The sequence below is a fragment of the Chiloscyllium plagiosum genome, unplaced genomic scaffold, assembly GCF_037043375.1.
Source record: "Chiloscyllium plagiosum isolate Xiang-an unplaced genomic scaffold, Cpla_swu_hap1 HiC_scaffold_31, whole genome shotgun sequence".
Lineage (NCBI taxonomy): Eukaryota > Metazoa > Chordata > Chondrichthyes > Orectolobiformes > Hemiscylliidae > Chiloscyllium > Chiloscyllium plagiosum.
The window spans coordinates 4,577,204-4,648,380 of NW_028270169.1; the positions used below are offsets into that span (position 1 = coordinate 4,577,204).

Below are 71,177 nucleotides of genomic sequence, written 5' to 3' on the forward strand. Positions count from 1 at the left end.
GCGAATGAGACTGATTGCCCAAATGTGCTCTATTAAGCAAGTTATGCAGGTGCCACATAGATTCAACTTGCTCATCACATCAAATGCAGCAAACATCTGAAGAATACGAGGGTCAGAAATATAGCACAGCACAGAATACCTCCAGGACAAAACATGGCAGCGCTGGCCCGTCTCTCAAAGTGTTAACTCTGTTCATCTCTCTCCTGCCCAGACCTGCTGAGTTTCTCCAGCAATTTCTGATTTGAACTGTTGTACAAGAGCTTGGTCAGGCAGAATACTGAGGACACTGGACAGTATGATACAGTTTCACCAGGTGAAAAGCCAGAGTAATAAAGATAAAGCAGAGAACAAGTGCACCTTGTGCCCCACACTGGAATGAGTTACTTTCTGAAAACCTGTGGTTCTGTTCGGACATCAGGGAATACAAACCGCAATGGCACTGTGCAGGATCCTCTCCCATCGCCTGGCTGGGTCAGCAAACCCAAATACCCAACTCGATCCAAGCGAATGGTGGGGGAGGAGAGGCAGGGTGTGACACGGAAAGGGGCCTGGCCTGGATTCCAGTGCTGGCAAACTATGACTGTGAAATAAATTCAGCCTACAACTTGGCTTCAAGATTAAATTTAATTCAGCTTGGAAGGTAAACGGTAACATTTCAGGGTGAGTTTGTTCCAAATACAAGTGTCTGTTTCCAGCTCAGGTCCTGGCCAGTTGTGTACGTGTGCCCAGTGAGCAGCCATTTCTCTCTGTGATGGGTCAGAGTTCATGGCCAGGGCATTGAGGGGTCAAGATTCACTGTCTGAGGTGGAGCTCTCCCGGCTGATTTCGATCTGCAGCGACGGGAGGTTATCTAATCGACTCTTCTTGTGCGATCGCTCCTTTTCTCTGATCAAAGCGCCCCATGCACGCTGGAGCTCAGTGTCGTCATCTTCATCCTTTTCCTCTTTCACCACCACTTCCTCCTCTTCCTCCTGCTCTGCGGCTGGCTCTTTCTCTGCATTTTTCTCCACAATCTTCTCACATTTTCCTGGGGTTTTGCCAAGCCGGCTCCATAGGCTCCCTGTCAGGAAGGCGACAACAGAATTAAAAATCACCTCCAGGCTTCTGATTTTTATTAAAAAAATGTTTTCGGACAGCTTTGTGATTGCTGCAGCAGAAATGGCCGACATTCCTCATCCCACCAGCCTGACTGAAACAAAATGTTTACATTTCTATAGCACCTTTCAGAAAGCAGCCCCTCAATGGCCATTGAAGTGTTATTTTAATGCAGTCACTGTAGTGATACAGCTGACAGGGAGTCCATTGTGCACAGCAAGATTCCTGAATACAGCTTTGTAATGACCAGATTAGTTTCTTAAAATTGTTTCAGTGGTAACAATTGACTAAAAAATAACAAAAGCAACATAAAAACTCACTAGCAGTTCTGAATAATCATGGGATTTTAAAAAATATTCATTCAGAAGTGAGAATGTTAACATCATTGGTGTGGAGAGGTTTACAGCCCATGAGGCAGCCATTCGGCCCGTAATAGCTGTACTAGTCACCTACTGTCTGACAATGATCTCCATGGCACATGGAGACTCTGTCAAATCTTGTGATGACCCCAGATATGAAGGGATGGTCTTATGGACAAACGGTGATTGGGTTGGGACTGTACTCACTGGGGTTTACAAGAATGACAGACAATCTCATTGAAACATATTGGATTATTATGGGACTTTCTGGAGAGACCACTCCCGCCGTGACTCCCTTGTCAGGTCCACACCCCCCTCCAACCCAACCTCCACTCCCGGCACCTTCCCCTGCAACTGCAAGAAATGCAAAACTTGCGCCCACACCTCCCCCCTTACTTCCCTTCAAGGCCCCAAGGGATCCTTCCATATCCACCACAAATTCACCTGCACCCGATGTGGCCTTCTCTATATTGGGGAGACAGGCCGCCTACTTGCGGAACGTTTCAGAGAACACCTCTGGGACCAACCAATCCAACCGCCCTGTGGCTCAACACTTCAACTCCCCCTCCCACTCCACCAAGGATATGCAGGTCCGTGGCCTCCTCCATCGCCAGACCATGGCAACACGACGGTTGGAGGAAGAGCGCCTCATCTTCCGCTTAGGAACCCTCTAACCACAAGGGATGAATGCAGATTTCTCCAGCTTCCTCATTTCCCCTCCCCCCACCTTTTCTCAGTCCCAACCCTCGAACTCAGCACCGCTTTCTTGACCTGCAATCTTCTTCCTGACCTCTCCGCCCCCACCCCCTCTCCGGCCTATCACCCTCACCTCAACCTCCTTCCACCTATTGCATATCCAACGCCCCTCTCCCAAGTCCCTCCTCCCTACCTTTTATCTTAGCCTGCTTGGCACACCCTCCTCATTCCTGAAGAAGGGCTAATGCCCGAAACGTCGATTCTCCTGTTCCTTGGATGCTGCCTGACCTGCTGCGCTTTTCCAGCAACACATTTTCAGCTCTGAGCTACACACAGGACTTATAGAGTTATAGAGATGTATAGCACAGAAGCAGACCCTTCGGTCCAACCTGTCTGTGCTGCCCAGATATCCCAACGCAATCTAGTCCCAACTGCCAGCACCCGGCCCATATCCCTCCAAACCCTTCCTATTCATAGACCCATCCAAATGCCTCTTAAATGTTGCAATTGTACCAGCCTCTACCACATCCTCTGGTAGCTCATTCCATACACATAGCACCCTCTGTGTGAAAACGTTGCCTCTTAGGTCTCTTTTATATCTTTCCCCTCTCACCCTAAACCTATGCTCTCTAGTTCTGTGCTCCCCCACCCCAGGGAAAAGAATTTGCCTATTTATCCTGTCCATTATTTTATACACCTCCAACATTATCTCCGCGATCTTGCACTCTATGCTATGGCTAATAAAGTAAGCTGCTCACAGACCTTCTTAACCACCTTATCTACTTGCCTTGGTACCTTCAGGGATCGACACACCAAGGTCCCTCTGATTTCCAGGACTCCCCAGGGTCCGACCAATCCCAGAGTAAACCTGGTCTTGCCAACCCTCCCCCAGTGCAGGAGCTCCTACATTTTTGGGTTAAACTCCAACAGCCACTGCTTTGTTCAGCTAACCAACCCACTGAGCTCCTCCTGCAGGTTGTGACCAATTCCCACAAGCTGTTGCAGATTCAAGGATCTGTGACGCACGTGTGCAGTGTAAGTGGGAGTCAGGGTGCCAGCCCCTAGATCACGCTGACTGACCCGCTTCACAACTTTGAGGAAACACTGTTTATGTCTATGCACCTCACTGTGATGAAGTGGTGTGCAAACTTCTTCATCACAGCCCCTGGTATCCCCCACACAAAGCTGCCTGATTGAGGCTTTTGAATTTGCCCAGCGGTCTCACGGACTGGGCACTCTGTCGAGGTGGGGAAGGGACACCAAGAGAGGACAAAAAGCCCCCATGACTTACCGCTCTTCTTGCTCTTGTCGGGTACGTAGCTCCTGTTCTCCTGCTTGGGGAAGCCCAGCCTGCTGTGAACATCTGTCTGGGGCTCCCTGCGGGTGACACCGATGCTGCCAGGCTGAGGGGAATGGGGCCGCTTCCCCAGGCGCTGCCTTACACCTGAAACCAACACCAGAGTTCACCGTCACGCCCAGCGGCAGCAGTGAGCATCTTCAACAGACAAGACAGTGCAGGAGACCATTTAGCCCATCATGTCTGTGCAGTAATCCCACATCTGTCTTTTCTCCCCCAGCAATCCTGCTGAAGATTTCCTTGTCGAATATTTATCTAACCCCCTCCTGACAATTCTTGCCGAACTGACGTGCCCTGACCTTTAATGCAGGGCTTTCCTGATCAACTCTCCGTGTTCGCCTTTCACCAACGGAAACAGCTTCTCCTTTTAACTGTTTTCAAAACTCCGCATGATCGACGGCACCTCGAATTAAATCAGCCCGCTTCCCTTTCCAGAACAATCCAGCACCTCCAGACCCTCCACATGAACAAGCCGAGTAAAATGAGTTTGTCTTCCCTGAAAAGCAGCTGGTTTGTTGCACAGATTCAGTTTTACAATAGCATCAACATTCCAAACAAAGCAAAATAATGTGGATAACATGACAGACAACGAGAAGTTGTCGGGGTTGTGTACATGCCCTTCTGAGTACTTCAAGTACAGCGGGTTAGAGTGGGACAGAGGGTGAGGATTGATACCCTATAAAGGGGGTTAGGGTGGGACAGAGGGTGAGGATTGATACCCTATAAAGGGGGTTAGGGTGGGACAGAGGGTGAGGATTGTTACCCTATAAAGGGGGTTAGGGTGGGACAGAGGGTGAGGATTGATACCCTATAAAGGGGGTTAGGGTGGGGCAGAGGGTGAGGATTGTTACCCTATAGAGTGGGTTAGGGTGGGACAGAGGGTGAGGATTGATACCCTATAGAGTGGGTTAGGTTGGGGCAGAGGGTGAGGATTGATACCCTATAGAGTGGGTTAGAGTGGGACAGAGGGTGAGGATTGATACCCTATAGAGTGGGTTAGGTTGGGGCAGAGGGTGAGGATTGTTACCCTATAAAGGGGGTTAGGGTGGGACAGAGGGTGAGGATTGATACCCTATAGAGTGGGTTAGGGTGGGACAGAGGGTGAGGATTGATACCCTATAGAGTGGGTTAGGTTGGGGCAGAGGGTGAGGATTGATACCCTATAAAGGGGGTTAGGGTGGGACAGAGGGTGAGGATTGATACCCTATAGAGTGGGTTAGGGTGGGACAGAGGGTGAGGATTGTTACCCTATAGAGTGGGTTAGGGTGGGACAGAGGGTGAGGATTGATACCCTATAGAGTGGGTTAGGTTGGGGCAGAGGGTGAGGATTGATACCCTATAAAGGGGGTTAGGGTGGGACAGAGGGTGAGGATTGATACCCTATAAAGGGGGTTAGGGTGGGGCAGTGGGTGAGGATTGATACCCTATAGAGGGGGTTAGGGTGGGACAGAGGGTGAGGATTGATACCCTATAGAGGGGGTTAGGGTGGGACAGAGGGTGAGGATTGATACCCTATAGAGGGGGTTAGGGTGGGGCAGAGGATGAGGATTGATACCCTATAGCGGGGGTTAGGGTGGGGCAGAGGATGAGGATTGATACCCTATAGAGGGGGTTAGGGTGGGACAGTGGGTGAGGATTGATACCCTATAAAGGGGGTTAGGGTGGGGCAGAGGGTGAGGATTGATACCCTATAGATGGGGTTAGGGTGGGACAGTGGGTGAGGATTTATACCCTATAGAGGGGGTTAGGGTGGGGCAGAGGGTGAGGATTGATACCCTATAGAGTGGGTTAGGGTGGGGCAGAGGGTGAGGATTGATACCGGTGCTGGTGACTGAGCTGCTGCCCGGTCCGGCAGGTTGCTGTCTCTCTGCGAGTTGCCGTTTCTCCTCCAGCAGTAACCGCACGTCTGACACCTTCTCTGTGGCCAGCCTGGCTCCAATCCGATTTCTCAGGTTGCTGGACACAACCGTCATGTTTGCTTCGGGTTTTATCGAATTCCTGGAGATACGGGGGAAGGTGTTAGTAAACACGGTTGGTGGGAACACTCCACAACCATTTCACACAACAATTCGTTGCTTTTTATTTCATTCCTTAAATGTGAATCCTGCTGTGGGGGCCAGTTCACTCCACCGAAAACTTGTGATTTCAAATAAACCTGTTGGATTATAACCTGGTGTCCTGTGACTTCTGACTTTGTCCATCCCAGTCCAACACCAGGACCTCCACACCATGAATGCTATCAAACCTGCCGAGTTTGTCTGGTATTTTCTGTTTCTATTTCACATTTCAACTGCACGGTGGCACAGTGGTTAGCACTGCTGCCTCACAGCGCCAGAGACCCGGGTTCAATTCCCACCTCAGGCAAATGTCTGTGTGGAGTTTGCACATTCTCCCCCGTGTCTGCGTGGGTTTCCTCCCACAATCCAAAAATGTGCAGGTCAGGTGAATTGCCCATAGTGTTAGGTGAAGTGGTACATGCAGAGGAATGGGTCTGGGTGGATTGTTCTTCGGCGGGTCGGTGTGGACTTGTTGGGCTTGAGGGCCTGTTTGCGCACTGTAAGTAATCTAATCTAATCTAATCTAATCTAATCAAACAGCAGTTGGCTTTTATTTTACCATTGGATGCCCACATCTCATGAATGGATAAATAAAACAAGATTTTGCTTCTCTCCCCTATCCTTGCTTCTTGTGCCAAAATACCGACTGACCATTGGAGCAGCGGCCAGCAGTCAGTGCTGGACATTGGCCCAGAGGGGCCTGATCCACCTTGCACTGGCCACAGCCTGGGGACTCTCACCATCCCGACATATTGGGAAAATACTCTGGCAGCCAGCATAGACCCGTCACTTCAGGAGAGACTGGGCTTGGGAAGAGGGTGGGTCGGGGGAGGGCGGGGGGAGGAGGAGGAGAATCTGGGGGAATGTTTGGGGAACACTCACCGAATAGTCTTCAGCCGGGCCTCTACTTCATCCGCGTACATTGTCATCTTCAAACTCTTCTTGGGTGATGGCATTGAGATCATCTTCAGTTCCAGATCATAGTCCATCTCATCAGAATCCGAGCCCCGGGGACTCAAGTGTCCGCCTGGGTGGCTCTCATTGCGATATTCCACCACCACCCGGTCATCTGCCTCCATATCCTGCTCCGTTTCATCCTCATCCTCATCCTCTTCCTGAATCGGCTCCTCAGGAACATTCCCCAGGCCTGGCAACAACAAACAAACCAACCTGCCTTCGAGCTGAATGTAAAACCTTCGATAACAGAGCCCCAGGGGGAAACGGGACTTCCCACTATTCACTCAGCCCCCCCCAGCACCAGCCAGTACCCACCACCCTTGCCCAACCTTCTCATGGAGAGGCAAAAGCTGCCCATCCATCTCCCCCCTACCCAGACCTGTGTCATTAGTCTCTTTATAATTTTGGATTAAGTGTTCCCAGCCTCCTTCCCACACTGCGGGCCCAAATGCAGATTCTGGTCATAACTTTGTGGAAAACCTCCAGTCAGCAGCAAATCTGACCCGGCACATTCTCAAACCTGTTATTTTTAACCTTTACCATCCCTTGGTGCCCCGCTCTGACACCCTCCCATCAACCTGCTCCTTCCCCCTCCCGGCCCCTATTCCATACCCTCCTCCCAGAGGCCCACTCTGCCATCTCCAACTGCCTCTCACTATCATTTCCAATTGCTCTTCTATTCACTCCTCTCTATTCCATCTTCTCCTCCTCTTCCCCTCATCATGAGGACCATCCAGTTGTAATAAAGACCAGGCATTGTCTCCCGTCAGCTATGTTGGCCACAGGCCTCTACCTATGCCTTTTCACAAGCTGACTGACCAGAGTGATGGTGTTTGTAACGTGATGTCAGCCCCACATCATCAGGCAGGAAGGATTTTCTCTTCAGAATGTCTCTCTGGATCCGCCGGGCATGATACCGTCGCTTCCTGGAGGCAGGAAATATAACAAACATCAAATCAGAAACAAACCAGCCCACACAGCTATCAGCGAGGGTGTGGGTGTGTGTGGGCAATGGCCCAGCAAGATGCTCAGATCCATCAAAAGCACAACCAATAACCAAGATAATATAGACAAGCAGGTGCTCATGGCTGACAGTCTGACCTGTACATAGAATCATTGACTCTCACAGCACAGAAATAGACCCTACAGTCCAACCCGTCCATGCCGACCAGATATCCTAACCTAATTTAATCCCATTTGCCAGCACTTAGCCCATATCCCTCTAAACCCTTCCTATTCATGTACCCATCCAGATGCCTTTTAAATGTTGCAATTGTACCAGCCTCCACCACTTCCTCTGGCAGCTCATTCCATACACATACCACCCCCTGTGTGAAAAAGTTGCCCCGTGGGCCCATTTTATATCTTTCCCCTCTCACCCTAAACCTATGCCCTCTAGTTCTGGACACCCACACCTCAGGGAAAAGACCTTGTCTATTTATCCTATCCATGCCCCATATGATTTTATAAACCTCTATAAGGTCACCCCTCAGCCTCCGACGCTCCAGGGAAAACAGCCCCAGCCTGTTCAACCTCTCCCTATAGCTCAAATCCTCCAACCCTGGTAACATCCTTGTAAATCTTTCTGAACCTTTTCAAGTTTCATAACATCTTTCCGATAGGAAGGAGATCAGAATTGCACACAATATTCCAACAGTGGCCTAACCAATGTCCTGTACAGCCGCAACATGACCTCCCAACTCCTGTACTCAATACTCTGACCAATAAAGGAAAGCATACCAAACGCCTTCTTCACTATCCTATCTACCTGTGACTCCACTTTCAAGGAGCTATGAACCTGCACTCCAAGGTCTCTTTGTTCAGCAACACTCCCTAGGACCTTACCATCAAGTGTATAAGTCCTGCTCTGATTTGTTCTTTCAAAATGCAGCACCTCGCATTTATCTGAATTAAACTCCATCTGCCACCACTCGCCCCATTGGCCCAGCTGATCAAGATCTCATTGTACTCTGAGGTAACCCTCTTCGCTGTCCGCTACACCTCCAATTTTGGTGTCATCCGCAAACTTATTAACCCTACCTCCTTTTTCACATCCAAATCATTTATATAAATGATGAAAAGTAGTGGACCCAGCAGCGATCCTTGAGGCACTCCACTGGTCACAGGCCTCCAGTCTGAAAATGTTTTAACGCAAGGAATATGATGGGTAGGGAAGATGAGTTTTGAGCTTATAACTATGCTATAGTCCATGCTATAGATGTTATCTATGCTATAGATGTTGTGGCTATTACAGAGACTTGGTTGGAACGGGGACAAGACCAACTGCTTAATGTTGGGGATTTAGATGTTTCAGGTGAGATAGAGGGATGTACAAGAGGTGATGGAGTTGTGTCACTGATAAGCGAGAATCTTGCAGCTATACTGAGGGAGGACACCCTGGTCACATCCAGCAAGGCATTATGGTTAGAGCTCAGGAAAGGAAGGTGCAATTATTTCGATGGGGTTGTACTACAGGCCTCCCAAAAGCCAGCAGGTGGGAGAGGAACAAATGTGTGGACAGATTATGGAAAAATTTACAGCAACAGGATTGTTGTGGTGAGTGATTTTAACTTTTATTGACTGAGACCCGGTTAGTGCCAGGAGGTTGGATGGGGGTGCACTTAGGTGTGTCCAGGAGGGTTTTTGAAACAATATTTGAAGAGTCCAACTAGGGAAGGGGCCATATTGACCTGTGATTGGGGAATGAGCCCGGCCAGGGAACCAAAATTTCAGTGGCTAGCATTTCAGGAGCAGTGACCATCATTCAGTAAGTTTTAAGTTACTTAGGGATAAGGATAAGAGTGGTCTTCTGGTGCAAGTATGAGACTGTAGGGATGTTAACGACCACAAAATCAGGCAGGAACATGCGAATGTAGATTGGGGGCAGCAATTTGAGGTAAATCTCCATCTGGCATGGGGGAGTCTTTTCAAGGCCAGTTGATTAGAGTTCAGGGCCAGCATATTTCTGTGGAAGTGAAGGATAAGGATGGCAAGATATGGGAACCTTGGATGACAAGAGAAATTGAGGACAGTCAAAAAGAAAAAGGAGGCCTATGTGAGGTTTAGGAAACAGAAGACCGAGCCTTTGAGGACAGAATATAACAAAAGCAGCAAAGAATTCAAACAAGGAATTAGGAGGGCTAAAAGGGGCCATGAAATCTTGGGCAAACAGGATTAAGGAAAATCCCAAGATGTGTTATAGCTGTATATACAGAACAAGAGGGCAGCTGGGGAAAGGGTAGATCCACACAAGGACAAAGGAGGGAATTTATGCATGGATCCAGAGGGAATGGGCGAGGTCCTTAATGAATACTTTGGATCGGTGTTCACAAAGGAGAAGGATATTTTTTACATTAGATTCCCCTACAGTGTGGAAACAGGCCTGTTGGCCCAACAAGTCCACACTGACCCTCCGAAGAGCAACCCATCCAGACCCATTTCCCTCTGACTAATGCACCTAACACCACGGGCAATTTAGCATGGCCAATTCACCTGACCTGCACATCTTTGGACTGTGGGAGGAAACCGGAGCACCCAGAGGGAACCCACGCAGACACGGGGAGAATGTGCAAACTCCACAGAGACATTGCCCGAGGCTGGAACCGAACCTGGGACCCTGGTGCTGTGAGGCAGCAGTGCTAACCACTGAGCCACCTTGCTGCCCATATGGTGGATTATGAATCTCTGAAGGAGTATGTTGATATTCTGGGGCATGTCAATATGAAAAAGGAAGAGGTGTTGGGTGTTTTGACCTGGTGGGTTCTATCCCAGAATGCAGAAGGAAGCAGGTGAGGACAATCCTGGGACCTTGTAACAAAATCTTTATATCCTCTTTAGTCACAGGAGACTTTTTGTCGTTTACATAAATGGTTTGGATGCGAGCAGAAGAGGTACAGTTAGTAAGTTTGCAGATGACACCAAAATTGGAGGTGTAGTGGACAGTGAAGAGAGTTACCTCAGATTACAACAGGATCTGGACCAGATGGGCCAAGGGGCTGAGAAGTGGCAGATGGAGTTTAATTCAGATAAATGCGAGGTGCTGCATTTTGGGAAAGCAAATCTTAGCAGGACTTATTCACTTAATGGTAAGGTCCTAGGGAGTGTTGTTGAACAAAGAGACCTTGGAGTGTAGGTTCATAGCTCCTTGAAAGTGGAGTCGCAGGTAGATAGGATAGTGAAGAAGGCGTTTGGTATGCTTTCCTTTATTGGTCAGAATATTGAGTACAGGAGTTGGGAGGTCATGTTGCGGCTTTACAGGACATTGGTTAGGCCACTGTTGGAATATTGCATGCAATTCTGGTCTCCTTCCTATCGGAAAGATGTTGTGAAACTTGAAAGGGTTCAGAAAAGATTTACAAGGATGTTGCCAGGGTTGGAGGATCTGAGCTATAGGGAGAGGCTGAACAGGCTGGGGCTGTTTTCCCTGGAGTGTTGGAGGCTGAGGGGTGACCTTATAGAGGTTCACAAAATTATGAGGGGCATGGATAGGGTAAATAGGCAAAGTCTTTTCCCTGGGGTCGGGGAGTTCAGAACTAGAGGACATAGGTTTAGGGTGAGAGGGGAAAGATATAAAAGAGACCTAAGGGGCAACTTTTTCACACAGATGGTGGTACGTGTATGGAAATAAGCTGCCAGAGGATATGGTGGAGGCTGGTACAATTGCAACATTTGGATGGGTATATGAATAGGAAGGGTTTGGAGGGATATGGGCCGGGTGCTGGCAGATGGGACAAGATTGGGTTGGGATATCTGGTCGGTATGGACGGGTTGGACTGACGGGTCTGTTTCCATGCTGTACATCTCTATGACTCTATGAGTGGACTGGAGAATAGCCAATGTCATTCCTTTGTTTAAAAAGAGCAACAGGGAAAAGCCAGGAAATTATAGGCCAATAAGCCTTACATCAATGGCGTGGAAATTGTTGGAGAAGGTTCTCAGGGACAGGGATACTCACATTTGGACAAATATGAACTTATTAGCTACAGACAGCATGGTTTGGTTTGGGGAGATTCATGACTCACAAACTTGATTGGGTTTTTTTGAGGAAGTGACAAAGATGATTGATGAGGACAGTGTGGCAGATGTTGTTGACGTGGACTCTAGCAAGGCCTTGGACAATCCCTCACGGCAGGCTGATACAGAAGGTGAAGAGTCACATGGGATCCACAGTAAGCTGGTAAAGAGCATACAGAACTGGCTCAGTCCTAGAAGTCAGAGTAGTGATGGAAGGGTGTTTTTCTAACTGGAGGTTTGTGATTAATGATGTTCTGCAGGGATTTGGAGGAGAATGCAGGTGCCCTAAGTAGTAGGTTTGTGGACAACACAAACATTGGGGAGCTGTAGATAGTGAGGAGGATGGCCAGACAATACAAAAGGATATCGATAGGCTGGAGGCTGGAGTTTAATTCAAACAAATGCAAGGTGATGTATTTTGAAAGATCTAATGCAGGAGGGAACTATGAAGTAAGTGGCAGAATCCTTAGTAGCATCAACAAACAGAGGGATCTAAGCATACAGGTCCACAGTTCCCCGAGAGTGGAAACACAAGTGGATTAGCTGGTCAAGAAGGTGGAAGGCAAGCTTGCCTTCATTGGTCAGGGCATCATATGTCAGCACAGTCAGGACGGGCCGAAGGGCCTGTTCCTGTACTGTAGTGTTCCTTGTGGGAGCCTGTAGCAGTGCCCACCCAGCAGCAGTGCCCATTCCCCACCAGCCCACCTCTTACTCACCAGGAATTCGACAGGATCCCCTTCATCCCACCGTAATTGGGATTTCCATACTTCATGTAATACTGACTCCGTCTCGCTGCTCCCAATTCCTTCCGATCATCTGCAAGTCAATGCAGCTGTCACTAACAGCCTGGCAGCCCAAGAAAAAGTTCCAACAACTTCCAGAATAGTGGAACGCCCACCCTCATCCTAAGTACCCCTCACAAAGCCACATACACAAAAGGTACCAGCTTCAATCCTGACACATCATGTTTTTTGGGTTAGTCTTGGAGGACTAGGGCAGAGCAGAGTGAGCGAGAGAAAACGCGAGCGTGAGAGAGAGAGAGCATGCCAGAGCAAGCGAGCGAGATAGAGAGTGAACGAGTGAGCTGGACTCCACTCACCTTTTGTGGCAAATCGGAGTTGCAGTTTGTTCCCCTGGGGCGCCCTTATCGCCTGTCGCAAATCATTTCGAAGGATTGAAGCTTGTTCAGCCTGCGATAATGTGTCCAACTAGCGGTGAAAACAAACAAAATGACAAAGAGTTCATTTACTGTTGCTCAGTGCTAGCACAGGTTGTGGGTCAAGACCAAATGACCGAAAAGCCTCAAATTCTACTGGCCCTGAGCTTGAAACAGGAAACACACTGTGCCAATCATCATACCAGCTTCTGGCTGTTGTCAATGACGACCAGTGAACTGGGCGACTTTTTTCATTCACTCCTGGGATGTGGGTGTCACTGGCTGGGCCCCAGCATTTATTGCCCTGTCCCTAGTTGCTCCTTGAAGTGGTGGTGGTGAGCTTCCTTCTTGAGTGGCTGCAGCTAAGTACTGTAGGTTGACCGACAATGCCCTTGGGGAGGGAAGCCTCCGCAGGCCCTGGGCTGCACAAAGGGTGAAGGGAAATGACCAGCAATGCTGAGGTAGGCTTGGACTTGAAGGGGGAGTGTTAGAAAAAGCAAGAGGCGGATTTGCTGCCTGGAAGGGTATTTGACAATCACTGGAGAATAATGGGAGATAGAGTGTACATTGGGGAGTGAAAGAGATTCTATGAAGAACAGAAGTAGGACCTGAAGGCCACTCAGCCCCTCTCGCTTACTTTGGGCGATCCTCTAACCCAAGCTTCATTGCTCTTTCTTGCTGTAACCAAATTCTTTGGCTCCCTTTGTGCCAAAAGAAACTAATTCTGAGCTGAATAAATGCAACAGTTGGTGTCATACCTCACTATCTGTTGTAGTTGCCTTGCACTCCACCTCCTCAGAGTCTGTCGGCTCCTTCTCCAACTCCCCTTCTTCCTCCTCCTCTTCCTCATCAGCCCTCTCAGCTGTCTCCTGCTCACTGGAGCTATCTGCAGCAAAACGGGGAAATTATTAAACAGAGAAACATTAAACCTGCAAAAAATTGATTGACAATTGTTGGTAATGTGATTAAATATGACAGTGGAATCAGAGTCATACAAGACGGAAACAGACCCTTTGGTCCAACCCAACCATGTTCCCAAACTAATCCTAGGGCCCACCTGCCTGCGCTTGGCTCATATCTCTCCAAACCTTTCCTATTCACGTACTTATCCAAGTATTTTTTAATGTTGGAATTATGCCCACATCCTCCACTTCCTCTGATGGTTCATTCCACACATGAACCACTCTGTTAACAAAACAGTCTGCCCCTCATGCCCTTTTTAAATCTTTCTCCTCTCACATTAATAATATGCTCATTGATTTTGAACTGCCCCACTCTAGGGAAAAGACACTTGTCATTCGCCCGTGTCCCTCATGATTTTATAATTACAAATTATCACTAAGGTCATCCCTTAACCTCCTACACTCCAGTGGGAAAATGCCCCAGTCTTTCTAGTCTACTTTTTAAATCTCAAATCCTCTATTCCAGGCAACATCCTGCTAAATCTTTTCTGAACTCTCTCCAGTTTATTAATAACCTTCCTGTAACAAAGCAACCAGAACTGCACACAGTTCTCCAGAAGAGGTCTCACCAGTGTCCTGTACATCCTCAACATGACGTCCCAGCTCCTCTACTCAAAGGACTGAGTAATGAAGGCAAGTGTGCTAAACACCTTCATAACCACCCTGTCGACCTGTGACTCAAATTTGAAAGAATTATATACCTGAAACCCTGGGTCTCTCTGTTCTACAATACTACCCAGGGCCCTAATATTGGGTAAAAGTTCTGTCCTTAATTGTTTTACCAAAATGCAATACCTTCGCATTTATCCAAATGACACTCCATCTGCCACTCCTCAGCCCACTGATCACAGTTTCCTTACAGTCTGAGGTAACCTTCTTCACTATCCACTCTCCCACCAATTTTGGCTTCATCCACAAACTTACCAACCTAAGTTGGTACATTCTGATCCGAATTGTTTATATAAGAGACAAACAAAAAGCAGACCCAGCCCAGCACCAATCCCTGTGGAACACTGCTGGTCAAAGGCCTCCAGTCTCAAAGACCACCCTCCATCACCACCCTCTGTTTCCTACCATAAAGCCAACTTTACATCCAATTAGCAAGCTCACCCTGAACCCCATGTGATCCAACTTTACTAATTAGTCTACCATGTGGAACCTTGTCAAAACAACATCACTGCTTTGCCCTCATCAAGCTTTTAGTTACCTCATTAAAAAACTTAATTAAGTTTGTGAGACACTACAGACGCAGTTAGATCTAAATGAGGTTGGGGGCCTGGCAAATTAAACCTGGTTTGGTCTATCGACCGGCAATAGGCCAAGTGGATTAAAGCGAGGAAATTCAACTTACAATGGAATAAATTCGAGTTATATAGCGTTGAGTGATGTCACCATTGAGAGACAAGGAACGTAACAGCAGAAGTGCAGCACGTAACAAAGGCACTGCCATAAATATCGTCCCAGTCTGCAGCATTAAACATACCGATGGAGTCAGTCTCAATATAAACATTAAAGGTCCTGTGTGTGCAGCACACTGTCTCTGGCTGTAACTCAACCACACTGACCAAGATGGTCAGTGTTCTACCTCCTGCTGTGTGCTGCCTCTGTTTATTTCAGCTGAGGCAGTGTTTCAGGTGGGACTACTGACATCAGCATCCCCAGGAAGCATCCCTGACAGGAGGGCGAGGGGGATGAGAAAAGAAACACATAATTACTGGGGTTTCTCCATTTTGATTCCCTGCCCCAGTCCGGCTGGAGGGGGAGAAGAGGGTTCAGAAACGGATTGGGCTGTGGTACCTTTCAGTATGTTATTCTGCCGACAGTTAGTTTCTAGAAAAGACAACTCAGTGCAAAGTTTCTTCAGAGCCGCCGATTCTCACAGCACTGAGGGAGGCCATTTAACCCATTGCATCTGTGAAAGACATTTCCAATTAGCTTGATCTCACTGCCTTCTCCCATAGCCCTCTAACGCTTTCTGTTCTAAATGAACAAGCAGAAATGTTTCTGGATGGAAAGGTCAACTTATAGAGTCATAGAGATGTACAGCACGGAAACAGGCCCTTCGGTCCAACCCGTCCATGCTGACCAGATATCCCAACCCAATCTAGTCCCACCGGCCAACACCTGGCCCATATCCCTCCAAACCCTTCCTATTCATGTACCCATCCAGATGCTTTTTAAATGCTGTAATTGTACCAGCCTCCACCATTTCCTCTGGCAACTCATTCCATACACATACCACCCTCTGTATGAAAAAGTTGCCCCTTAGGTCTCTTTCCCCTCTCACCCTAAACCTATGCCCTCTAGTTCGAGACCCCCCGACCCCAGGGAAAAGACCTTGTCTATTTACCCTATCCATGCCCCTCATGATTTTATAAACCTCTATAAGGTCACCCCTCAGCCTTCGACGCTCCAGGGAAAACAGCCCCAGCCTGTTCAGCCTCTCCCCATAGCTCAAATCCTCCAACTATGGCAACATCCTTGTACATCTTTTCTGAACCCTTTCAAGTTTCACAACATCTTTCCGATAGGAAGGAGACCAGAATTGCACACAATATTCCAACAGTGGCCTAACCAATGTTGTGTACAACCGCAACATGACCTCCCAACTCCTGTACTCAATACTCTGACCAATAAAGGAAAGCATACCAAACGCCTTCTTCACTATCCTATCTACCTGCGACTCTACTTTCAAGGACTTATCTGGAAAGGAATGGGGTTCTTTATTCTAGACAACAGCAAATGACTTTAAGATGGCTGTAGGGATTTGACAATGTGGCCAGCAAGAAAGCTCTGTGAGGAAGCTCTGATTCAGCATTAGCTCTGACACTGTGCTCTTGGCCTGTTACTATGTTGTAAATACAATACATTGCGTGATGGAAATGTGTTGCTGGAAAAGCGCAGCAGGTCAGGCAGCATCTAGGGAACAGGAGAATCGATGTTTCGGGCATTAGCCCTTCTTCAGGCATTCCTGAAGAAGGGCTAATGCCCGAAACGTCGATTCTCCTGTTCCCTGGATGCTGCCTGACCTGCTGCGCTTTTCCAGCAACACATTTCCATCTCTGATCTCCAGCATCTGCAGACCTCACTTTCTCCTCAATACATTGCGTGGCCAGCTGTGACACAGGTCAGAATGCTCACAGCAAACAACCCAAATTCAAGGAACCAAAACACAACCTAACTGTGAGTGAGACCTAAGCCAGAGGGCACCTCTCACTGCACCAGCCTGTCCTCAGGTCCCTGGTAACTATCACTTATGTACTTCAATTGTTTCTTAAGTCAGGAGACCAAAACTGCACACAGAATCCAGAAGTGATCGTGTTAATACACTGTACAACTGCAGCAAAACAGCCTGACTTTTATATTCCAGTCCCCTTACAACAAACATCCCACTCGCCTTCCTTATCACTTGTTGCTACTGCAGAATGACCTTTTGTGATTAATCTACCAGAACACCCAGATCCTCTGCACCACAGAGTTCTACTACCTCTGTCCAGTTAAATCAGTTTACTTTTCTATTCTTCCTAACTAAATGGACAAATTCACAGTTTGTGAGAAGATTTGTAGCTCGGGTGCTCGTTGCTGTGGTTCTGTTTGCCGAGCTGGAAGCTGAAACTGACAACCGGAAGCGGCAGGGACAGGCCACTATAAATGCCGGAGGAAACACCACAGAAGCGCTTCACAGGAGGCTCCCAAGCACTGAGGATGTCACCTAGACAGGGGACGAAACGTTTGCAACAAAAACTTCCAGCTCGACGAACAGAAACACAGGAACAAATTCACATGTGTCATAGATAGGGGAATGTTTCTTGAAGAGATGACAGTGGAAGGGCAATGGCAAACATTCAGAAAGTGCATTAGTGACCTGCAACAATTATTCATTCCAGTCTGGTGCAAGAAGGAAAATGGGAAACGTAGCCAAACCGTGGCTTACAAGGGAAATTAAGGACAGCATTAGATCCAAGGAAGAGACATACAAATTGGCCTGAAAAAAAAACAATGGACCTGGCCGAGGGAGGTGGTCGCAGTGTAGAACTCAGCAAAGGAGAACAAGTGGATTATTTGTGAAAGAGAAACTAAAATAAAATAAACTTGTGGGGAACATAAAAAAATCTGACTGTTAAAGATTCTGTCGGTATGTGAGGAGCAACAGATGTGTACAGACAAATGTAGGTCCCCCCCCTTACAGTCAGAAACACAGGAAGTTTTAATAGGGAGCAAAGAAATGGCTGACCAACCAAATAAATCCTTTGGTTCTGTGTTCACTAAGGAGTACACCAATGAAATGTTGGGGAACACAGGGTTCAGTGAGAGGGAGGAACTGAAGGAAATCGGTATTAGTATGGAAATGGGGTAGGGGACATTGATGGGATTGAAGACAGATAAATCCCAGGCCCAGATAATCTACATCCCAGAGGAGCTAAGGCAGTGGCCCTAGAAATAATGGATGCATTGATGGTCAACTTCCAGATTTTCTGGATCCTGGGACAATTCCTACAGATTGGAGGAAAGCGAATGTTACTGTCCATTTACTGCAGGGGCATTAGGCAATGAAGGTGGCAAATGGTACGTTGGCCTTCATAATGACAGGATCAGAGATGGCGTGCTGAAACTATAGAGGGCCTTGGTGAGACTAAACCTGGGACAGCGTGTGCAGGTTTGGTTTCCTTCTCTGAGGAAGGGTCTGCTTGCTAAAGAGGAAATGCAGTGAAGGTTTCCCGGACTGTGGAATTCACTATCAGAAAACATTCAAGGCCAAATATTGATGATTTCAAAGAGTTGTTGGATAAAGTACTTGCAGTTAGAGAGACCAAAAAATGTTGGGGTGCAGGAACAGGCAATCGAGTTGGATGATCAGCCATGATCGTACTGAATGGTGGAGCAGGCTCAAAGGGCTGAATGGCCTACTCCAGTCCCTATTTCCTACAAAACCATATCGACTCTGCCTAACTGCATTAAGATTTTCGAAATGTCCTGTTATTACCTCCTTAATAAAAGATTTGAGCATTTTCTCTCTGACAGATGCTAACTGGCCTGTGGTTTCCTCATTTTCATCTTCCTTCTTTCTTGAACAGAGAAGTCACATTCACTTTTTCTAATCTAATGGGACCTTCCCAGAGTCTTGGGAAGTTCACAAAATTCAAACCAACCAATCTATAATCACAGTCACCACTTACACCCAAGGAGGGTATCCATTAGGGCTGAAAGACTGGTCAGATTTCAGTTCAAATAATTTACAAAATACATACAGGACCGATGCTGGTGAGAGGTTTCCCCTGGCTGGGGAGTCTGGAACTCAGGACACCATTTAAAAATAAGGGAGATGTAGTTTAGTGAGAAGAATTGGTTTTACTCAGAGGGTTGAGAGACTTTGGAACTCTCCAGCTGAATGAGCTGTAAAAGCTCAGGTTAAATTAGAGTGTGATGAATGTTTGGTCATCGATGGTGTAAAGGGTTATGGGAGCGTGAGAGTAAAAAGTAATAAACTGTTTGATCAGACGTGAGCGCATTCAATGGCAGAGCCGACTCAAAAATGCTGGATGGCCTACTCCCGTTCCTAAACTGCCTTTCATCTTTGGATTCGTAGTGACTTCTGGGATGTTACGTATATCCTCCACAGTAAAGACAGGAGCAAAATCCCTGTTCAGTTCATCTGCTAATTCCTTATTTTGCACCCTTAGTTGCCCAGACTCATTCTGTGGGAGAAAGTGAGGACTGAAGATGCTGGGGATCAGAGCTTAAAAATGTGTTGCTGGAAAAGCGCAGCAGGTCAGGCAGCATCAAAAGAGAAGGAGAATCGACGTTTCGGGCATAAGCCCTTCTTCAGGACTCTTCAGACTCATTCTGTACGGACCAACGCTCACTTTTACTTATTCTTCCTTTTTCAATACTTGGAGAAACTCCTGTTATCTGATTTTATATTCCTAACTAGCTTTCTCTCAGACTCAAATTCCCCTCCTTATTCATATTTTAGTCTTTTATTGTGGTTCTTATATACTCTGTCCAAACAGATGACCAGTCACTCACCTCAGTGGATTTGGGTGTTTCTTTTCAGTTTGAGGAGATACTTAACTTTGTGAATTAGACACAGATTGTATGTCCTTCCTGTAGGATCTTCCTTTCTCACTGTAATGTACTTTTCTGGAATGTTTTGAAATATCTCCATTTCTAACTGTCTATTCAATAACCAGACCATAGCCAGTTCTGACTTCATGTCCTCATAATTGCCCTTATTTAAGTTTCAAGCACTAGTGTTTGATCCACCCTTCTCTTCCTCAAACTAAATTTGAAATTCAATCAGATTATGCTCAATCCTGCCATGCAGCACATTTAAACCACCAGGTCATTAACGGAAGCTATCCCTTTGCACATGACTGGGTCTAGTCTTTGCTCTGGGTGACGATAGTCCATGCTGCTCTCAGAACATAGGAACAGCAGTAGGCCATTCTGCCCCTCAAGCCTGCTGGAACATTCATTGAGGTCATGGCCTAAATTTTTGCTAATCCATCTCAGATTTAAAACTAAGAAACGCCCAAAAACAGTCCACAAAGCCATCATCCAGGCAACCCAATCAGATTCAATCCACCCATAAGTACATTAAAATTATTAATGAATCAATTGGCAGGCATTACCTTGCTTTATAGAGTTGTGTTTGCCTCTGACTGCAGCCTGAGAGTGGGCACTGGTATTCACATTTAAACCAACACTCAGGTTTATCATGGCGCGAGCAGCTGTGACGTCATCCAGCCACACCACGTTACCTAGGAAACAGTCAAGCAACAAAAACTTTCAGAAATGAGATCTGAACAGCAAAAGCAACCACTTGAGTCTCCTTGTACACTTGAGCTCATCTCCTAACACAGCAGCTCAATCATCATCACTCTATTGGCATTAATTAGGGCGTGCCAATACATTTATAGAGCATTACAGAAGTGCAGAGCAATGTGAGAATGCTGGCAGTCAATGACACACAAACAGCAATGTTCAGTTGGTTGTTAGACCCAGGACACAGAGGACCAGGCTGCTCTTCTTCAAAATACTCCACGGGATCTTCTGCAACCACTTAAGGGTGGACGCAGCCCTTAGTTTATTGTCTCATCAAACACATATCACTGACAGCTCGACGCTCCCTCGGCACCGGCCCTCCTACAGCGCGGTGCTCCCTCGGCACTGGCCCTCCTACAGCGCGGTGCTCCCTCAGCACCGGCCCTCCTACAGCGCGGTGCTCCCTCGGCACCGGCCCTCCTACAGCGCGGTGCTCCCTCGGCACTGGCCCTCCTACAGCGCGGTGCTCCCTCAGCACCGGCCCTCCCACAGCGCGACGCTCCCTCGGCATTGGCCTTCGCACAGCGCAGCGCTCTCTCTGCCCCGCCCTCCTACAGTGCAGTGCTCCCTCGGCACCTGCCCTCGGCACTGGCCCTCCTACAGCGCGGCGCACCCTCGGCACCGGGCCTCCCACAGCGCGGCGCACCCTCGGCACCGGCCCTCCCACAGCGCAGCGCTCTCTCTGCCCCGCCCTCCTACAGTGCAGTGCTCCCTCGGCACTGGCCCTCCCACAGCGCAGCGCTCTCTCTGCCCCGCCCTCCTACAGTGCAGTGCTCCCTCGGCACTGGCCCTCCCACAGCGCGGGGCTCCCTTGGCACCGGCCCTCCCACAGCGCGGCGCTCCCTCGGCACTGGCCCTCCTACAGCGTGGTGCTCCCTCGGCACCGGCCCTCCCACAGCGCGGCGCACCCTCGGCACCGGCCCTCCCACAGCGCGGCACTCCCTTGGCACCGGCCCTCCTACAGCGTGGTGCTCCCTTGGCACTGGCCCTCCTACAGCGTGGTGCTCCCTCGGCACTGGCCCTCCCACCTCATGGTGCTCCCTCGGCACCGGCCCTCCCACAGCGCGGCACTCCCTTGGCACCGGCCCTCCTACAGCGTGGTGCTCCCTCGGCACTGGCCCTCCCACCTCACGGTGCTCCCTCGGCACCGGCCCTCAGACAGCACAGCGCTCCATTGCTGCTGACCCTCTGACAGTGTGGTGCTCCATTAGAATTGCAGTAGGAATCAGTTTGGAGTACAGGGCAGAAAGGGATGTGAAAGTGGGAGATTTCAGACCACACTGGATGTGTAGGGGCAGTGCATGTGGTCGTGCAGTTCAGTGGCTGGTGTTTAAATCTTGCCCATTATGTCAGTGAAGCACAAGCACAGCTCACACTATCACAAACACCTGAGGCTGAGGCCTTGTGTACTGTGGAAAAGTGGTGACATGGGAATAGAAAAATGACCTGGAAGATAAGTGGAAAACAAACTAAAATTACATCAAGGGAGAAGTTATATAGCACATTTGCATAAACACCAGAGTTTCCAAAGACAAACTAAAAACAGCCAAAGTTCACTCACAGGAAGAATCATCAATCCATTCGATGCTGGACGGTGGATACTCCTTAAAATACGCAAAGATCTCCTCAGTGCTCATCTCATCGACTCCAGTCACGTGAAGGGCCTCCAGGCGAACTTTGGGGATGGCTACAAACACAATGCAGCAAAAGACAAGACAATTTTTAACAACAACCAACTTGCATCTATATTGCCCCTGTAATGTCAGAGGAGATCTCAGCATAGCCAGGCTGAGGCTTGACATTACACCATTACGGCAGATGGCATCAATATGAATATATGGATTCGCAGAAGTAGACCATTCAGCCCTTTAAGCCTGCGCCGCTACTCAATAACATCACAGCTGACGTGCTCGGAATTCCACATTGCCACCCATTCTTAATAACCTGCGACTCATGTCTAATAAGAACCTTCCTTTCTCCATGATAAAAACATTCAATCACCTGTCTCTTCTGAGGCAGAGTTCTCAAGTCTCACAACCCTCAGGGAAAATAAACCCCGCCCTTTTCCATCTTAAAAAGGGGTCCGCTAATTCTAAGTGTGCCCGACTTCTGGAGTGACCACATTTCCATGTCCACCTCATCAATATCATGCAACAATGAGTCTTGGAAAATCAGAAATCTGAAAGAACATGGAGATCACAGAGGGTGCCAGGGGCTGTTTAAAATCACAGCGACAGAAAGGGACAACGCCACGGAGGGATATGGACAGCATAGTTGGGACTAAATTAACTTCACAAAAACCAAGCTCAGCACAGTGATGACGATGGGAAAACAGAAGCATTATGATCAAATAGCCAGAGGACCTCCTGTAAATGATGAAGTAATCGATCTCTGAATGAACCACAGCCACAGCTTAAAGAAAGACCATCTGAAATGGGACACATCTAAAGGAGTCATACAGCAAGTACATGAATGGGAATTTTTATTCCTCTGATCTATATGCACAATTGAGTTAAACATGTTCTGTAAAAATACCCTTTACTTCTGTATAATTCTTATTCTCTCTCATTTTCAAATTTTAGGGAAACAAAACCAGATGTACTTGGGCTAATAGAAATTATTTGCCTTGAAAATAGCCCATACAGCTGCAACGGATGTGGTCCTGAACTATAGCAGCAGGGACTGGGGAACTGGCTGAACCAAGGGAAGAGAGCCATAAGTTAATATAATGGAAGTGAGAGCTAGGAGAGAAACCTGGGCTCGGGCAGGACTGGAGAGGCTGTCATGGTACTTTCAGCTTCAACAATGGAAGCTTGGCAATGCTCAACCATGGCATTCCTGCGTAACTGGGTTTATACATTTCTCAGAGATTCCTGTTTTCTGATTGATTCTTGGATGCATAATACTTGCTGTCCATTTCCCCCTCAACATTAGTCTCTCAGATATCAATTTCAATGCTCGCATTTTCTAATTCACAAAATAATTAGGACAGCTAATCTGTGATTTTAAAATGTAACTAATTTGATCTTAATCTTGGAACAGAAAACAAATCAAATTAGGTGGAAGAAAGATAATTTTGCTTTCTCTTCCCTTCAAATGATCATAGAGCCATTCAGTACAGAAGAGACTCTTTGCCTATCTGTGCCACCATAAATGTTTAATACCTCATCTCACCATGCCGCATTAGCCTTGGATGTTATGACACTTCAAGAGCTCACCCAAGCACTTTTTAAAGATTGAGGTTTCCTGGCTCAACTACCCTCCCAGGCAGAGCATTCCAGATTCCCAGCACCCCTACCTTTCAATTTAAAATGTCACCCTAATAAATCATTTCTCACATAATAAAATGGAAGAGATTTTATTTGAAAGTCTGCTTGCCTATTTAACATCCAGTTTGTATTCAAATTATTTTCAAGTATGAGCACATTGGAATTTTGTTAGAGATACTTGACTTTGAAAGCAGAAATAAATTTGAATCTTTTTAACTGAAACATGAACAAAATGTATAAATGTCCAGTAGGAATGTTGCATCTGAAGTGGATTAGTACCTCCCACACAGTCAGTCACATTATAAAATAAAAACTCAGTAGAAGCTTATGTTAAAATTCGTCTTACAAAAAAACCGTTGCTTCAAAGAGTTTTGAAAACAATTCAATCATGTTTCACTAGAATTGGAACAGCGATATATAACAGTACGTTTGACTGCACATTACAGGTTCATACGAGGAAACAGTTCATTTTCACACAGGCACCGAGTCACAGGTGCAGACAAAAACATCATATCGAAGCCCATGTTTCTGCAGCAAAGTCTAAATTAGATGACTGAGCGAGAGTGCGTAGGGTGAATTTAACACATTATTGTTAAATATACATCACTAATTTATGTCTTTTAACATCTTATTTTAGACATTAGAAATGTCAGTTACTGTGAAATAGAATTACATGGAATGTTTTTCTCAATTCCCTATGATTCTTAGGGGATGAAATAGTTTGGTGGTAATTTCACTAGACCACCAATCTAAAGATACAGGCTAATGCTCTGGGCTCAGACTGTGAAATATTAATTCATTAATAAACCTGGAATTTAAAGCCAGTCTAATGATGAAAACACTGGTCAACTGTTGGAAACATTCATCCAGTTTACTAATGTCCTTTACAGAAGGAAATCTGCCATCCTTCCTTGGTCTGGTGTAGACGTGACTCAGGAGTCAATTACATTGTTGAGGTTGTCGGTGGAGTAGTGGACAGCGTGGACGAATGTTGCAGGGGGATTTGGATAAACTGCAGAATTGGGCTGAGAGGTGGCAAATAGAGTTCATTGCAGATAAATGTGAGGTGATTCACTTTGGGAAGAACAACAGGAAGGCAGAATACTGGGTCAATGGAAAGATTCTTGGTAGTGTGGATGTGCAGAGAGATCTTGGAGTCCATGTACATAGATCCCTGAAAGTTGCCACCCAGGTTGATAGTGCTGTTAAGAAGGCATACGGTGTGTTAGGTTTTATCAGTAGAGGCATTGAGTTCCGGAGCCGTAGTGACATGCTGCAACTATACAAAATGCTGGTGCGGCCACACTAGGAATATTGTATACAGTTCTGGTCGCCCCATTACAGGAAGGATGTGGAAGCATTGGAAAAGGTGCAGAGGAGATTTACCAGGATGTTGCCTGGTCTGGAGGGAAGGTCTTATGAGGAAAGGCTGAGACACTTGGGTCTGTTCTCATTGGAAAGAAGGCTGCTGAGAGGGGATTTGATAGAGACATACAAGATGATCAGAGGATTAGACAGGGAATACAGTGAAAGATATTTTCCTAGGATAATGATGCCAGCTTGTACGAGGGGACATAGCTACAAATTGAAGGGTGGTAGATTTAAGACAGATGTCAGAGGCTGGTTTACTCAGGGCATGGAATGCCCTGCCTGCCAACGTAGTTAACTCAGCCACATTAGGGAGATTTAAACAATCCTTGGGTAACACATGGATGATGATGGGATAGTGTAGGGGGATGGGCTTAGATTAGTTCACAGGTTGGTGCAACATCGAGAGTCAAAGGGCCTGTTCTGCACTGGATTGTTCCATGTTCTGCAGTGCCTTCTGAAATGGCCCAGTGGTATCAAACTGCTGTGAAGTCAAAAAAGAGAGGGAAGAAACCGGAAGGAAAATCTGGAACTGGAAACAATGGCAAACTAGCCCTGTCCACCCTGCAAAGTCCTCCTTTTAAACACCTGAGGGTTTCTGTCAAAATTGGGAGAGCTATCTGATAGACTGACACCATGATCTCAGCTGGCATCAATACTGGACAAGTCAGGATCCAGAGTGAAATCTTGCCCGCTGTCTCCTAACAGGGCTAACTGATCTCAAATCCAACAGATTAGGTTGGAGCTCTGCCGTCTTGCCAGATTCAGCTGTGAATGGTGATGGACAGTTAAACAACTGCAGCACTGCTGCCTCACAGCGCCAGAGACCCAGATTCAATTCCCGACTCAGGCGACTGACTGTGTGGAGTTTGCACATTCTCCCCGTGTCTGCGTGGGTTTCCTCCAGGTGCTCCGGTTTCCTCCCACAGTCCAAAGATGTGCAGGTCAGGTGAATTGGCCATGCTAAATTGCCCGTAGTGTTAGGTAAAGGGGTAAATGTAGGGGAATGGGTGGGTTGCGCTTCGGCGGGGCGGTGTGGACCTTGTTGGGCTGAAGGGCCTGTTTCCACACTGTAAGTAATCTAATCTAAAAAAAAACTAACAGGTGGTGGAATGTCCACAAATAATCATTTGCAAGGACAGAAGAGCCGAGCACATCAGTGCAAAAGATAAGGTTGAAGACCATTCATGACTTGTCAGATACTGAAGTGGTCTCTGTTCACATGTAGAAAGTCTTGGGCTTGTGCTGATGAGTGGCAAGTAATATTGACACCACACAAGTGCCAGGTAATGACCATCGCCAACAAGAGAGAATGTAAACATCACCCTTGCGATGTTCAATGGCACTGAATCCCTAACTATCAACACTCCGGGGTTTATCATTGCAATCACTCACCAAATCTCCTTCAATGCGAAGTAGAAAACCTATGACGATCGAGAAGGACAAGAGCAGCAGGTACATGGGAACACCACTTGCTGCAAGTTCCCCTTCAAGCCCCTCACCATCCTGACTTGGAAATATCTCACTGTTCCCTCAGTGTCGTTGGGTCAAAATCCTGGAATTCCCTCCCTAAGGGCACTGTGGCCAACCCACAGCACACGGACCGCAGCAGCTCAAGGAGGCAGCTCACCCCCACCTTCTCATCCAGACTGGGTGATAAATACTGCCCAATCCACACCCACATTCCTTGAACAAATAAAAAAAGTTAGATTTTGCGGGCTTGTTCTTTGAAACTGGCTATCTTTGCTTTCTCATTGCCTCAGCTTGTTACTGCTGTAAGGCCTTTGGAGACTCTCACTGGGCCTTCTCTAAGCTTTTCATTTATTTATTTATACATTTCCAAACTTCAGCTGCAATTTGCTGAAGTTTACTTTCATCAGATCAACAAAGCATGTCAGTGATAAATCACAGTAAAAAAACTGACAAAAAGCTAAATGTTTTCAGTGCAACAGAAATCTTTAATCAATAACAAACAAGTGTCATCGATGATGGAGCATTGTTGGCATTGCTACCTCTGTCAACTTGGTAACTCATTGACTAGTAAAAGGTAATTAGACTGAGTAACTAGTTAGATGTTGGATGAAGGTTAAACACTGTTCCCAGGGCCCAGCGGGCAACTGGGAAACTGATTTGATGAAGCCTTCAAAGCTACAGTTTCCTCACTCAGTCTACTGAAATGTTCCAAGCCAAAAAAATTAGATGGTCACCTTCCTTCAAGATCTCCTTGTCCAGCACCACCTTCCGTTGTGTGACGTTCACCTCTGCCCGGAAATGGAATCTCCTTGCTCGCTGCTCCTTCCTCTCCACTGCTTCCTGGGGAATTAAAATGAGCAAATAAAGATAGGATGGAGAGGGCACGGGGAGAAACAGGAAGTGCAGAGAGCAGGACACAGCAGGCCAGGCCAGGCCTGTAATAAATGTCTGTCTTCCCAACTCTGCAATGAAATCAGAGAATCAGAACCAACTCATTCAGGCCAGTGTAAGCAATGTAATAGCTTGCTCTGCTTTTGCACTGTAAAGTATGTCATGCAGGATTTTATTTGAATGCTTAGTTTTTCACAGAAACAAGACTTTCTGCTTACGTTTGTGGTCCTTGACAGTCTTCTCCCATCTCACCCCAAAAGCATTTCTCCCTCAGGTCCTTATCCAGCTTTCCCTTGAATTAACACTATTTAGGGTAAATATTCCCTGATGGAGCATGATTCACATTCACCCCACTCTCTGGTTGGGTAAAGGTGTCTCTCTGGAATCCAGTTTGGGCACAAGTTGAAAGACCTTAACACTGGCCCTCTCAAACCCTTTCATACTCAACTGTACAGGTCAGGTGATCTATCAGCCTTCTCCTTATTAAAGAAAAGCAGCTCAGGCCTGTTGAGGCATTCCTGTTAGTTATAACTTACCAGACTTGGCATCATCCTCCTGAATCCTTCTCATACCTTCTCCAGTGCCTTGATATCCTTTTAATAATATGGAGACCAGAATTGTCCACAGTACTCTATATGTGGTTGAACCAATATGTCTCCTTTCCAATTCTATTGTTCGAGAAATTATCAGGTTTGTTTGCATTTTCCAAATAGTCTAACAAGTTGAATCGTTATTTTAATTATTGGGAATCTGTAACTCAGATCCTATAGTTACCCCATCTGACTCCTACCATAATATACCTGTGGCAAAGACAAATTTCCTTTAAGACAAAAATTCACATGGGTAATGTTTTGGAGAGCTACCAAAATTACTGGATCACACACCCAGCTAGTTACTCCACAGAGATAAGCTATTGGACTGGTGCACACTGTGCAGTTTGTTCCAATCTTATGCTGTCATTTCAATGAAAAATTAAACTTTTCCTAAAAGTTCAGCTACAGTTCAGTGAACAATTAGCATTCTGTGATTTAATGCAGAAAGTTCAGAAAAGTCCTGGAGAACCTCGTCCCCGAAGTGGAGCAAATCAGAATGTCCTTGAAAGACCTTTACACAATTAACAATCTGTAATATTCTACAACTTCCCCTACTGATTCCTGCCACCAAAATGCACCATCTCACACTTTTTCAAGTTTATTTGTCAACACACTCATTCCCCAATTTAATGAAAGCAATTCTGTTTTTGCTTTGAAAGCAGTGGGATGGAGGATCGGTTGCATTCGGTGGACAGCACCAGTAGGGCAGGCAGCCTGCCACAGCTGCTTGATCAGAGTGAGCCAGACCAGTGGGACTTGCCTCTACCACACAACATGGGTGGCACAGTGGTTAGCACTGCTGCCTCACAGCGCCAGAGTCGCGGGTTCAATTCCCGCCTCAGGCGACTGACTGCATGGAGTTTGCACATTCTCCCCGTGTCTGTGTGGGTTTCCTCCGGGTGCTCCGGTTTCCTCCCACAATCCAAAAACTTGCAGGTTAGGTGAATTGGCCATGCTAAATTGCCCGTAGTGTTAAGTGAAGGGGCAAAATGTATGGGAATGAGTCTGGGTGGGTTGCGCTTCGACGGGTCGGTGTGGACTTGTTGGGCCGAAGGGCCTGTTTCCACACTAAGTAACCTAACGTCTCCTCGAGAATCATCTTCTGTGACCGAGAGGATCCCATGCACTGAACCAGTACTTTAAGAACTCGCCATCACCCTAGAACCAACTCCTCCTTCACTCACAACAATAAACTCCCCTTACCCTCCAGGTGATTATTAACCCACATCCCAAATTTGGACAGAGATGCAAATGATTTCTACCTTGGAGGTAACATCAATGCCAGTAATGAACGTGCCAGCCTTGTTCTCATAACGTCGGCTTGTGTCCTGTATAGAGGGATCAAAGGAGAAAATGATTAAATCTCCATGCAGCCACAACCAGCACCAATGCAAAACCTGTATTGTCAAATCACACCGGCTGAGTGCCAACACATTGTCACAGATTCACCAGGACACAGTTCGCGAAGGGGCTGGCTCTCACTGGGATACAGTTCGCGAAGGGGCTGGCTCTCACTGGGATACAGTTCCCGAAGGGGCTGTCCCTCGCTGGGATACAGTTCCCGAAGGGGCTGTCTCTCACTGGGATACAGTTCCCGATGGGGCTGGCTCTCACTGGGATACAGTTCGCGAAGGGGCTGGCTCTCACTGGGATACAGTTCCCGATGGGGCTGGCTCTCACTGGGATACAGTTCCCGAAGGGGCTGTCCCTCGCTGGGATACAGTTCCTGAAGGGGCTGTCTCTCACTGGGATACAGTTCCCGATGGGGCTGGCTCTCACTGGGATACAGTTCCCGAAGGGGCTGTCCCTCGCTGGGATACAGTTCCTGAAGGGGCTGACTCTCACTGGGATACAGTTCCCGAAGGGGCCGACTCTCACTGGGATACAGTTCCTGAAGGGGCTGGCTCTTACTGGGATACAGTTCCTGAAGGGGCTGACTCTCACTGGGATACAGTTCCTGAAGGGGCTGACTCTCAATGGGATACAGTTCCCGAAGGGGCTGTCTCTCGCCGGGATGCAGTTCCCAAGGGGCTGACTCTGACTGGGATACAGTTCCTGAAGGGGCTGTCTCTCGCCGGGATGCATTTCCCGAAGGGGCTGACTCTGACTGGGATACAGTTCCTGAAGGGGCTGACTCTGACTGGGATACAGTTCCTGAAGGGGCTGACTCTGACTGGGATACAGTTCCTGAAGGTGCTGTCTCTCGCTGGGATAGAGTTCCTGAAGGGGCTGACTCTCACTGGGATACAGTTCCTGAAGGGGTTGACTCTGACTGGGATACAGTTCCTAAAGGGGCTGACTCTCACTGGGATACAGTTCCTGAAGGGGCTGTCTCTCACTGGGATACAGCTCCTGAAGGGGCTGACTCTGACTGGGATACAGTTCCCGAAGGGGCTGACTCTCACTGGGATACAGTTCCTGAAGGGGCTGACTCTCAATGGGATACAGTTCCTGAAGGGGCTGTCTTACTGGGATACAGTTCCCGAAGGGAATGTCTCTCGCCAGGAAACAGTTCCTGAAGGGGCTGTCTCTCACTGGGGTACAGTTCCTGAAGGGGCTGTCTCTCACTGGGGTACAGTTCCCGAAGGTGCTGTCTCTCACTGGGGTACAGTTCCTGAAGGTGCTGTCTCTCACTGGGATACAGTTCCCGAAGGTGCTGACTCTCACTGGGATAGAGTTCCCGAAGGGGCTGGCTCTCGCTGGGATGCAGTTCCTGAAGGAGCTGTCTCTCACTAGGTGTTTCAGCACTCTCTGTATCTTGCCCATCATGTTTTTTAGAACAGGATGTGAACATGCAGCGCTTTGAGGGGAGACAGTGGGAAGTGGTGTATTCACTGGAGTAGAAAACCAAAGGTGCAGGCTGAAATGCTCTGAGAATACAGGCCAAATCTGACTACAGCAATTGGTGGAATTTAAATCCCATTAATGTACAAAATGTTGAGGGGACTTGACAGGATAGATGCAAATGGTTGCTTTATGGGCCATGATCTTCCGGAACGGCAGAGCTGAATGGCTTTCTTCTGCTCCTATAACTTCTAGAGATGAAACTGCAGCATGACGTCTGTCCTATCGATCGTGGTCATGAGTTTATCAGCACGTGTTGTTAAAACCTGTCTGGCTCACACATGTCCTTTTGGTACTGTCTACAGCTGGATGTAAATTTTCCTGTGACAAATTTATTGCTTGTTATGTGACAAGAGCATGTTTGCATTAGAACACAGGGTGGGAACCACACTGGGAAACCCTGAGTTGTAAAAATAAACATCTTTCACTTTTACATAAACACAAATCATTTTGCTTTTCACTTCTTTGCCTCGGGATTGCACTGGGGGGGGGGGCTGAGGTCCAGGGACCATCACTTTCAACACCAAGTCAACCTGAACAACAACTTGCATTGAAAAAGTAATCCCAAATTATTCACAGGAAAGTGTCCTTTCAAATTCTTAGACACCAAGCCACAATGAGATATTAGGACAGGCCTGAGTTGGGGCTACAGTCACATAAAGCCAGCTCTACCCACTTTAGAGTGTCGAGTAATATCCCAGGAAATGGACAACAGAGCTGAGGTTGAGACAGACTGCTGAGCACTGCCTGAATCACTAAGCAATACTGGACTCCAGCCTAATTGGATAGCAGACTACATATACATTGCACAGAGAGAATCTCCTCTGTGGGAATCTACAATAAGAGCTCAAATGTAAAGTTGTTTTGACTTGAAACATTACCACTGTTCCTCCTTTTGTAAATGTTACATATCATTCAGTTCATCATGGGGTGACAGCCTCCAAATACAGCCGCCCATCACATTTAGCATATTTCCTCGTGGGAGAAAATGCTCCAAATTCTCTGACTCGACCCAGTTACATGAAGTTTCTGGCATCTCTTGTGCCAGTTTCTCGGCACAACCTGTAGGATTAAGTCAGACTCACCAGGCATGAAGCAGCGGTCACCTGACACGGAAACAGACCCTTCAGTCCAACCATGCCGACCATAATCCCAAATTAAACTAGTCCCACCTGCCTACACCTGGCCCATATCCCTTCAAACATTTTTTACTCATGAACTTATCCAAAAGTCTTTAAAACATTGTAACTGTACCTGCACCCACCACTTCCCCTGGACATTCAGTCCACACACAAACCACTCTGTGTAAACAATGCTGCTCATGTCCCTTTTAAATCTTTCTCCTCTCACTTTAAAAATATGCCCCCTAGTTTTGAAACCTCGAACTCTAGGGAAAAGACACATGCTATTCACCTTATCTATACCCCTCATGATTTTATAAACCTCTTTAACATCACTCCTCAGCCTCCAGTGAAAAAGAAATCCCAGCCTGTCCAGCCTCTCATTATAACTCAAACTCTCCATTCCCAGCAACATTCTTTTCTGAATCCTGTCGAGCTTAAAATATCCTTCCTATAACAGGGTGACCAGGACCCCACACAGTATTCCAGAAGAGGCCCTGTATAACCTCAACATGACTTCCCAACTCCTGAAAGGACTGTCTCTCACCGGGATACAGTTCCCGAAAGGGTTGTCTCTCACTGGGATACAGTTCCTGAAGGGACTGTCTCTCACTGGGATACAGTTCCTGAAGGGACTGTCTCTCACTGGGATACACTTCCCGAAAGGGCTGACTCTCACTGGGATACAGCTCCTGAAGGGGCTGTCACTCACTGGGATACAGTTCCTGAAGGGCCTGGCTCTCACCGGGATACAGTTCCAGAAGGGCCTGGCTCTCACCGGGATACAGTTCCAGAAGGGCCTGGCTCTCACCGGGATACAGTTCCCGAAGGGGCTGTCTCTCAGTGGGATACAGTTCCCGAAGGGGCTGACTCTCACTGGGATACAGTTCCTGAAGGGGCTGACTCTCACTGGGATACAGTTCCTGAGGGGGCTGTCTCTCACTGGGATACAGTTCCTGAGGGGGCTGACTCTCACTGGGATACAGTTCCTGAGGGGGCTGACTCTCACTGGGATACAGTTCCTGAGGGGGCTGTCTCTCAGTGGGATACAGTTCCTGAGGGGGCTGTCTCTCAGTGGGATACAGTTCCTGAGGGGGCTGTCTCTCAGTGGGATACAGTTCCTGAGGGGGCTGTCTCTCAGTGGGATACAGTTCCTGAGGTGGCTGACTCTCACTGGGATACAGTTCCTGAAGGGGCTGTCTCTCACTGGGATACAGTTCCTGAAGGGGCTGACTCTCACTGGGATACAGTTCCTGAAGGGGCTGACTCTCACTGGGATACAGTTCCTGAAGGGGCTGTCTCTCAGTGGGATACAGTTCCTGAGGGGGCTGACTCTCACTGGGATACAGTTCCTGAGGGGGCTCCTATACTCATTAAGATTAGATTAGATTCCCTACAGTATGGAAACAGGCCCTTAGGCGTAACCAGTCCACACCGACCCTCCGAAGAGCAACCCACCCATAAGACATAGGAGTGGAAGTAAGGCCATTCGGCCCATCGAGTCCACTCCGCCATTCAATCATGGCTGATGCGCATTTCAGCTCCACTTACCAGCGTTCTCCCCGTAGCCCTTAATTCCTCTAGACAACAAGAATCTATCCATCTCGGCCTTGAAGACATTTAGCGTCCCGGCTTCCACTGCACTCCGTGGCAATGAATTCCACAGGCCCACCACTCTCTGGCTGAAGAAATGTCTCCGCATTTCTGTTCTGAAATGACCCCCACTAATTCTAAGGCTGTGTCCACGGGTCCTAGTCTCCTCGTTTAACGGAAACAAATTCCTAGCATCCACCTTTTCCAAGCCATGTATTATTTTGTACGTCTCTATTAAGTCTCCCCTTAATCTTCTAAACTCCAACGAATACAATCCCAGTATCCTCAGCCGTTCCTCATATGTTAGACCTGTCATTCCAGGGATCATCCGTGTGAATCTCCGCTGGACACGTTCCAGTGCCAGTATGTCCTTCCTGAGGTGTGGGGACCAAAACTGGACACAGTACTCCAAATGGGGCCTAACTAGAGCTTTATAAAGTCTTAGTAGTACATCTCTGCTTTTATATTCCAACCCTCTTGAGATAAGAGACAACATTGCATTCGCTTTCTTAATCACGGACTCAACCGGCATGTTTACCTTTAGAGAATCCTCGACTAGCACTCCCAGATCCCTTTGTGCTTTGGCTTTATTAATTTTCTCACCATTTAGAAAGTAGTCTATGCTTTTATTTTTTTTGCCAAAGTGCAAGACCTCGCACTTGCTCACGTTAAATTCCATCAGCCATTTCCTGGACCACTCTCCCAACCTGTCTAGATCCTTCTGTAGCCTCTCCACTTCCTCAGTACTACCTGCCTGTCCACCTTACTTCGTATCATCGGCAAACTTCGCTAGAATGCCCCCGGTTCCCTCATCCAAATCATTAATATATAATGTGAACAGCTGCGGCCCCAACACTGAACCCTGCGGGACACCGCTTGTCACCGGCTGGCATTCTGAAAAAGAACCTTTTATCCCAACTCTCTGCCTCCTGTCAGACAGCCAATCCTCTATCCATCCCAGCAGCTCACCTCGAACACCATGGGCCCTCACCTTGCTCAGCAGCCTCCCGTGTAGCACCTTATCAAAGGCCTTTTGAAAGTCTAGATAGACCACATCCACTGGGTTTCCCTGGTCTAACCTACTTGTTACCTCTTCAAAAAATTCCAACAGGTTTGTCAGGCATGACCTCCCTTTACTAAATCCATGTTGACTTGTTCTAATCAGACTCTGCTCTTCCAAGAATTTAGAAACCTCATCCTTAATGATGGATTCTAGAATTTTACCAACAACCGAGGTTAAGCTGATTGGCCTATAATTTTCCATCTTTTGCCTTGATCCTTTCTTGAACAAGGGGGTTACAGCAGCCATCTTCCAATCATCCGGGACCTTTCCTGACTCCAGTGACTCTTGAAAGATCTCAACCAATGCCTCTGCTATTTCCTCAGCCACCTCTCTCAGAACTCTAGGGTGTATCCCATCGGGGCCAGGAGATTTATCAATTTTAAGACTTTTTAACTTTTCTAGCACTATCTCTTTCGTAATGGCAACCATACTCAACTCAGCCCCCTGACTCCCTTTAATTGTTGGGATATTACTCATGTCTTCCACTGTGAAGACTGATGCAAAGTACTTGTTAAGTTCTCCTGCTATTTCCTTATTTCCCATCACTAGGCTTCCAGCATCAGTTTGAAGTGGCCCAATGTCTACTTTTGCCTGTTGTTTGTTTCTTATGTACTGAAAGAAACTTTTACTATTATTTCTAATATTACTGGCTAGCCTATATTCATATTTGATCCTCTCCTTTCTTATTACACTCTTTGTTATCCTCTGTTTGCTTTTGTATCCTTCCCAATCTTCTGATTTCCAACTGTTCTTAGCCACTTTATAGGATCTCTCTTTTTCTTTAATACATTTCCTGACTTCCTTTGTCAGCCAAGGTTGTCTAATCCCTCCCCGGTTAATCTTTCTTTTCTTGGGAATGAACCTCTGTACAGTGTCCTCAATTATACCTACAAACTCCTGCCATTTTTGCTCTACTGTCTTCCCTGCTAGGCTCTCCTTCCAGTCTATTTTCGTCAGTTCCTCTCTCATGCCCTCATAATTACTTTTATTTAACTGTAACACCATTACATCCGATTTTGCCTTCTCCCTTTCAAACTCCAGACTGAACTCTACCATATTATGGTCGCTACTTCCTAAGGGTTCCCTTACTTTAAGATCTTTTATAGAGTCTGTTTCATTGCAAAGCACTAGGTCCAGAATAGCCTGCTCTCTTGTGGGCTCCATGACAAGCTGTTCCAAAAAGCCATCCCTACATTCACCTCTGACTAATGCACCTAACACTATGGGCAATTGAGCATGGCCAATCCACCCTGACCTGCACATCTTTGGACTGTGGGAGGAAACTGGAGCACCCGGAGGAAACCCACGCAGACACGGGGAGAATGTGCAAACTCCACACAGACAGTCACCGGGGGCTGAGAATCGAACCTGGGACCCCAGTGCTGTGAGGCAGCAGTGCTAACCACTGAGCCACCGTGCTGCCCCCATGGGGCCTATTTCCACACAGTAGGGGAATCTAACCTGAATCTACTCAAAGTTCTGAGCAATGAAGGCAAGTGTGCTAAACGACTTCATAACCACCCTGTCTACAAAAAGAACAGGAAGGTGTGTGAGCAGACATATAAACACAAGGGTTCACATTATACAGGCTCAGTTCCACTTCGTTATATGTCTGTTCGTGAGCGAGTAGGACGATGGAAGAAAGCTGGATTTTGGAGTCGGGGTCCAGATACACGACTAGGCAATGGGTGTAAAAAGGATTAATGAACAAGCTGCTGGATGTAATAAGGCTAAGAAATCTTGCAGCTTAGCAGATGAGTATAGGATTTTAATTCATTCCAAGCAACAACATATATTTCTGTTCAGTTATTGTACCAAAAATGGCACAAGGAGTTTCACAGCAGCATTATAAAGTACAAGAGTGACATCGAGCCACAAGGAGATATCAGGTCAAAACTTTCATCAACCAAGTTAGTTTTAAGAAGTGTCTTAAAAGGAAGAGCATAACGTTGAGGGATTTAAAGAGAGAGTTCCAGAGCTCAGGGTGTAGGAATTGAAGGCATGGCAAGCAGTGATTGAGTGATTAAACTCAGGATGTTCACCAAAGCTGGAGGAGCAGAGATCTGGGAGCTGTGTGGTGCTGAGAGAATTACAGAGAATGTGAGGGACAAAGTCATGGATGGGTTTGAAAAGGATGAAAACTTTAAAATCAAGCAGCTGTTTGACCAGAGACCAATGAAGGTCAGAGGGTGCGGGGTGCCACGGGACTGGTGCTTGGTGTCAGTTTATCAAACTCTATCTCAAGGCTGACAACAGATTGAGACATGATTTGAGGTTGCATTGATGGAGAGTTCGTCAATGTCGGAACCAACGTAATAAACTCACCAGCAGCTCCCAGTCAACATTACAATTACCAGACAACATTTTTCACACCTTATACATACACACTGCTGTAGGAACACCATCCAAAATATCAGCTCCGACAGTGCGGCACTCCCTCAGCACTGAGCCTCCGACAGTGCGGTGCTCCCTCAGCACTGACCCTCCGACAGTGCGGTGCTCCCTCAGCACTGACCCTCCGACAGAGCGGCACTCCCTCAGCACTGAGCCTCCGACAGTGCGGCGCTCCCTCAGCACTGACCCTCCGACAGTGCCCACTCCCTCAGCACTGACCCTCCGACAGTGCGGCGCTCCCTCAGCACTGACCCTCTGACAGTGCGGTGCTCCCTCAGCACTGACCCTCCGACAGTGCCCACTCCCTCAGCACTGACCCTCCGACAGTGCGGTGCTCCCTCAGCACTGACCCTCCGACAGTGCGGCGCTCCCTCAGCACTGACCCTCCGACAGTGTGGCACTCCCTCAGCACTGACCCTCCGACAGTGCCCACTCCCTCAGCACTGACCCTCCGACAGTGCCCACTCCCTCAGCACTGACCCTCCGACAGTGCGGTGCTCCCTCAGCACTGACCTTCCGACAGTGCAGCACTCCCTCAGCACTGACCCTCCGACAGTGCGGCGCTCCCTCAGCACTGACCCTCCGACAGTGCCCACTCCCTCAGCACTGACCCTCCGACAGTGCCCACTCCCTCAGCACTGACCCTCCGACAGTGTGGCACTCCCTCAGCACTGATCCTCCGACAGTGCGGCACTCCCTCAGCACTGACCCTCCGACAGTGTGGCACTCCCTCAGCACTGATCCTCCGACAGTGCGGCACTCCCTCAGCACTGACCCTCCGACAGTGTGGCACTCCCTCAGCACTGATCCTCCGACAGTGCGGCTCTCCCTCAGCACTGACCCTCCGACAGTGTGGCACTCCCTCAGCACTGATCCTCCGACAGTGCGGCACTCCCTCAGCACTGACCCTCCGACAGTGCAGCACTCCCTCAGCACTGACCCTCCGACAGTGTGGCACTCCCTCAGCACTGATCCTCCGACAGTGCGGCACTCCCTCAGCACTGACCCTCCGACAGTGCGGCGCTCCCTCAGCACTGACCCTCTGACAGTGCGGCCCTCCCTCAGCACTGACCCTCTGACAGTGCGGCACTCCCTCAGCACTGACCCTCTGACAGTGCGGCACTCCCTCAGCACTGATCCTCCGACAGTGCGGCACTCCCTCAGCACTGACCCTCTGACAGTGCGGCACTCCCTCAGCACTGATCCTCCGACAGTGCGGCACTCCCTCAGCACTGACCCTCCGACAGTGTGGCACTCCCTCAGCACTGATCCTCCGACAGTGCGGCACTCCCTCAGCACTGACCCTCCGACAGTGCAGCACTCCCTCAGCACTGACCCTCCGACAGTGTGGCACTCCCTCAGCACTGATCCTCCGACAGTGCGGCACTCCCTCAGCACTGACCCTCCGACAGTGCGGCGCTCCCTCAGCACTGACCCTCTGACAGTGCGGCCCTCCCTCAGCACTGACCCTCTGACAGTGCGGCACTCCCTCAGCACTGACCCTCTGACAGTGCGGCACTCCCTCAGCACTGATCCTCCGACAGTGCGGCACTCCCTCAGCACTGACCCTCTGACAGTGCGGCACTCCCTCAGCACTGACCCTCCGACAGTGCAGCACTCCCTCAGCACTGACCCTCCGACAGTGCGGCGCTCCCTCAGCACTGACCCTCCGACAGTGCGGCACTCCCTCAGCACTGACCCTCCGACAGTGTGGCACTCCCTCAGCACTGATCCTCCGACAGTGCGGCACTCCCTCAGCACTGACCCTCCGACAGTGCGGCGCTCCCTCAGCACTGATCCGGTTGTTCCATCCTCCCCCCGGCCCTCAGGGGTTTACCCACTATCTTGCCGTTTCCCTGTTACAGTGTGTGGTGCCGCCTCCTCCCCGGGGCCCGGGGCCTGTCCGCCGCCCCCCCCCGCGGGGCCCGGGGCCTGTCCGCCGCCTCCCCCCCGGGGCCCGGGGCCTGTCCGCCGCCTCCCCCCCGGGGCCCGGGGCCTGTCCGCCGCCTCCCCCCGCGGAGCCCGGGGCCTGTCCGCCGCCTCCCCCCCGGGGCCCGGGGCCTGTCCGCCGCCTCCCGCCTCCCCCCCGGGGCCCGGGGCCTGTCCGCCGCCTCCCCCCGCGGGGCCCGGGGCCTGTCCGCCGCCTCCCCCCGCGGAGCCCGGGGCCCGGGGCCTGTCCGCCGCCTCCCCCCCGGGGCCCGGGGCCTGTCCGCCGCCTCCCCCCCGGGGCCCGGGGCCTGTCCGCCGCCTCCCCCCCGGGGCCCGGGGCCTGTCCGCCGCCTCCTCACCGGGATCAGGTCCTTCAGGGAGCGCCGCACCGAGATGGTGTCCAGCCTCTCGGCCTCGATCTCTCCCTCCTCCACCTCCATCGGCTCGTCGTCCCGCTCAGAGGCGGCGGGCTCGGGCTCGGCCTCGGCCTCGGCCTCGGGCCCGGGCCCGGGCCCGGGCCCAGGCCCAGGCTCCAAACAGACCCGCAGGCCCCGCACCGCCGCCATCACAAACAAGGAGGAGCCGAGGATAAGGCAAGAGGTTCCCCCTGACGCCGCCGCCGCCGCCGGAGTACCATCCAATGCTGAGGAGTGTAACGGGCGGCAAGAGGGTACCCCGCGGACAGAGGCATCCGGAGACAGGGGCTGCAGCGCCACCCGGCGGCCAGGAGAGTAACTACCGCCTGGAGCTGGACAGTCAACTCATTCAAGACCCACCCTCTGCCCTCATGAGTTGGCAAGGAGCTTCCATCAGTATTGTGTGTCCATCCAACACCCTCCAAACTGCCCATAAATATTATCCAAAGCTGCACGTTAGAGCTCATCTACATCCTCTGTCCCCTGTTTTTTTAAATTCACCAATGGGGTCTGGGCATCACTGGCTGGGTGACCAGCATGTATTGACCGTCCCTAGTTGCCCCTTGAGAAGGTTTGGGTGAGCTGCCTTCTGGAACTACTGCAGTTTATTCATCCACAATGCCCTTAGGGAGGGAATTCCCCCAAGATTTTGACCCAGCGACAGTGAAGGAACAGCAATATATTTCCAGGTCAGGATGCGGAATGGCTTGGAGGGCAATTTACAAGTGGTCATGTTCCCATGTATCTGCTGCCCTTGTCCTTCTAGATGGTCATAGGTTTGGAAAGTGCTGTCTGAGAATCTATAAATGCTGATGGAAAAGGATCTGCGTGGGTTTCTCTTCGGAGGGTCGGTGTGGAGTTGTTGGGTCAAAGGGCCTATTTCCACACTGTAGGTAATCTAATCTAATCCAATGAGTTTATTCTTAAAATTTATATAGGTTTGCAATTGTAGGAAGATGTGGAATTGCATTGGTCCTGAGAAAGAAGGAATTGGTTTCTGCTTGAGGATAGTGGAAATGAATCGATAATAAGGCTGGTCAGAGGTCAAGGTGGCATCTGAAAGAGATGTAGAAGATTGAAAGGCGTGAACAGGATGAATAGAAAGCAGCTGTTCCCCTTAGTTGAAAGGTCAGCGACAAGGGTTCATAATTACACAGTTGTTTTGAAGATATTTGAGGAAAACCTTTTCACCCAGAGGATGGTTGGGTGTGGAATACACTGTATGGCGGGATAGTTGAGGTGGGGCAATTCAAATCTTTTAAAACCTACTTGGATGAGCACATGTATCATCACATTCAAGGTTATGGGCCCTAGTGTAGATAGTAGAATATTTTTGATGGTACAGTCTTGATGGGCTGAAGGGGCCTCTTGTGGATGAAATGATTCTATGAAATAAAAGCGAAGTCAAACAGAATAGAAGGCATCCCACGAGGCGTATTTGCTGACATTTTTGACCTCTCCTTCCTAATAACCTGAAGTTCCCACCTGCTTCACAAATACCATCATCGTCCCAGTGCCAAAAAAAACCCATGTGGTGTGCCTCAATGCCTACCACCTGGTGACTCTGACATCTGTCATTATGAAGTACTTTGAGAGGTTGGTCATGACTCACATTAACTCCAGCCTCTCAGATTGCCTTGATCCTTTGTAATGTGCCCATGCAACAGGTCCAATACAGATGCCATCTCCCTGGCCCCACACTCATCCCTGGAACATCTGGATGACAAGGATATCCACATCAGCCTCCTAATTATTGCGTGCAGCTCTGATTCAACACCATAATTCCAAACAAACTCATCTCTAAACACCGGGACTTTGATCTCTGCTCCTCCCTTCATAACTAGATTCTCGATTTCCTGACCCACAGATCACAATCAGTAAGGAAATGCAACAACTCCCCTTCCACAATAATCCACACCACTGGTTCCCCACAAGGCTGTGTACTCAACCCCCTACTGTACTCCTTACACATTCACAACTGCGTGGCCGAATTCCACACCAACTTCAGCTATCATCTCCAAATTGTGAAAGAATTCCCATGGCTTCCCTTATCTTTAGCTTGTTACAGTCTGTCACTGTGTCGCCGCTCCCCTCCCCCCACCCCAGTGAGACTGTTCCAGTCTGGCAGTTAGACAGACCTGTCATTCTCACATTCCAATCACTTAATCTGAACTATCAACATCTTTTCTCCCCCCAGCACCCTACACCCACTACTCCCTTAAACTACGGCAGAAAGGCTGTCTCTTCCACTCTTCACACCAGCTCTGATGAAGAGTCATTTAGACTGGAAACGATAGCTTGCTGTCTCTCTCTCTCTCTCTCTCTCTCCATGGATGCTGCGTGACCCGCTGTGATCCCCAGTAGTTGTTGTCTTTAACTTCAGTTATAGGTTTCCTCATGACACCATTGTACGTTGGATTTCAAACAACGGTCAGACAGAATACAGAAAAGAGATTGAGTGCTTAACAATCTCTTCATCAACATCAGCAAAACGAAGGAGCTGGTCATTGACCTCAGGAGATGGAGGAGAGGACATGCTGCTGTCTGTATTGGTGGGGCTGAGGTGGAGATGGTCATCAGTGGGAGTGACGATCGCCAACAGTCAGTCCTGATCCACCCACATCAACACCACGGTCAAGAAAACACAACAATGTCCGTACTTCCTCAGAAGGCGAAATGGACATGCTCACAAAGACTCTTACCAATTTTTATAGAAGCACTGTAGAAAGTATCCGATCTGATTGGATCACAGTGTGGTTTGGTAACTGCTCTGCCCAGGACCGCAGGAAATTACAGAGAGGTGTGAACACAGCCTGATCCATCAGACAGGCCAGCCTTCCAACCATTGACTCCATCTCCACTTCCCACTGCCTCGGGGAAGCAGCCAACATCATCAGAGACCCCTCCCGACCCGGTTCTACTCTCTTCCGTCAAGGAGAAGATACAAAAGTTTGAACACTTACAAACAGCTTTAAGAAAAGTGTCTTCCCCACTGTTATCAGACTTTTGAACAGACCTCTCAAACATTAATTCTGACCTCTCTCTCTCTGAACCTCCGCTGCAGCTGTAACACTGCACTCTGTTCTGTTACCCTGATGCATTTTATATGGTATGATCTGTCTGTAGAGCACACAAAACAACATTTTTCACTGTAACTCGGTACGTGTGACAACAATAAATCAAATAAAATGCTGTCTGAGGGTCTTTGGTGAATTTCTGCAGTGCGTCTTGCAGATGGTACACACTGCTGCTGCTGAGTGTCGGTGGGGGAGGGAGTGGGTGTTTGTGGATGTGGTGCCAGTCAAGCGGCTGCTTTGTCCTGGATGGTGACGAGCTTCTTGAGTGTTGTTGGAGCTGCCCCCATCCAGGGCAAGTGGGGAGTATTCCATCACACTCCTGCCTTCTATCATGTACTGTACCTTCACATTGAGCACAGACGCAAAGCCTGGAGGTCTCTCGTGGTTCTCAGCCATATGCAGTGGGACCTCCTTCGGCTGGTAGAGTCCTGGCCCAGTAAGGACATGGACACCTTCTGATAGCAGTTCAGGGCTGGGAGCTGGTTGGTCATCGACTTGGAGTGGTCAGAGTCAGGACACGTTCCTCATCCAGGGTGAAGAGCCAAACAGAAAGGCAGTCCAGCACCCTCCCTGACTGACACCAGCAGACTCCCGGACTGACTCCAGCAGACTCCCTGACTGACACCAGCACCCTCCCTGACTGGCTCCAGCAGACTCCCTGACTGGCTCCAGCAGACTCCCTGACTGGCTCCAGCACCCTCCCTGACTGGCTCCAGCACCCTCCCTGACTGGCTCCAGCAGACTCCCTGACTGGCTCCAGCACCCTCCCTGACTGGCTCCAGCACCCTCCCTGACTGGCTCCAGCAGACTCCCTGACTGGCTCCAGCAGACTCCCCGACTGGCTCCAGCAGACTCCCCGACTGGCTCCAGCTGGTTCCCTGACTGGCTCCAGCACCCTCACTGACTGGCTCCAGCACCCTCCCTGACTGGCTCCAGCAGACTCCCCGACTGGCTCCAGCACCCACCCTGTCTGGCTCCAGCACCCTCCCTGACTGGCTCCAGCAGACTCCCGGACTGACTCCAGCAGACTCCCTGACTGGCTCCAGCACCCTCCCTGACTGGCTCCAGCAGACTCCCTGACTGGCTCCAGCACCCTCCCTGACTGGCTCCAGCAGACTCCCTGACTGGCTCCAGCACCCTCCCTGACTGGCTCCAGCAGACTTCCTGACTGGCTCCAGCAGACTCCCGGACTGACTCCAGCACACTCCCTGACTGGCTCCAGCACCCTCCCTGACTGGCTCCAGCAGACTCCCGGACTGACTCCAGCACCCTCCCTGACTGGCTCCAGCAGACTCCCTGACTGGCTCCAGCAGACTCCCTGACTGGCTCCAGCACCCTCCCTGACTGGCTCCAGCAGACTCCCGGACTGGCTCCAGCACCCTCCCTGACTGGCTCCAGCACCCTCCCTGACTGGCTCCAACACCCTCCCTGACTGGCTCCAGCACCCTCCCCGACTGGCTCCAGCAGACTCCCTGACTGGCTCCAGCACCCTCCCTGACTGGCTCCAGCAGAGTCCCGGACTGGCTCAAGCACCCTCCCTGACTGGCTCCAGCACCCTCCCTGACTGGCTCCAGCAGACTCCCGGACTGGCTCCAGCACCCTCCCTGACTGGCTCCAGCAGACTCCCGGACTGGCTCCAGCACCCTCCCTGACTGGCTCCAGCAGACTCCCGGACTGACTCCAGCACCCTCCCTGACTGGCTCCAGCACCCTCCCTGACTGGCTCCAGCACCCTCCCCGACTGGCTCCAGCAGACTCCCTGACTGGCTCCAGCACCCTCCCTGACTGGCTCCAGCAGAGTCCCGGACTGGCTCAAGCACCCTCCCTGACTGGCTCCAGCACCCTCCCTGACTGGCTCCAGCAGACTCCCGGACTGGCTCCAGCACCCTCCCTGACTGGCTCCAGCAGACTCCCGGACTGGCTCCAGCACCCTCCCTGACTGGCTCCAACACCCTCCCTGTCTGGCTCCAGCACCCTCCCTGACCTCTCCGCCCCCACCCCAGTCTGACCTATCACCCTCACCTTGACCTCTTTCCACCTATCACATTTCCGACGCCCCTCCCCCAAGTCCCTCCTCCCTACCTTTTATCTTAGCCTGCTGGACAAACTTTCCTCATTCCTGAAGAAGGGCTTATACCCGAAACGTCGATTCTCCTGTTCCCTGGATGCTGCCTGACCTGCTGCGCTTTTCCAGCAACACATTTTCAGCTCTGATCTCCAGCATCTGCAGACCTCACTTTCTCCTCCAGCACATAACCTGACTGGCTCCAGCACCCTCCCTGACTGGCTCCAGCAGAGTCCCGGACTGGCTCAAGCACCCTCCCTGACTGGCTCCAGCACCCTCCCTGACTGGCTCCAGCAGACTCCCTGACTGGCTCCAGCACCCTCCCTGACTGGCTCCAGCAGACGTCCTGACTGGCTCCAGCAGACTCCCCGACTGGCTCCAGCAGACTCCCTGACTGGCTCCAGCACCCTCCCTGACTGGCTCCAGCAGACTCCCTGACTGGCTCCAGCACCCTCCCTGACTGGCTCCAGCACCCTCCCTGACTGGCTCCAGCAGACTCCCTGACTGGCTCCAGCACCCTCCCTGACTGGCTCCAGCAGACTCCCCGACTGGCTCCAGCAGACTCCCCGACTGGCTCCAGCTGACTCCCTGACTGGCTCCAGCACCCTCACTGACTGGCTCCAGCACCCTCCCTGACTGGCTCCAGCAGACTCCCCGACTGGCTCCAGCACCCACCCTGACTGGCTCCAGCAGACTCCCTGACTGGCTCCAGCACCCTCCCTGTCTGGCTCCAGCAGACTCCCTGACTGGCTCCAGCACCCTCCCTGACTGGCTCCAGCAGACTCCCTGACTGGCTCCAGCACCCTCCCTGACTGGCTCCAGCACCTCGCTAACTGGCTCCAGCAGACTCCCTGACTGGCTCCAGCACCCTCCCTGTCTGGCTCCATCAGACTCCCTGACTGGCTCCAGCACCCTCCCTGACTGGCTCCAGCAGACTCCCCGACTGGCTCCAGCATCCTCCCTGACTGGCTCCAGCACCTCGCTGACTGGCTCCAGCAGACTCCCTGACTGGCTCCAGCACCCTCCCTGTCTGGCTCCATCAGACTCCCTGACTGGCTCCAGCACCCTCCCTGACTGGCTCCAGCAGACTCCCCGACTGGCTCCAGCAGACTCCCTGACTGGCTCCAGCACCCTCCCTGACTGGCTCCAGCACCCTCCCTGACTGGCTCCAGCACCCTCCCTGTCTGGCTCCATCAGACTCCCTGACTGGCTCCAGCACCCTCCCTGACTGGCTCCAGCAGACTCCCCGACTGGCTCCAGCAGACTCCCTGACTGGCTCCAGCACCCTCTCTGTCTGGCTCCATCAGACTCCCTGACTGGCTCCAGCACCCTCCCTGACTGGCTCCAGCAGACTCCCTGACTGGCTCCAGCAGACTCCCTGACTGGCTCCAGCACCCTCCCTGACTGGCTCCAGCAGACTCCCGGACTGGCTCCAGCACCCTCCCTGACTGGCTCCAGCACCCTCCCTGACTGGCTCCAACACCCTCCCTGACTGGCTCCAGCACCCTCCCCGACTGGCTCCAGCAGACTCCCTGACTGGCTCCAGCACCCTCCCTGACTGGCTCCAGCAGAGTCCCGGACTGGCTCAAGCACCCTCCCTGACTGGCTCCAGCACCCTCCCTGACTGGCTCCAGCAGACTCCCGGACTGGCTCCAGCACCCTCCCTGACTGGCTCCAGCAGACTCCCGGACTGACTCCAACACCCTCCCTGACTGGCTCCAGCAGACTCCCGGACTGACTCCAACACCCTCCCTGACTGGCTCCAGCACCCTCCCTGTCTGGCTCCAGCACCCTCCCTGACCTCTCCGCCCCCACCCCAGTCTGACCTATCACCCTCACCTTGACCTCTTTCCACCTATCACATTTCCGACGCCCCTCCCCCAAGTCCCTCCTCCCTACCTTTTATCTTAGCCTGCTGGACAAACTTTCCTCATTCCTGAAGAAGGGCTTATGCCCGAAACGTCGATTCTCCTGTTCCCTGGATGCTGCCTGACCTGCTGCGCTTTTCCAGCAACACATTTCCAGCTCTGATCTCCAGCATCTGCAGACCTCACTTTCTCCTCCAGCACCCAACCTGACTGGCTCCAGCACCCTCCCTGACTGGCTCCAGCAGACTCCCTGACTGGCTCCAGCACCCTCCCTGACTGGCTCCAGCACTCTCCCTGACTGGCTCCAGCAGACTCCCTGACTGACTCCAGCACCCCCCCTGACTGGCTCCAGCAGACTCCCTGACTGGCTCCAGCACCCTCCCTGTCTGGCTCCAGCACCCTCCCTGACTGGCTCCAGCAGACTCCCTGACTGGCTCCAGCACCCTCCCTGTCTGGCTCCAGCACCCTCCCTGACTGGCTCCAGCAGACTCCCTGACTGGCTCCAGCACCCTCCCTGTCTGGCTCCAGCACCCTCCCTGACTGGCTCCAGCAGACTCCCTGACTGGCTCCAGCACCCTCCCTGACTGGCTCCAGCAGACTCCCTGATTGGCTCCAGCACCCTCACCCTGACTGGCTCCAGCACCCTCCCTGACTGGCTCCAGCAGACTTCCTGACTGGCTCCAGCAGGCTCCCCGACTGGCTCCAGCAGACTCCCTGACTGGCTCCAGCACCCTCCCTGACTGGCTGCAGCAGACTCCCTGACTGGCTCCAGCACCCTCCCTGACTGGCTCCAGCACACTCCCTGACTGGCTCCAGCACCCTCCCTGACTGGCTCCAGCCGACTCCCCGACTGGCTCCAGCAGACTCCCCGACTGGCTCCAGCAGACTCCCTGATTGGCTCCAGCACCCTCACCCTGACTGGCTCCAGCACCCTCCCTGACTGGCTCCAGCAGACTTCCTGACTGGCTCCAGCAGACTCCTCGACTGGCTCCAGCAGACTCCCTCACTGGCTCCAGCACCCTCCCTGACTGGCTCCAGCAGACTCCCTGACTGACTCCAGCACCCTCCCTGACTGGCTCCAGCACCCTCCCTGTCTGGCTCCATCAGACTCCCTGACTGGCTCCAGCACCCTCCCTGTCTGGCTCCATCAGACTCCCTGACTGGCTCCAGCACCCTCCCTGTCTGGCTCCATCAGACTCCCTGACTGGCTCCAGCACCCTCCCTGTCTGGCTCCATCAGACTCCCTGACTGGCTCCAGCACCCTCCCTGACTGGGTCTGGTTGTGAGTGTTTGGATGAGGGACGGGCAGCGATAAAGAGACTGCATGTGTGGCACGGCTGTTACTGCTGGTGCATGAGGGGGTGAGTGAGCAGCACAGCGGGCATACAGGGTGGGTGTTGCCAGGGGCTGGCCTGCGAGTGAGTGTGAGGTGTCAGAGAGAAGGTAGAGGCAGCGAGACGGACATTGACCTTTCGACAGCACGGGGCTTAACCCACAACACTGAGACCGCACTGAGCTGAGTGAGGGGGCCTCCTGCCTTGGGCTTTTGTTGGGGTGTGTTTGGGGGTTACCGGATCGTGGGGTTGGAGGTGTCTCATTGGGGTGAGTTCACAGGGTGATGTGACGAGGCACGTTGAGGCAGCCTGACTAACCCAGGCAGCAACAGATGCCACTGTGGGGAAGGGTCATCTTTCCTGGACTCGGTGGGGGGGGGGAGGGCAGGAACTGGAAACCTGCCAGGAGGGAGGGAGTATCTCAACAGCTTCACCTCAATTGATAGCAGCAGCAGAAAGCAGTTGCCACTCTGTGAGTAGGCAGCTGTCTATGCTGGCTCCTCCCTGGGCCTGTCACACTGGGGACAGCCAGACTCCTCACCATTCACAGGTGGTGCAAACACCCCCTGCGCTCAGGCCGAACCCAGACAACTCCGAAGAAAACATGCTGATTTCCTGGCACACAGTGTGTTAGGGCTGATGCTGAAACTCTCTGACACTATAAAGGTTAAAATAAACTGAGAAACTCTGAGGCTAAACATAGATCACTGACAGGGAGCGTTTCTGACAGTTCACAACTCAGAACCTCATAAACCTAATGCACTGAATACCAGGCCTGGCCCTGAGCCACCGCCGAACAGTGACAAAATATCTCACCAAACATTTGATGATCTCTTTGGTCCTGAAGCGAGGAGATTATTCTGTTCCATTTCCAAAGGTGCTGACTCCCACCGGGATACCATTCCTGAAGTAAGAGTCATTGCTGAGGGAGCGCCACACTGTCACAGGGTCAGTGCTGAGGGAGTGCCACACTGTCGGAGGGTCAGTGCTGAGGGAGTGGGCACTGTCGGAGGGTCAGTGCTGAGGGAGTGGGCACTGGCGGAGGGTCAGTGCTGAGGGAGTGGGCACTGTCGGAGGGTCAGTACTGAGGGAGTGCCGCACTGTCGGAGGGTCAGTGCTGAGGGAGTGCCGCACTGTCGGAGGGTCAGTGCTGAGGGAGTGCCGCACTGTCGGAGGGTCAGTGCTGAGGGAGTGGGCACTGTCGGAGGGTCAGTGCTGAGGGAGCGCCACACTGTCGGAGGGTCAGTGCTGAGGGAGCGCCACACTGTCGGAGGGTCAGTGCTGAGGGAGTGGGCACTGTCGGAGGGTCAGTGCTGAGGGAGTGGGCACTGTCGGAGGGTCAGTACTGAGGGAGCGCCGCACTGTCGGAGGGTCAGTGCTGAGGGAGTGGGCACTGTCGAAGGATCAGTGCTGAGGGAGCGCCGCACTGTCGAAGGGTCAGTGCTGAGGGAGTGCCGCACTGTCGGAGGGTCAGTGCTGAGGGAGTGCTGCACTGTCGGAGGGTCAGTGCTGAGGGAGTGGGCACTGTCAAAGAGTCAGTGCTGAGTGAGCGCCGCACTGTCGGAGGGTCAGTGCTGAGGGAGTGCTGCACTGTCGGAGGGTCAGTACTGAGGGAGTGGGCACTGTCGGAGGGTCAATGCTGAAGGAGCACCGCACTGTCGGAGGGTCAGTACTGAGGGAGTGGGCACTGTCGGAGGGTCAATGCTGAAGGAGCACCGCACTGTTGGAGGGTCAGTGCTGGGGGTGTGCCGCACTGTCAGAGGGTCAATGCTGAAGGAGCACCGCACTGTCGGAGGGTCAATGCTGGGGGTGTGCCGCACTGTCGGAGGGTCAGTGCTGAGGGAATGCCACACTGTCGGAGGGTCAGTACTGAGGGAGCGCCGCACTGTCGGAGGGTCAGTGCTGAGGGAGCGCCGCACTGTCGGAGGGTCAGTGCTGAGGGAGTGCCGCACTGTCGGAGGGTCAGTGCTGGGGGAGCGCCGCACTGTCGGAGGGTCAGTGCTGAGGGAGTGCCGCACTGTCGGAGGGTCAGTGCTGGGGGAGCGCCGCACTGTCGGAGGGTCAGTGCTGAGGGAGTGCTGCACTGTCGGAGGGTCAGTACTAAGGGAGCACCGCACTGTCGGAGGGTCAGTGCTGAGGGAGTGCCGCACTGTCGGAGGGTCAGTGCTGAGGGAGTGCTGCACTGTCGAAGGGTCAGTACTGAGGGAGCACCGCACTGTCGGAGGGTCAGTGCTGAGGGAGTGCCGCACTGTCGGAGGATCAGTGCTGAGGGAGTGCTGCACTGTCGGAGGGTCAGTACTGAGGGAGCACCGCACTGTCGGAGGGTCAGTGCTGAGGGAGTGCCGCACTGTCGGAGGGTCAGTGCTGAGGGAGTGCCGCACTGTCGGAGGGTCAGTGCTGGGGGAGCGCCGCACTGTCGGAGGGTCAGTGCTGAGGGAGTGCTGCACTGTCGGAGGGTCAGTACTAAGGGAGCACCGCACTGTCGGAGGGTCAGTGCTGAGGGAGTGCCGCACTGTCGGAGGGTCAGTGCTGAGGGAGTGCTGCACTGTCGAAGGGTCAGTACTGAGGGAGCACCGCACTGTCGGAGGGTCAGTGCTGAGGGAGTGCCGCACTGTCGAACGGTCAGTACTGAGGGAGTGCCGCACTGTCGGAGGGTCAGTGCTGAGGGAGTGCTGCACTGTCGGAGGGTCAGTGCTGAGGGAGTGCCGCACTGTCGGAGGGTCAGTACTAAGGGAGCACCGTACTGTCGGAGGGTCAGTGCTGAGGGAGTGCCGCACTGTCGGAGGGTCAGTGCTGAGGGAGTGCTGCACTGTCGAAGGGTCAGTACTGAGGGAGCACCGCACTGTCGGAGGGTCAGTGCTGAGGGAGTGCCGCACTGTCGGAGGGTCAGTGCTGAGGGAACGCCGCACTGTCGGAGGGTCAGTGCTGAGGGAACGCCGCACTGTCGGAGGGTCAGTGCTGAGGGAGTGGGCACTGTTGGTTGTGAGGGAGATAACATGACAATAATTCTGACAGCAACCAGCAGAGTGCTCCCCTGTACACTGGAGTCAAAATAAATCCCTGAACAGATGTCATGATAACAGCGACACTGCTTCATTGCCATGTCACCGTTTGGGATTACACATTGTGCCATTGTTCAATTACAACAAAAACTACAGTTTGGAAATTGCTGACTTTGCTGTGTAAAGTGCTCAGGCTTGTAAAGCCTGCTATCTAAATGCACCTCTTTCTTCCTGCCTGCTGTTTGGTTTTGGTACTGCAGTGTTGTTGATGGTGTTTGTAACAGTGTGGGATGAGGATTTGATCTCTCTCTGTCTGAGGAGGACATTGACTGAAGATAGCGATGATAACTCAGGCTCCACTGATGTCATGGCCTTATCTTTGAGGACCGAAATTCTCTCTGTTTCTCACAGGAGCTACTGATAACAGTGTGCAACCACACTCTCCTGGCCGTTATACTGATATCAACTACAGCCAGGAATCACAAACACTTCCCCAGCTCACACACACACCATTATCATCACTTGATTTTCCATTTACAGCTGAGATCTGTCCCATTCCCACATCTCCCCAACTCCCTCAACATCACTCACTGTCAAAACAAAACTGCTCTGTGTGTAACAGACTATCACAATCAGCATTTTCATTTCTATAGTCACAGTAAAGTATGACCACGTTCTTTCGGTGTGTGTAGTTGGACAGAGTTTGACATTGAGCCACGTCGGAAGCTATTAGGATGGGTAACCCTGAGGTGTGGGCTAGCAAGGGGTTTATAAAGGAGGGGAGGGTGAGGGAGGGGGTTAAAATGGAGGGGAGGGCTAGTGAGGGGGTTATAATGGAGGGGAGGGTGAGGGAGGGGGTTAAAATGGAGGGGAGGGCTAGTGAGGGGGTTATAATGGAGGGGACGGTGAATGAGGGGGTTATAATGGAGGGGAGGGTGAGGGAGGGGGTTAAAATGGAGGGGAGGGTGAGGGAGGGGGTTGTAATGGAGGGGAGGGTGAGTGAGGGGGTTATAATGGAGGGGAGGGTGAGTGAGGGGGTTATAATGGAGGGGAGGGTGAGTGAGGGGTTATAATGGAGGGGAGGGTGAGTGAGGGGGTTATAATGGTGGGGAGGGCTGGTGAGGTGGTTATAATGGAGGGGAGGGTGAGGGAGGGGGTTATAATGGAGGGGAGGGTGAGTGAGGTGGTTATAATGGAGTGGAGGGTGAGGGAGGGGTTATAATGGAGGGGAGGGTGAGTGAAGGGGTTATAATGGAGGGGAGGGTGAGTGAGGTGGTTATAATGGAGGGGAGGGTGAGGGAGGGGGTTGTAATGGAGGGGAGAGTGAGGGAGGGGGTTGTAATGGAGGGGAGGGTGAGGGAGGGGGTTATAATGGAGGGGAGGGTGAGTGAGGTGGTTATAATGGAGGGGATGGTGAGGGAGGGGTTATAATGGAGGGGAGGGTGAGTGAGGGGGTTATAATGGAGGGGAGGGTGAGGGAGGGGGTTGTAATGGAGGGGAGGGTGAGGGAGGGGGTTGTAATGGAGGGGAGGGTGAGGGAGGGGGTTGTAATGGAGGGGAGGGTGAGTGAATGTTCGTGTGGAAGGTATTGGGAATGGAGGAGTTACACAGATAGGGAGGAGAGGGAGAGGATGGGGGGATGTATGGAGCGACTGTGGAGAGATTGAAAAACATGACTGAGAAATGTCGAAAGGGAGTCTGGTCAGGATGGTGTGTCAGTGAGTACAGTGTCAGGATGGTGTGTCAGTGAGTACAGTGTCGGGATGGTGTGTCAGTGAGTACAGTGTCAGGATGGTGTGTCAGTGAGTACAGTGTCGGGATGGTGTGTCAGTGAGTACAGTGTCAGGATGGTGTGTCAGTGAGTACAGTGTCGGGATGGTGTGTCAGTGAGTACAGTATCGGGATGGTGTGTCAGTGAGTACAGTGTCGGGATGGTGTGTCAGTGAGTACAGTGTCAGGATGGTGTGTCAGTGAGTACAGAGTCGGGATGGTGTGTCAGTGAGTACAGTGTCGGGATGGTGTGTCAGTGAGTACAGTGTCAGGATGGTGTGTCAGTGAGTACAGTGTCGGGATGGTGTGTCAGTGAGTACAGAGTCGGGATGGTGTGTCAGTGAGTACAGTGTCAGGATGGTGTGTCAGTGAGTACAGTGTCAGGATGGTGTGTCAGTGAGTACAGTATCGGGATGGTGTGTCAGTGAGTACAGAGTCGGGATGGTGTGTCAGTGAGTACAGTGTCGGGATGGTGTGTCAGTGAGTACAGTGTCGGGATGGTGTGTCAGTGAGTACAGTGTCAGGATGGTGTGTCAGTGAGTACAGTGTCAGGATGGTGTGTCAGTGAGTACAGTGTCGGGATGGTGTGTCAGTGAGTACAGTATCGGGATGGTGTGTCAGTGAGTACAGTGTCAGGATGGTGTGTCAGTGAGTACAGTGTCGGGATGGTGTGTCAGTGAGTACAGTGTCGGGATGGTGTGTCAGTGAGTACAGTATCGGGATGGTGTGTCAGTGAGTACAGTGTCGGGATGGTGTGTCAGTCAGTACAGTGTCGGGATGGTGTGTCAGTGAGTACAGTGTCAGGATGGTGTGTCAGTGAGTACAGTGTCGGGATGGTGTGTCAGTGAGTACAGTATCGGGATGGTGTGTCAGTGAGTACAGTGTCGGGATGGTGTGTCAGTGAGTACAGTGTCAGGATGGTGTGTCAGTGAGTACAGTGTCGGGATGGTGTGTCAGTGAGTACAGTGTCAGGATGGTGTGTCAGTGAGTACAGTGTCGGGATGGTGTGTCAGTGAGTACAGTATCGGGATGGTATGTCAGTCAGTACAGTGTCGGGATGGTGTGTCAGTGAGTACAGTGTCAGGATGGTGTGTCAGTGAGTACAGTGTCGGGATGGTGTGTCAGTGAGTACAGTGTCGGGATGGTGTGTCAGTGAGTACAGTGTCGGGATGGTGTGTCAGTGAGTACAGAGTCGGGATGGTGTGTCAGTGAGTACAGTGTCGGGATGGTGTGTCAGTGAGTACAGTGTCAGGATGGTGTGTCAGTGAGTACAGTGTCGGGATGGTGTGTCAGTGAGTACAGAGTCGGGATGGTGTGTCAGTGAGTACAGAGTCGGGATGGTGTGTCAGTGAGTACAGTGTCGGGATGGTGTGTCAGTGAGTACAAAGTCGGGATGGTGTGTCAGTGAGTACAGTGTCGGGATGGTGTGTCAGTGAGTACAGTGTCAGGATGGTGTGTCAGTGAGTACAGTGTCGGGATGGTGTGTCAGTGAGTACAGAGTCGGGATGGTGTGTCAGTGAGTACAGTGTCAGGATGGTGTGTCAGTGAGTACAGTGTCAGGATGGTGTGTCAGTGAGTACAGTATCGGGATGGTGTGTCAGTGAGTACAGAGTCGGGATGGTGTGTCAGTGAGTACAGTGTCAGGATGGTGTGTCAGTGAGTACAGTGTCGGGATGGTGTGTCAGTGAGTACAGTGTCGGGATGGTGTGTCAGTGAGTACAGTGTCGGGATGGTGTGTCAGTGAGTACAGTGAGTGACGGGTGAACAGGTCTCAGAGTTCAGAGTTTGGAATGTGCTGAAGGAATGTATTAGGAACTGATTAAATTGATTCAATCATTGAGTCTGAAGTTAAGAATAAGGTTTTTTCTCCTCCTCTCCACTGTCCCTTTCCATCTTCCACTCCTTCAGTCTCTAATTCTCCACTACTCACTCTTCCAGTCTCCCTCCCTTTCCTCCATTCTCCCTCTCCTCCAGTCTCCCTCTCCTTCAGTCTCCCTCTCCTTCAGTCTCCCTCCCTCTCCTCCATTCTCCCTCTCTCTCCTCCATTCTCCCTCTCCTCCAGTCTCCCTCTCCTTCAGTCTCCCTCCCTCTCCTCCATTCTCCCTCTCTCTCCTCTAGTCTCCCTCTCCTCCATTTTCCTATCCCTCTCATACCTGACCCACGGTACCCAACTTACATGTTAAGCCTGAGGTCCCTGTACAGAGTGTTAGGACACTGGAATAGAAAGACAAACTGAATCAGCCACACTGTCACTGAATTCACAACACACTGAAATTAACAAATTCAATGACCCGCAAAATTTGTTCAATTGCTCCCAGCCAGAGTTTATAATTACCAAATCTTGGACACTTGAACAAAAATGAACAATTCATTATTAATACTGAAACCTTAGCAGTACAAAGCTAAGCAACAAGATATTCAAATGAATGTTTACCATAAGCCAATCTTCTTTCATCAGAAAACCCCACACATACATAGACAGACAGACTGACAGACACAGCTAAGGGATAAATTAGAAAGAAAAATACAAAGATTGGAATTTGACAGTGCAGCGCTCCCTCAGCACTAACATTCTGCGGTTACAGGGGAAGGTGCTGTGGGACGTGGAGGGTCAGTTTCCAACAATAAATGCCAAGCCTCATGAGGCAGAAGGTGTAACATCAGTCCTCTCCTCTGTGCTCACCATCCAGGGGCTAAAATAGTCTTTCCCAGGGGAAGCAGCATTTCACTTGGCCCCCATCCAATTCCTGATGAAGGGCTTATCCTCAAAACATTGACTCTCCTGCTCCTCAGATGCTGCCTGACCTGCTGTGCTTTTCCAGCAGCCCTCACTCTCTCCTACTCCAACCTTGTGTACTGTATTCTCTGCACCCAATGTGGCCAACTCTACATTGGAGACACAAAACACAGACTGGGGTGACTGCTTTGCAGAACACCTCCGGTCTGTGAGTGAGTATAATCCTGACCTTCCTGTAGCTGGTCATTGTAACCCAGCGTCCTGCTCACATTCCCACATGTCTGTCCTCAGCATTCCGCAGTGTTCCAGTGAATCCCAGCAAAAACTGCAGGAACAACATCTCATCTTCAGACTAGGCACTTTACTGCCTTCTGAACTTAACATTGAGTTCAACACCTTCAGATTGTGAGCCCACTGTCATTCCTCCCCTTTCTTTTAGCTGTATCTGTTATTCTCTGTCTCCATGTCCTCTCTCCCCTTCCCCCAGATTGTAGAATCGTGGAGTCATTGAGATGTACAGCATAGAAACAGACCCTTTGGTCCAACCCATCCATGCCACCCAGGTATTCCAACCTAACCTAGTCCCATTTGCCAGCACCCGGCCCACATCCCTCCAAACCCTTCCTGTTCATACACCCATCCAGATGCCTTTTAAATGTTGTAATTGTACCAGCCTCCACCACATCCTCTGGCAGCTCATTCCATACACATACCACCCTCTGCATGAAAACGTTGCCCTTTAGGTCCCTTTTATATCTTTCCCCTCTCACCCTAAACCTATGCCCTCTAGTTCTGGACTCCCTGACCCCAGGGGAAATGATTCCCCGCCCTCCCACTATGGCATAAACGCTGCTCACTCCACACTTCCCATCTGCTCTGACAAAGACGCATCGAGACTCAAAACATGAGCTAGCACTCTCACCATGGACGGTGTCTGACCCACTGCGATCGCCAGCACCTTTTTAATTTTCAGACATAGTAACCCCCCTCCATAGCCATGGGGGACACCTCTGTACAATCTGAGAACACTTGCTCCAGCCCAGGGGCGGGTGGTGGGGGGGGAGGGTGAGCAGCGGGGGGTAGGAACAAGCATTATCCCTAAACTGTCACTCTGTTAGAAAACACTGAGGGATAGGGAGGGTGTAACACTGAGGGACAAGGAGTGTGTGACACTGAGGGACACAGAGTGTGTGACACTGAGGGAGAGGGAGTGTGTGTGACACTGAGGGATAGGGAGTGTGAGACACTGAGGGACACAGAGTGTGTGACACTGAGGGACACGGAGTGTGTGACACTGAGGGACACAGAGTGTGAGACACTGAGGGACAGGGAGTATGTGACACTGAGGGACAGAGAGTGTGTGACACTGAGGGACACAGAGTGTGAGACACTGAGGGACAGGGCGTGTGAGACACTGAGGGACAGGGAGTGTGAGACACTGAGGGACACAGAGTGTGTGACACTGAGGGACACAGAGTGTGTGACACTGAGGGACAGGGAGTGTGAGACACTGAGGGACAGGGCGTGTGAGACACTGAGGGACAGGGAGTGTGAGACACTGAGGGACACGGAGTGTGTGACACTGAGGGACACAGAGTGTGAGACACTGAGGGACAGGGAGTATGTGACACTGAGGGACAGGGAGTGTGAGACACTGAGGGACACAGAGTGTGAGACACTGAGGGACAGGGAGTGTGAGACACTGAGGGACCCGGAGTGTGTGACACTGAGGGAGAGGGAGTGTGTGTGACACTGAGGGACACAGAGTGTGTGACACTGAGGGACAGGAGTGTGTGACACTGAGGGACACAGAGTGTGAGACACTGAGGGACAGGGAGTGTGAGACACTGAGGAACAGGGAGTGTGTGACACTGAGGGACAGGGAGTGTGAGACACTGAGGGACACGGAGTGTGTAACACTGAGGGACAGGGAGTGTGTGACACTGAGGGACACGGAGTGTGTGACACTGAGGGACAGGGAGTGTGAGACACTGAGGGACATGGAGTGTGTGACACTGAGGGATAGGGAGTGTGAGACACTGAGGGACAGGGATAGTGTGTGACACTGAGGGATAGTGAGTGTGTGACACTGAGGGACACGGAGTGTGTGACACTGAGGGACAGGGAGTGTGTGACACTGAGGAACACGGAGTGTGTGACACTGAGGGACAGGGAGTGTGTGACACAGAGGGACACAGAGTGTGTGACACTGAGGGACAGGGAGTGTGTGACACTGAGGGACAGCAAGTATGTGACACTGAAGGACAGGGAGTGTGTGACACTGAGGGACAGGGAGTGTGAGACACTGAGGGACAGGGAGTGTGTGACACTGAGGGACAGGGAGTGTGTGATACTGAGGGACAGGGAGTGTGTGACACTGAGGGACAGGGAGTGTGAGACACTGAGGGACAGGGAGTGTGTGACACTGAGGGACAGGGAGTGTGTGACACTGAGGGACAGGGAGTGTGTGATACTGAGGGACAGGGAGTGTGAGACACTGAGGGACACGGAGTGTGTGACACTGAGGGACAGGGAGTATGTGACACTGAGGGACACAGAGTGTGTGACACTGGGGCACAGGGAGTGTGAGACACTGAGGGACACAGAGTGTGTGACACTGAGGGACAGGGAGTGTGTGACACTGAGGGACACAGAGTGTGAGATACTGAGGGATACGGAGTGTGTGACACTGAGGGACAGGGAGTGTGTGACACTGAGGGACACGGAGTGTGTGACACTGAGGGACAGGGAGTGTGTGACACTGAGGGACAGGAGTGTGTGACACTGAGGGACACAGAGTGTGAGACACTGAGGGATACGGAGTATGTGACACTGAGGGACAGGGAGTGTGAGACACTGAGGGACACGGAGTGTGTGACACTGAGGGACAAGGAGTGTGTGACACTGAGGGACAGGGAGTGTGTGACACTGAGAGACAGGGAGTGTGAGACACTGAGGGACACGGAGTGTGTGACACTGAGGGACAGGGAGTGTGAGACACTGAGGGACACGGAGTGTATGACACTGAGGGACAGGGAGTGTGAGACACTGAGGGACAGGGAGTGTGTGACACTGAGGGACAGGGAGTGTGTGACACTGAGGGACACGTAGTGTGAGACACTGAGGGACAGAGAGTGTGTGACACTGAGGGACAGGGAGTGTGTGACACTGAGGGACAGGGAATGTGAGACACTGAGGGACAGGGAGTGTGTGACACTGAGGGACAGGGAGTATGTGACACTGAGGGACAAGGAGTGTGTGACACTGAGGGACAGGGAGTATGTGACACTGAGGGACAAGGAGTGTGTGACACTGAGGGACACAGAGTGTGAGACACTGAGGGACAAGGAGTGTGTGACACTGAGGGACAGGGAGTGTGTGACACTGAAGGACACAGAGTGTGAGACACTGAGGGACAGGGAGTGTGTGACACTGAGGGACAGGGAGTGTGAGACACTGAGGGACAGGGAGTGTGAGACACTGAGGGACAGGGAGTGTGTGACACTGAGGGACAGGGAGTGTGAGACACTGAGGGACAGGGAGTGTGTGACACTGAGGGATAGGGAGTGTGTGACACTGAGGGACAGGGAGTGTGTGACACTGAGGGACAGGGAGTGTGTGACACTGAGGGACAGGGAGTGTGAGACACTGAGGGATAGGGAGTGTGTGACACTGAGGGACAGGGAGTGTGTGACACTGAGGGACACAGAGTGTGTGACACTGAGGGACAGGGAGTGTGTGACACTGAGGGACAGGGAGTGTGTGACACTGAGGGATAGGGAGTGTGTGACACTGAGGGACAGGGAGTGTGAGACACTGAGGGACAGGGAGTGTGTGACACTGAGGGACACGGAGTGTGTGACACTGAGGGACAGGGAGTGTGTGACACTGAGGGACAGGGAGTGTGTGACACTGAGGGACAGGGAGTGTGAGACACTGAGGGATAGGGAGTGTGTGACACTGAGGGACAGGGAGTGTGTGACACTGAGGGACACGGAGTGTGTGACACTGAGGGACAGGGAGTGTGAGACACTGAGGGACAGGGAGTGTGTGACACTGAGGGACAGGGAGTGTGTGACACTGAGGGACAGGGAGTGTGAGACACTGAGGGACAGGGAGTGTGTGACACTGAGGGACAGGGAGTGTGAGACACTGAGGGACAGGGAGTGTGTGACACTGAGGGACACGGAGTGTGTGACACTGAGGGACAGGGAGTGTGAGACACTGAGGGACAGGGAGTGTGTGACACTGAGGGACAGGGAGTGTGAGACACTGAGGGACAGGGAGTGTGTGACACTGAGGGACAGGGAGTGTGAGACACTGAGGGACAGGGAGTGTGTGACACTGAGGGACAGGGAGTGTGTGACTCTGAGGGACAGGGAGTGTGAGACACTGAGGGATAGGGAGTGTGTGACACTGAGGGACAGGGAGTGTGAGACACTGAGGGACAGGGAGTGTGTGACACTGAGGGACAGGGAGTGTGTGACACTGAGGGACACGGAGTGTGTGACACTGATGGACAGGGAGTGTGTGACACTGAGGGACACAGAGTGTGAGACACTGAGGGACAGGGAGTGTGTGACACTGAGGGACAGGGAGTGTGTGACACTGAGGGACAGGGAGTGTGAGACACTGAGGGACACGGAGTGTGTGACACTGATGGACAGGGAGTGTGAGACACTGAGGGACACAGAGTGTGAGACACTGAGGGACAGGGAGTGTGAGACACTGAGGGACAGGGAGTGTGTGACACTGAGGGACAGGGAGTGTGAGACACTGAGGGACACGGAGTGTGTAACACTGTGGGACAGGGAGTGTGAGACACTGAGGGACAGGGAGTGTGTGACACTGAGGGACAGGGAGTGTGAGACACTGAGGGACAGGGAGTGTGTGACACTGAGGGACAGGGAGTGTGTGACACTGAGGGACACGGAGTGTGTGACACTGAGGGACAGGGAGTGTGTGACACTGAGGGACACAGAGTGTGAGACACTGAGGGACAGGGAGTGTGTGACACTGATGGACAGGGAGTGTGAGACACTGAGGGACAGGGAGTGTGTCTAATTCTGGGGAATCATTGCCTGATAGTGACCCCAACTGAACTCCCCCATTTCCTGTGGATAACAATGTTGTCTGCTCAGCGGATCAGATGATGGAATTACAGTGGAATGTGGTATTTCTTGTGGAGTGATGTCAGAGCTGGGCACATGCTCATAGATGCTGTCAGACCCCAGAGTAATCTGTCAATCTGCATCTGCTGGATCACTTAGCAAGGTCTGAACCCAGGTTCCAATCGTTCACTGTCACCGAGGCCACGAAATCCACCTCAGAACATAAGCTGCCAATCATGGTCCACTGGATATACCTCTCTCTCATCACTGAGACACCACGGCACAGTCACACTCCACAAATTCCACAGCATAATCCACCACAGCGCTGAGGGAGTGCCGCACTGTCGGAGGGTCAGCGCTGAGGGAGTGGGCACTGTCGGAGGGTCAGCGCTGAGGGAGTGGGCACTGTCGGAGGGTCAGCGCTGAGGGAGTGGGCACTGTCGGAGGGTCAGCGCTGAGGGAGTGGGCACTGTCGGAGGGTCAGCGCTGAGGGAGTGCCGCACTGTCGGAGGGTCAGCGCTGAGGGAGTGGGCACTGTCGGAGGGTCAGCGCTGAGGGAGTGGGCACTGTCGGAGGGTCAGCGCTGAGGGAGTGCCACACTGTCGGAGGGTCAGTGCTGAGGGATCGCCGCACTATCGGAGGGTCAGTGCTGAGGGATCGCCGCACTGTTGGACGGTCAGTGCTGAGGAATAGCCGCACTGTCGGAGGGTCAGTGCTGAGGGAGTGCCGCACTGTCCGAGGGTCAGTGCTGAGGGAGTGCCGCACTGTCGGAGGGTCAGTGCTGAGGGAGTGGGCACTGTCGGAGGGTCAGTGCTGAGGGAGCGCCGCACTGTCGGAGGGTCAGCGCTGAGGGAGTGCCGCACTGTCAGAGGGTCAGCGCTGAGGGAGTGTCGCACTGTCGGAGGGTCAGTGCTGACGGAATGCCGCACTGTCAGAGGGTCAGTGTTGAGGGAGCGCTGCACTGTCAGAGGGTCAGTGCTGAGGGAGTGCTGCACTGTCGGAGGATCAGTACTGAGGGAGTGCCGCACTGTCGGAGGGTCAGTGCTGAGGGAACGCCGCACTGTCGGAGGGTGGGTGCTGAGGGAGTGGGCACTGTCGGATGGTCAGTGCTGAGGGAGTCCCGCACGTTCGGAGGGTCAGTGCTGAGGGAGCGCCGCACTGTTGGAGGGTCAGTGCTGAGGGAGTGGGCACTGTTGGAGGGTCAGTGCTGAGGGAGTGCCGCACTGTCGGAGGGTCAGTGCTGAGGAAGTGCCGCACTGTTGGAGGGTCAGTACTGAGGGAGTGCCGCACTCTTGGAGGGTCAGTGCTGAGGGAACGCCGCACTGTTGGAGGGTCAGTGCTGAGGGAGCGCCGCACTGTTGGAGGGTCAGTGCTGAGGGGGTGCCGCACTGTCGGAGGGTCAGTGCTGAGGGAGTGGGCACTGTTGGAGGGTCAGTGCTGAGGGAGTGCCGCACTGTCGGAGGGTCAGTGCTGAGGAAGTGCCGCACTGTTGGAGGGTCAGTACTGAGGGAGTGCCGCACTCTTGGAGGGTCAGTGCTGAGGGAACGCCGCACTGTTGGAGGGTCAGTGCTGAGGGAGTGCCGCACTGTTGGAGGATCAGTGCTGAGGGAGTGCCGCACTCTTGGAGAGTCAGTGCTGAGGGAACGCCGCACTGTTGGAGGGTCAGTGCTGAGGGAGTGCCGCACTGTCGGAGGGTCAGTGCTGAGAGAGCACCGCACTGTTGGAGGGTCAGTGCTGAGGGAGCACCGCACTGTCGGAGGGTCAGTGCAGAGGGAGTGCCGCACTGTCGGAGGGTCAGTGTTGAGGGAGTGGGCACTGTCGGATGATCAGTGCTGAGGGAGGGCCGCACTGTTGGAGGGTCAGTGCTGAGGGAGTGGGCACTGTTGGAGGGTCAGTGCTGAGGGAGTGCCGCACTGTCGGAGGGTCAGTGCTGAGGGAGTGCTGCACTTTCGGAGGGTCAGTGCTGAGGGAGCGCCGCACTGTTGGAGGGTCAGTGCTGAGGGAGTGGGCACTGTTGGAGGGTCAGTGCTGAGGGAGTGCCGCACTGTCGGAGGGTCAGTGCTGAGGGAACGCAGCAGTGTCGGAAGGTCAGTGCTGAGGGAGTGCTGCACTGTCGGAGGGTCAGTGCTGAGGGAGTGCCGCACTCTTGGAGGGTCAGTGCTGAAGAAGCGCCGCACTGTCGGAGGGTCAGTGCTGAGGGAATGCCGCACTGTTGGAGGGCCAGTGCTGAGGGAGTGTCGCACTGTTGGAGGGTCAGTGCTGAGGGAGTGCCGCACTGTCAGAGGTTCAGTGCTGAGGGAACGCAGCAGTGTCGGAAGGTCAGTGCTGAGGGAGTGCCGCGCTGTCCGAGGGTCAGTGCTGAGGGAGTGCCGCACTGTCGGAGGGTCAGTGCTGAGGGAGTGCCGCACTGTCGGAGGGTCCGTGCTGAGGGAGTGCTGCACTCTCAGAGGGTCAGTGCTGAGGGAGCACCGCACTGTCGCAGGGTCAGTGTTGAGGGAGTGCCACGTTGTCAGATGGTCAGTGCTGAGGGAACGCCGCACTGTTGGAGGGTCAGTGATGAGGGAGTGCCGCACTGTCGGAGGGTCAGTGCTGAGGGAGCGCCGCACTGTTGGAGGGTCACTGCTGAGGGAGCGCCGCACTGTCGTAGGGTCAGTGCTGAGGGATCGCTGCACTGTCGGAGGGTCAGTGCTGAGGGAACGTCGCACAGTTGGAGGGTCAGTGCTGAGGGAACGCCGCACTGTTGGAGGGTCAGTGCTGAGGGAGTGGGCACTTTCGGATGGTCAGTGCTGACGGAGTGCCGCACTGTCGGAGGGTCAGTGCTGAGCGAGTGCCGCACTGTTGGAGGGTCAGTGCTGAGGGAACGCCGCACTGTCGGAGGGTCAGTGCTGAGGGAGCGCCGCACTGTCGGAGGGTCAGTGCTGGGGCAGTGGGCACTGTTGGAGGGTCAGTGCTGAGGGAGTGCCGCACTGTCGGAGGGTCAGTGCTGAGGGAGTGTCGCACTGTTGGAGGGTCAGTGCTGAGGGAACGCAGCAGTGTCGGAAGGTCAGTGCTGAGGGAGTACTGCACTGTCGGAGGGTCAGTGCTGAGGGAGTGCCGCACTGTTGGAGGATCAGTGCTGAGGAATAGCCGCACTGTCGGAGGGTCAGTGCTGAGGGAGTGCTGCACTGTCCGAGGGTCAGTGCTGAGGGAGTGCCGCACTGTCGGAGGGTCAGTGCTGAGGGAGTGCCGCACTCTTGAGGGTCAGTGCTGAGGAAGCGCCGCACTGTCGGAGGGTCAGTGCTGAGGGAATGCCGCACTGTCGGAGGGTCAGTGCTGAGGGAGTGCTGCACTGTCAGAGGGTCAGTGCTGAGGGAGCGCCGCACTGTCGGAGGGTCAGTGCTGAGGGAGTGCTGCACTGTCGGAGATTGAGTGCTGAGGGAGCGCCACACTGTCGGAGGGTCAGTGCTGAGGGAGTGCCGCACTGTCGGAGATTGAGTGCTGAGGGAGCGCCACACTGTCGGAGGGTCAGTGCTGAGGGAGTGCCGCACTGTCGGAGGGTGGGTGCTGAGGGCGTGCCGCGCTCTTGGAGGGTCAGTGCTGAGGAAGCGCCGCACTGTCGGAGGGTCAGTGCTGAGGGAATGCCGCACTGTTGGAGGGTCAGTGCTGAGGGAGCGCCGCACTGTCGGAGGGTCAGTGCTGAGGGAGTGCTGCACTGTCGGAGGGTCAGTGCTGAGGGAGCGCCACACTGTCGGAGGGTCAGTGCTGAGGGAGTGCCGCACTGTCGGAGATTGAGTGCTGAGGGAGCGCCACACTGTCGGAGGGTCAGTGCTGAGGGAGTGCCGCACTGTCGGAGGGTGGGTGCTGAGGGCGTGCCGCGCTCTTGGAGGGTCAGTGCTGAGGAAGCGCCGCACTGTCGGAGGGTCAGTGCTGAGGGAATGCCGCACTGTTGGAGGGTCAGTGCTGAGGGAGCGCCGCACTGTCGGAGGGTCAGTGCTGAGGGAGTGCCGCACTGTCGGACGGTCAGTGCTGAGGGAGTGCCGCACTGTCCGAGAGTCAGTGCTGAGGGAGTGCCGCACTCTTGGAGGGTCAGTGCTGAGGAATGCCGCACTGTCAGAGGGTCAGGGCTGAGGGAACGCTGCACTGTTGGAGGGTCAGTGCTAAGGGAGGGCCGCACTGTCGGAGGGTCAGTGCTGAGGGAGTGCCGCTCTGTTGGAAGGTCATTGCTGAGGGAGTGCCGCACTGTCGGAGGGTCAGTGCTGAGGGAGCATCGACTGACGGAGGGTCAGTGCTGATGGAACGCAGCACTGTTGGAGGGTCAGTGCTGAGGGAACGCAGCATTGTCGGAAGGTCAGTCCAGAGGGAGTGCCGCACTGTCGGAGGGTCAGTGTTGAGGGAGTGGGCACTGTCGGATGGTCAGTGCTGAGGGAGTGCCGCACTTTCGGAGGGTCAGTGCTGAGGGAGTGCCGCACTGTTGGAGGGTCAGTGCTGAGGGAGTGGGCACTGTTGGAGGGTCAGTGCTGAGGGAGTGCCGCACTGTCGGAGGGTCAGTGCTGAGGGAGTGCCGCACTGTCAGAGGGTCAGTGCTGAGGGAGCGCCGCACTGTCGGAGGGTCAGTGCTGAGGGAGTGCCGCACTGTCGGAGGGTCAGTGCTGAGGGAGTGCCGCACTGTCGGAGGGTCAGTGCTGAGGGATTGCCGCACTGTTGGAGGGTCAGTGCTGAGGGAGTGCCGCGCTGTTAGAGGGTCAGTGCTGAGGGAGTGCCGCACGGTCGGAGGGTCAGTACTGAGGGAGCATCGACTGACGGAGGGTCAGTGCTGATGGAACGCAGCACTGTCGGAGGGTCAGTGCTGAGGGAACGCAGCATTGTCGGAGGGTCAGTGTTGAGGGAGTGGGCACTGTTGGAGAGTCAGTGCTGAGGGAGTGCCGCACATTCGGAGGGTCAGTGCTGAAGGAGCGCCGCACTGTTGGAGGGTCAGTGCTGAGGGAGTGCCGCACTTTCGGAGGGCCAGTGCTGAGGGAGTGCCGCACTGTTGGAAGGTCAGTGCTGAGGGAGTGCCGCAATGTTGGAGGGACAGTGCTGAGGAATAGCCGCACTGTCAGAGGGTCAGTGCTGAGGGATTGCCGCACTGTTGGAGGGTCAGTGCTGAGGGAGTGCCGCACTGTCGGAGGGTCAGTGCTGAGGGAGCATCGACTGACGGAGGGTCAGTGCTGATGGAACGCAGCACTGTTGGAGGGTCAGTGCTGAGGGAGTGGGCACTGTCGGAGGGTAAGTGCTGAGGGAGTGGGCACTGTCGGAGGGTCAGTGCTGAGGGAGTGCTGCAATGTTGGAGGGTCAGTGCTGAGGGAGTGCCGCACTGTCCGAGGGTCAGTGCTGAGGGAGTGCCGCACTGTCGTAGGGTCAGTGCTGAGGGATCGCCGCACTGTCGGAGGGTCAGTGCTGAGGGAACGCTGCACTGTTGGAGGGTCAGTGCTGAGGGAACGCCGCACTGTTGGAGGGTCAGTGCTGAGGGAGTGGGCACTTTCGGATGGTCAGTGCTAACGGAGTGCCGCACTGTCGGAGGGTCAGTGCTGAGGGAGCGCCGCACTGTCGGAGGGTCAGTGCTGAGGGAGTGCCGCACTGTTGGAGGGTCAGTGCTGAGGGAGTGCCACACTGTCGGAGCGTCAGTGCTGAGGGAGCGCCGCACTGTCGGAGGGTCAGTGCTGAGGGAGTGCCGCACTGTCAGAGGTTCAGTACTGAGGGAGCGCCGCCCTGTCGGAGGGTCAGTGCTGAGGGAACGCCGCACTGTCGGAGGGTCAGTGCTGAGGGAGCGCCGCACTGTCGGAGGGTCAGTGCTGAGGGAGCGCCACACTGTCGGAGGTTCAGTGCTGAGGGATCGCCGCACTGTCGGAGGGTCAGTGCTGAGGGAACGCCGCACTGTCGGAGGGTCAGTGCTGAGGGAACGCCGCACTGTTGGAGGGTCAGTGCTGAGGGAGTGGGCACTTTCGGAGGGTCAGTGCTGACGGAGTGCCGCACTGTCGGAGGGTCAGTGCTGAGGGAACGCCGCACTGTCGGAGGGTCAGTGCTGAGGGAACGCCGCACTGTCGGAGGGTCAGTGCTGAGGGAGTGCCGCACTTTCGGAGGGCCAGTGCTGAGGGAGTGCCGCACTGTTGGAAGGTCAGTGCTGAGGGAGTGCCGCAATGTTGGAGGGACAGTGCTGAGGAATAGCCGCACTGTCAGAGGGTCAGTGCTGAGGGATTGCCGCACTGTTGGAGGGTCAATGCTGAGGGAGTGCCGCACTGTCGGAGGGTCAGTGCTGAGGGAGCATCGACTGACGGAGGGTCACTGCTGAGGGAACGCAGCACTGTCGGAGGGTCAGTGCTGAGGGAACGCAGCATTTACGGAGGGTCAGTGTTGAGGGAGTGGGCACTGTTGGAGGGTCAGTGCTGAGGGAGTGGGCACTGTTGGAGGGTCAGTGCTGAGGGAGCGCCGCACTGTCGGAGGGTCAGTGCTGAGGGAGTGGGCACTGTCGGAGGGCCAGTGCTGAGGGAGTGCCGCACTGTTGGAAGGTCAGTGCTGAGGGAGTGCCGCAATGTTGGAGGGACAGTGCTGAGGAATAGCCGCACTGTCAGAGGGTCAGTGCTGAGGGATTGCCGCACTGTTGGAGGGTCAGTGCTGAGGGAGTGCCGCACTGTCGGAGGGTCAGTGCTGAGGGAGCATCGACTGACGGAGGGTCAGTGCTGATGGAACGCAGCACTGTTGGAGGGTCAGTGCTGAGGGAGTGGGCACTGTCGGAGGGTATGTGCTGAGGGAGTGGGCACTGTCGAAGGGTCAGTGCTGAGGGAGTGCTGCAATGTTGGAGGGTCAGTGCTGAGGGAGTGCCGCACTGTCCGAGGGTCAGTGCTGAGGGAGTGCCGCACTGTCAGAGGGTCAGTGCTGAGGGAGCATCGACTGACGGAGGGTCAGTGCTGATGGAACGCAGCACTGTTGGAGGGTCAGTGCTGAGGGAGTGCCGCACTGTCAGAGGGTCAGTGCTGAAGGAGCATCGACTGACGGAGGGTCAGTGCTGATGGAACGCAGCACTGTTGGAGGGTCAGTGCTGAGGGAACGCAGCATTGTCGGAAGGTCAGTCCAGAGGGAGTGCAGCACTGTCGGAGGGTCAGTGTTGAGGGAGTGGGCACTGTCGGATGGTCAGTGCTGAGGGAGTGCCGCACGTTCGGAGGGTCAGTGCTGAGGGAGTGCCGCACTGTTGGAGGGTCAGTGCTGAGGGAGTGGGCACTGTTGGAGGGTCAGTGCTGAGGGAGTGCCGCACTGTCAGAGGGTTAGTGCTGAGGGAGCGCCGCACTGTCGGAGGGTCAGTGCTGAGGGAGTGCCGCACTGTCGGAGGGTCAGTGCTGAGGGATTGCCGCATTGTTGGAGGGTCAGTGCTGAGGGAGTGCCGCGCTGTTAGAGGGTCAGTGCTGAGGGAGTGCTGCGCTGTTAGAGGGTCAGTGCTGAGGGAGTGCAGCACGGTCGGAGGGTCAGTACTGAGGAAGCGCCGCACTGTTGGAGGGTCAGTGCTGAGGGAGCACCGCACTGTCGGAGGGTCAGTGTTGAGGGAGTGCCGCACTGTCGGAGGGTCAGTGCTGAGGGAGTGCCGCACTGTCCGAGGGTCAGTACTGAGGGAGTGCCGCACTGTCAGAGGGTCAGTGCTGAGGAAGCGCCGCACTGTTGGAGGGTCAGTGCTGAGGGAGCACCGCACTGTCGGAGGGTCAGTGCTGAGGGAGTGCCGCACTGTCGGAGTGTCAGTGCTGAGGGAGTGCCGCACTCTTGGAGGGTCAGTGCTGAGGAAGCGCCGCACTGTCAGAGGGACAGTGCTGAGGGAGTGCCGCACTGTTAGAGGGTCAGTGCTGAGGGAGTGCCGCACTGTCGGAGGGTCAGTGCTGAGGGAGCGCCACACTGTCGTTTGGTCAGTGCTGAGGGAGTGCCGCACGGTCAGAGGGTCAGTGCTGAGGGAGTGCCGCACTGTCGGAGCGTCAGTGCTGAGGGAGTGCCGCACTGTCGGAGCGTCAGTGCTGAGGGAGCGACGCACTGTCGGAGGGTCAGTGCTGAGGGAGTGCTGCACTGTCGGAGGGCCAGTGCTGAGGGAACGCCGCACTGTCGGAGGGTCAGTGCTGAGGGAGCGCCGCACTGTCGGAGGGTTAGTGCTGAGGGAGTGCCGCACTGTCGGAGGGTCAGTGCTGAGGGAGTGCCGCACTGTCAGAGAGTCAGTGCTGAGGGAGCGCCGCACTGTCGGAGGGTCAGTGCTGAGGGAGTGCCGCACTGTCAGAGGGTCAGTGCTGAGGGAGCGCCGCACTGTCGGAGGGTCAGTGCTGAGGGAGCGCCGCACTGTCGTAGGGTCAGTGCTGAGGGATCGCCGCACTGTCGGAGGGTCAGTGCTGAGGGAACGCTGCACTGTTGGAGGGTCAGTGCTGAGGGAACGCCGCACTGTTGGAGGGTCAGTGCTGAGGGAGTGGGCACTTTCGGATGGTCAGTGCTAACGGAGTGCCGCACTGTCGGAGGGTCAGTGCTGAGGGAGTGCCGCACTGTTGGAGGGTCAGTGCTGAGGGAGTGCCACACTGTCGGAGCGTCAGTGCTGAGGGAGCGCCGCACTGTCGGAGGGTCAGTGCTGAGGGAGTGCCGCACTGTCAGAGGGTCAGTACTGAGGGAGCGCCGCCCTGTCGGAGGGTCAGTGCTGAGGGAACGCCGCACTGTCGGAGGGTCAGTGCTGAGGGAGCGCCGCACTGTCGGAGGGTCAGTGCTGAGGGAGCGCCACACTGTCGGAGGTTCAGTGCTGAGGGATCGCCGCACTGTCGGAGGGTCAGTGCTGAGGGAACGCCGCACTGTCGGAGGGTCAGTGCTGAGGGAACGCCGCACTGTCGGAGGGTCAGTGCTGAGGGAGTGGGCACTTTCGGAGGGTCAGTGCTGACGGAGTGCCGCACTGTCGGAGGGTCAGTGCTGAGGGAACGCCGCACTGTCGGAGGGTCAGTGCTGAGGGAACGCCGCACTGTCGGAGGGTCAGTGCTGAGGGAGTGCCGCACTTTCGGAGGGCCAGTGCTGAGGGAGTGCCGCACTGTTGGAAGGTCAGTGCTGAGGGAGTGCCGCAATGTTGGAGGGACAGTGCTGAGGAATAGCCGCACTGTCAGAGGGTCAGTGCTGAGGGATTGCCGCACTGTTGGAGGGTCAGTGCTGAGGGAGTGCCGCACTGTCGGAGGGTCAGTGCTGAGGGAGCATCGACTGACGGAGGGTCACTGCTGAGGGAACGCAGCACTGTCGGAGGGTCAGTGCTGAGGGAACGCAGCATTTACGGAGGGTCAGTGTTGAGGGAGTGGGCACTGTTGGAGGGTCAGTGCTGAGGGAGTGGGCACTGTCGGAGGGCCAGTGCTGAGGGAGTGCCGCACTGTTGGAAGGTCAGTGCTGAGGGAGTGCCGCAATGTTGGAGGGACAGTGCTGAGGAATAGCCGCACTGTCAGAGGGTCAGTGCTGAGGGATTGCCGCACTGTTGGAGGGTCAGTGCTGAGGGAGTGCCGCACTGTTGGAGGGTCAGTGCTGATGGAACGCAGCACTGTTGGAGGGTCAGTGCTGAGGGAGTGGGCACTGTCGGAGGGTAAGTGCTGAGGGAGTGGGCACTGTCGGAGGGTCAGTGCTGAGGGAGTGCTGCAATGTTGGAGGGTCAGTGCTGAGGGAGTGCCGCACTGTCCGAGGGTCAGTGCTGAGGGAGTGCCGCACTGTCAGAGGGTCAGTGCTGAGGGAGCATCGACTGACGGAGGGTCAGTGCTGATGGAACGCAGCACTGTTGGAGGGTCAGTGCTGAGGGAGTGCCGCACTGTCAGAGGGTCAGTGCTGAGGGAGCATCGACTGACGGAGGGTCAGTGCTGATGGAACGCAGCACTGTTGGAGGGTCAGTGCTGAGGGAACGCAGCATTGTCGGAAGGTCAGTCCAGAGGGAGTGCAGCACTGTCGGAGGGTCAGTGTTGAGGGAGTGGGCACTGTCGGATGGTCAGTGCTGAGGGAGTGCCGCACGTTCGGAGGGTCAGTGCTGAGGGAGTGCCGCACTGTTGGAGGGTCAGTGCTGAGGGAGTGGGCACTGTTGGAGGGTCAGTGCTGAGGGAGTGCCGCACTGTCAGAGGGTTAGTGCTGAGGGAGCGCCGCACTGTCGGAGGGTCAGTGCTGAGGGAGTGCCGCACTGTCGGAGGGTCAGTGCTGAGGGATTGCCGCATTGTTGGAGGGTCAGTGCTGAGGGAGTGCCGCGCTGTTAGAGGGTCAGTGCTGAGGGAGTGCTGCGCTGTTAGAGGGTCAGTGCTGAGGGAGTGCAGCACGGTCGGAGGGTCAGTACTGAGGAAGCGCCGCACTGTTGGAGGGTCAGTGCTGAGGGAGCACCGCACTGTCGGAGGGTCAGTGTTGAGGGAGTGCCGCACTGTCGGAGGGTCAGTGCTGAGGGAGTGCCGCACTGTCCGAGGGTCAGTACTGAGGGAGTGCCGCACTGTCAGAGGGTCAGTGCTGAGGAAGCGCCGCACTGTTGGAGGGTCAGTGCTGAGGGAGCACCGCACTGTCGGAGGGTCAGTGCTGAGGGAGTGCCGCACTGTCGGAGTGTCAGTGCTGAGGGAGTGCCGCACTCTTGGAGGGTCAGTGCTGAGGAAGCGCCGCACTGTCAGAGGGACAGTGCTGAGGGAGTGCCGCACTGTTAGAGGGTCAGTGCTGAGGGAGTGCCGCACTGTCGGGGGGTCAGTGCTGAGGGAGCGCCACACTGTCATTTGGTCAGTGCTGAGGGAGTGCCGCACGGTCAGAGGGTCAGTGCTGAGGGAGTGCC

At 52.9% G+C, this 71,177-nt stretch overlaps 1 protein-coding gene across 1 annotated transcript; it reads right to left on the bottom strand.

Moving 5' to 3' along the window:
• Positions 1 to 610: 610 nt before the first annotated feature.
• On the bottom strand, positions 611 to 39,596 carry ncbp3 (nuclear cap binding subunit 3). The gene is made up of 13 exons (XM_087977144.1): positions 39,375 to 39,596; positions 29,334 to 29,399; positions 27,322 to 27,427; positions 22,039 to 22,164; positions 20,285 to 20,413; positions 13,449 to 13,576; positions 12,634 to 12,742; positions 12,251 to 12,350; positions 7,341 to 7,447; positions 6,447 to 6,711; positions 5,327 to 5,505; positions 3,442 to 3,594; positions 611 to 1,060 (listed from the first exon to the last, which is right to left on the bottom strand). The coding sequence occupies exons 1-13, from the start codon at positions 39,579 to 39,581 to the stop codon at positions 786 to 788; spliced, it is 1,950 nt and encodes a 649-aa protein (XP_087833270.1). The 5' UTR covers positions 39,582 to 39,596; the 3' UTR covers positions 611 to 785.
• Positions 39,597 to 71,177: the final 31,581 nt, after the last annotated feature.

Coding starts and splice junctions, on each gene's coding strand:
- ncbp3 (XM_087977144.1), bottom strand. CDS start 39,581: ATGGCGGCGGTGCGGGGCCTGCGGGTCTGTTTGGAGCCTGGGCCTGGG. Junction 29,400..39,374: donor CCCTGAAGGACCTGATCCCG/GTGAGGAGGCGG, acceptor CCCTCTATACAG/GACACAAGCCGACGTTATGA. Junction 6,712..7,340: donor TTACAAACACCATCACTCTG/GTCAGTCAGCTT, acceptor TGTTGTTGCCAG/GCCTGGGGAATGTTCCTGAG.